The sequence below is a fragment of the Gopherus evgoodei genome, chromosome 21, assembly GCF_007399415.2.
Source record: "Gopherus evgoodei ecotype Sinaloan lineage chromosome 21, rGopEvg1_v1.p, whole genome shotgun sequence".
NCBI classification, from domain to species: Eukaryota; Metazoa; Chordata; order Testudines; family Testudinidae; genus Gopherus; species Gopherus evgoodei.
This window is the reverse complement of record NC_044342.1, coordinates 7,003,787-7,075,875: the sequence shown is the minus strand read 5'-3', so window position 1 is coordinate 7,075,875 and position 72,089 is coordinate 7,003,787. Positions and strand designations below refer to the sequence as shown.

At 44.9% G+C, this 72,089-nt stretch overlaps 2 protein-coding genes and 4 pseudogenes across 2 annotated transcripts; 4 read left to right on the top strand and 2 right to left on the bottom strand.

The window, feature by feature from the left end:
• The first annotated feature begins 10,312 nt into the window (after positions 1-10,312).
• On the top strand, positions 10,313-12,494 carry LOC115637844 (olfactory receptor 14A16-like). The gene is made up of 2 exons (XM_030539454.1): positions 10,313-10,807; positions 12,051-12,494. The coding sequence occupies exons 1-2, from the start codon at positions 10,313-10,315 to the stop codon at positions 12,492-12,494; spliced, it is 939 nt and encodes a 312-aa protein (XP_030395314.1).
• A 17,999-nt stretch (positions 12,495-30,493) lies between these two features.
• Positions 30,494-31,214, top strand: LOC115637843 (annotated as a pseudogene).
• A 7,135-nt stretch (positions 31,215-38,349) lies between these two features.
• LOC115637842 (olfactory receptor 14A16-like) lies at positions 38,350-39,195 on the top strand. Its single transcript, XM_030539453.1, has one exon. The coding sequence runs from the start codon at positions 38,350-38,352 to the stop codon at positions 39,193-39,195; it is 846 nt and encodes a 281-aa protein (XP_030395313.1).
• A 6,946-nt stretch (positions 39,196-46,141) lies between these two features.
• LOC115637840 lies at positions 46,142-47,053 on the top strand (annotated as a pseudogene).
• Positions 47,054-56,490: 9,437 nt separating this feature from the next.
• On the bottom strand, positions 56,491-57,101 carry LOC115637839 (annotated as a pseudogene).
• Positions 57,102-65,558: 8,457 nt separating this feature from the next.
• Positions 65,559-66,508, bottom strand: LOC115637838 (annotated as a pseudogene).
• Between the last annotated feature and the right edge of the window lie 5,581 nt (positions 66,509-72,089).

The following is a 72,089-nucleotide window of genomic DNA, read 5'->3' as shown; positions in this document are numbered from 1 at the left end:
ATAGTGGCACTAAGATATTTTCTGTCTTATTTTCTGTCTTCTATCCCTTTCCTAATGGTTCCTAAAATTCTCTTTGGATTTTTTGCCTGCTCCTGCACATTGAGATGTTTTCAGAGAACTATTCGCAATGACTCCAAGCTCTCTTTCTTGAGTGGTGACACCTAATTTAAACCCCATCATTTTGTATGTATATTTGAGTTTATGTTCAATGTGCATTACTTTGCATTTATTAACATTTAATTTTATTTGCCATTTTGTTGCCCATTCACTCAGTTTTGTGAGATCCCTTCATAAATTTTCACAATCTGCTTTGAGCTTAACTATCTTGAGTAATTTTGTATCATCTTCAAATTTTGCCATCTCATTGTTTATCCAGTTTTTCCAGATCACTTATGAGTAAGTTCAACAGCACTAGTCTCAATACAGATTGCTGGGAGACACCACTATTTACCTCTTTCCATTCTTAGAACTGACCATTTATTCCTACCCTTTGTTTTCTGTCTTTTAATCAATTACTGATTCATGAAAGGGTTTTCTCTCTTATGCTATGACTGCTTATTTTGAATAGGAGCCTTGGATGAAGGATATTGCCAAAGGTTTTCTGAAAGGCCAGGTACACTGGATAACCATTGTTCATATGTTTGTTGACCCCACCCCTCAAAGAATTCTAGCAGAGGAAAGAGTAGAAACCAGATCAACAGAATGGGCCAAATTTATCCCAGGAAGAAATCCAAATATTTCCAATGAGAGGCATTAGGAAAGGGAGCAAGGGGGTTTGTGGCAGAATCTGGAACTATACCATGTACTCTTGCACCACGATGTGAACTATGACTAGGATTTTCAGAACAACTTAAGGAAATTAGGTGCTCAATTCTCATTGACTACCCAATGTTATGTACCTAACTCCATTAGATCTCTTTGAATAGACCATTCTTGATACACAAATATTACTATCATGTGCCCTGTTGCTCCTTCCATCACCCACATCAGCCGCATCATTCAGTATGGGACTAAAGTCTTACGTTTTGCATTCGGAATGTAAAGAAACTCAGATAGCAGCTGTACAATATTTTCCTAGTCACTTGAAATGTGCTCAGACACCAACATCGTAGTGCAAGCCCAAATCTGTAAACCTGGACTCTGAGATCCAGGTTTTTCTTTGCCTTGAAGACATACTCTCTGTCTGTCTAACCACTGTATTCTTTTTGCATTTGACTACATCTACATGGAATGCAAGGCCAGTGTATATGATCGTACTTCTCCACTTACACAAAAGTTACAATAAAATGACCCCTCACAAATAACTTACCCCAGTGATTATTTCATGACTGAGTTTATCCGAGAGTCTCTGGGCAGAAACTCATCTGCGTTAAGCATGGATGTCAATGGAACGACTCTGCATAGGTCAAGTTGAGCTGGAAGTCAAACACTTACAAACCTTCCACTCTTCTTCTCCAGGGTACCGTTAGCCATATTTGGATCTTTGTGTGTATTAACCATTTGCCAAACCTGGATTCCTTCAAAGGGTGAGGTTAAATCCCAGAAACAAAAATTTTGACCTCATTTTCCCAAATCAGCTTGTCTACAGGACACATATCAAAACCGTGCTCTTCCAGAAAGCCTTTCCATCCTAGGAAAAATATCATGGTATTGATGTATGTCTTTAGGTACAAAATAATAAAAGGATGTGTATTCATGGGTCCAGGCACCCTTATTACCTCTCAATAACAGAATAAAATCCTAGATGCATTAACATGATAATCTCAACATTAGTTCAGAGCCTTGGATACCCACAGAAACTCTTCTGCCCCCTTGTGTCATTGTGGCCAACAAATCTTCTCCCTCAGAAAACCCCATTAAAGAGATGACATATGGGTAGACCAAGAAAGAACAAAACATTGACTACTGCATGTAACTAATCATTCCTATTCCCCAAGTATATCTACCCCAGAAAACTAAACGTCTGGAACAATGAGACAAATCAATCAATCCATTGCTAAAACCAAACACAATTAGATGAACTAAACTATAAAATGCCCAAAATCTCTGTCTCCAAACAAAGCTTTTTAACTCCAAAAAGGAAAGGAACCAGATAGCCCATAAAGTCCACTAGGGACTTCCTCATGCTATTGATTTTGTGTGGAAAGTTCTCAGGTAGAGTGACGATGGGTGGCAGTATAAAACTCTAGAAAAACACACATATAGATTTTGATTTTATTTACACTTGTGGAATCCTAAATATAAAAACATAAGAGCAGCCATACTAGGTCAGACCAAAGATCCATCTAGCCCAGTTTCCTGTCTACTCTGATAAGAGGCTGGTTCCTTGATCTTTTTCACTCTGGCTGAAACTGAAAAAAAACTAAACAAAGAAAACTTCTTTCCTTCGTTTTGAAACATCTTGTTCCTCCATGGTTGCTCTGGTCAGGTGTCAGCTAGGCTAGGTGAACCTCTTAATCCTTTACTGGTAAAAGAGGCATTAGCTCTTAACTATCTCTTTATGACAGCGGCCATACTGGGTCAGACCAAATCAGGTCCATCTAGCCCAATATCCTGTCTTCCAACAGTGACCAATGCCACATGCCCCAGAGGGAATGAACAGAAAAGGTAATCATCAAGTGATCCAACCCCTGTTGCTCATTCCCAGCTTCTGGCAAACAGAGGCTAGGGACAGTAACCCTGCCCATCCTAGCTAATAGCTGTTGAAGGACCTATCCTCCAGGAATTTATCTAGTTCTTTTTTGAACCCTGTTATGGTCTTGGTCTTCACAACATCCTCTGGCAAAGAGTTCCACGGGTTGACAGTGCCTTGCGTAAAGTGTGTTGTCTTTAGGACATGTGTCAAAACCTTGTTCTTTCAGAAAGCCTTTCCAGCCTAAAGAAACTGTCTGACTTCAGTGGTGTTAGTCTGATTTTTTGTTTGTTCATTTTGCTGGTATTTTTTTACCACTGTAAAAGCAGCATTTTGCATAAACAGGTTAGGCATCATGTTCTCATGGACACAACATTTTCACCCATTGATTAGATTAATTAGGAAACACAGAATTAAACCATGGTCATGAGAGACAGATGGACATTTTATTTTTGATGAATAACCTCCCCTCAGTCAGTTTCTTCATGGAGCTTTGATCTCATTGTTCCTTATCCTGTAGATGATCGGGTTCATCATGGGAGGCACCACAGCATAGAGAACACCCACCACAAGATCCAGACCTGACCGAGACCTGGAGGTGGGTTTCAGGTAGGCAAAGGTCCCAGTGCAAAGTAACAAGGAGACCACAATGAGGTGAGGAAAGCATGTGGAGAAGACTTTATGCCGGCCCTGCTCAGAAGGGATTCTCAGCACTGCGGTGAAGATCTGAACTTAAGACACTACTATTAAAATAAAAAGGCTTAAAACTAAGAATGCATTAAAGGCAATAACCCCAACTTCACTGAGATACATAGATAGATGTACATAGATAGATAGATTTTAATGGATCTGGGTGAAATATTTGTTGCTTTATTTTCAGAACAGAATTTGCCTGTTTCCCACAGGAATGTAGGAATCACCAGAGTCTAATACCCAGGGTCTCACTGGGCCCAGGACCAAATGCTGCACCACCCAGAACAGCTGGAGTCGGTGCTGGGGAGCTGCTCTAAGCGCAGCCAGTGCAGGATCATTTGCCTGGGTCTACAGAGAGCCTGAGACAATGGATCTGACAGAGTGGAACTGCTCCAGGCTTTTCCATGAGTGTTCACCTCCCAGCTCCACTGCTCTTGAGAAACCCACCAAACCCACCCTCAGCATGGGGCTCTGTGTGCAGGAGACGGGGAAGAGCACAACTGTCTCCACCCCCTCACACAAGCAGATACTATCTGGTGGGCAAGTGAGGACTAGGGGGATCACTGCTGTCACTCCATGGGGCCAGAGTCAAAGGGGCAAAGCCCCATGCATGGCCCCTGAGTGTTTGAACCCAGCCCTGAGAGATGGCAGAGATTTATGGGACTAAATGTGCCTCTTTCTCCAGGCTCCAGGGAATAGCCCTGCTCAAAGCAGTGACTCCTGCTGGGATCAACCCCAACTGCTGTAGAGGGAGAGGCAGGGAGCACCCCGTCTCTCATGGACAATTCTGCACCGACCTTCATGTCAGGGAGTTTCCCAGTGATCTAGAGGCTGGGTGGAGAACTTCACCAGGCACGTTTATTTCATTCTCTTATCTACCATAACCATGGAGGCTCTCATAATCCATGCCAATGTCTCACCTGCTGAGATCTTTGTCTCAACGATACCTTGTGGCAGTGAGTTCTCCAGTTCAACTGTGTGTTCAGCTGTGCTGGTCAGAGGCCACCTTGGACACTGTTCAGAACAGGGGGAATGGCTAGGCAAAGGAAGGAGGAGAGTGAGAGAGGACGGAAGTGATGACCAGGGCTTGCTAATGAGCAGAAGCAGGGGAAATAGTCTTTTGCTCAGAGATGGGGGTAGGAGGAAGGAAGCAGGAGTGGGTGGACTGTTCCATGGGCCTGGGACCAGGTCAAAGGAGTGGGGCTGAGAGAGAAAGGAACTAGTAGTCAAAGGGGTTAAGCAGGGATCTCCGAGGAAGCTGAGTCAGGAACTCTGGGTGGAGGAATTGGCTCAATGATCCTCTCTTCCAAGTAAAACCCAACAGTGATGTCATGGACAATGTCCACTTTCCTGATTGAAAGATTTTTTCAGTAATGTTTTGATTTCTGACATTTCAAAACATCGGTACTTTTGGCATTTTTTACCTAACGTAAGTCTACATTGAAATAAGAAAGAAGGCCCATGTAAGGCACTTTAGCACATAACTGGCAGTACAAAAAATAAAGTTGAAATAATAATTCAAAATGGAAACCACTGTTTAAAATGTTCCCAATGTAAAATAAAAACATTTAATTGAAAATGACATTTTCCCACAAAAAAAATAAAATAAAATTGATGTCAGTGAAACTGTTTGTTTTGTTGAGAATATTTTTTTGGTCCAAGATTTCTGACCACTTCAGCCATCTAACAGCTAAAGGTTCTGACTGGAACCTGTTCATCATTTGCTTACAGTCAATTAGACGTACTTCAGTGCATTGTTGGGTCAGGCTATAGTGATTAGCATCTTGAGGAACTGAACATGTTAGAAACCCTCAGGGTTAGATTCACAAGAGACCTGAGGTGCCAGCTGCCACTTTAGGCACTGGGGCTGGACTCACAAAGAAACATAACCTTGCAATGCTGAGTGGTCCCCACAGCTAAGTGTTAGGTACCTAGAAAATCATTGGGGTTCAAAAAGCGTGCACCTAGTGCTCAATGAATAGGGGATGATGGCACCTCAGAATGGGATACATAAACACCAATGCACTTGGCAGCTCCTCGGTTAAGGTGCCAATGGGAGATGCAGTGTGCTAAGTCCTGCCCCTCTCTCAGAGGTAGGCACCTAAGCGCAGGCTGCAGGGACGCGTGTCCCGCTGCTGGGGATTCCCAGCTCTGACCCCTCTCTTGGAGTTAGGGGCTTAGGCCATGTTAGGGGCGAAGCAGGAACTCCCTCACAACCATTAGCTCCCTCGCAACCAATGGGGCATCATTTGGGGAGTGGAGACCCTAGATGCACATCCCCACTTCTGTCTCCCACATCCCAGGTGAATGCGTGACCATGTGGCTAAGAGCTACAAGGAAAGTACTCCTGCTCCATCATTCTGTGTGACATGCCTATGGGGTCCCACTCTGGTAGGCAAACTCTGGGCAGACTTACTGCATTGGCCATGCAGCCGAGTTAGGGGATGAACGTCTGTTGTTCCCTGGCTCATGGATTGCTCTGGGGCTTAGGTATCTCTCCCCTCTACCCCCCATCTTCCTGCATTGACTCCCAAAAAGGGATCACAGTTGGGAATCCCATACAGAGGGAGGCACCTCCCTGCAGCTCAGACTTAGGTGCCAAATTCCTTAAGGGAGGCAGGGCTTTCTGCATGTCTCTCTTCCTGGCATCTCCCCCTGCCTAGCTTGGATGAGAAGCCGCCTTTGCAATGACTACATCCCTCTGTGAATCTGTCCCTTGCAGCCTGCTCAGGCTGGCTGGGTCACCCAGCGTGTCAGGGACACTCCCCTTTGCAATCAAGAACCTCCCCACTCCCCACTGCATAATGTTATCACTCCCAGAATGTGACTGGACAATAATAGGTGACTGGGCTGGATTAGAACCAGTGCTTGGAGGCTTTCCATTGGCCATGATGCCTGTCACTCTCAGTGACCTCGGAGAAGGTGGATGGAAAGAGGAGGTGAAGGCAGCACAGACAAGATGGGGAAATGGGAAGCTGGATGCTCCTTTCCCACGGGGGGATAGACAAGCCAAGGGTTCCCCCCTCCCCAAGGCACTCAGCAGTCAGGCTGCCCCAGTGGATCTTGCCTTCAGAATCAGGGGTACAGGGATCCCATGTCAGGCCTGCCCCTTCTCCCAGGAGCCAGTGGCCAACTCCCTCATGTGGGTGCCAGTGACCAGCACTCCCCATGATCCCCCCCTTGCCTCAAGGGACTTGTAATGAGGGCTCTGCAAATCTCCCTGAAATTAACGTGGAAATGTTGGTCAGTTGGAGTCTGACTGTGATCTTGTTCACACTGGGCTTACCCTCTTTGATACCTGCCAACTCCAGCAGAGATACTAATGGTCTACACCAGGGGTTCTCAGCCTTTCTCTTTTGATGTCCCGCCCCAACAGGCTATAAAAACTCTACGGCCCACTTGTGCCACAACAACTGTTTTTCCACATATAAAAGCCAGGGCTGGTGTTAGAGGGTAGCAAAGATGGCAACTGACCAGGGCCCTACGCCACAGGGGGCACCACAAAGCTAAGTTGCTCAGGCTTCGGCTTCAGTCCTGGGTGGTGGGATTCAGGGCCCCGGGCTGCACTCCAGTGCAGCAGGGCTTTGGCTTTCTGTCCTAGGCCTTAGTGAGTCTAGCTCTGACCATGCTTGGCAGACCCCCTGAAACCTGCCTGCAGCCCCCTAGAGAGCCCAAACCCTAGTTGAGAACCACTGCTGTAGATGAGGGGTTCTCAAACTTTTTCTTTCTGAGCACCACCCCCCAAACATGTTATAAAAATTCCACAGCCCACCTGTGCCACAACAACTGGTTTTTCTGCTTATAGAAGCCAGGACTGGCATTAGAGGGCCACAAGCAGGGCAATTGTCTGGGTCCCCATGCCACAGGGAGCACCACAAAGTTAAGTTGTTCAAGGCTTTGGCTTCAGCCTCTAGTGGTGGGGCTCAAGGCCCCAGGCTTCAGCCCCATACAGCAGGGCTTCAGTTTTCTGCCCTGGGCCCCAGTGAGTCTAACACTGGCCCTGCTTGGTGGACCCCCTGAAACCTGTTTGAGGCCCCCCAAGAGGCCCCAGGCCCCTGGTTGAGAACCACTGGTCTACAGCACTGAGGGATCAGTCTTAGGCACATTCATTGATGCTTCCCTGAAGCTCATTCACCTAATCCTCCTGGGCATGAATGACTTTGACTTTAATGGAGTTTCTCCTTATTTACACCATACTGGGTGAGATCAAAATCAAACTGACTCACTCCCGCTTTCCAATGTGTCACATATAGCATCCTGCTCAACACATCTTGGGCTTTATTGTTTATTGCCTGGCATGTTGGGCAATTGCTTATATTTGTGCAAAATTAAATGCAAAGTGGGTGTCAGATGCTACCTTTCTAGTGCAGCAGAGTTTCACACTCACTTGGCACAGATGTAAATGGCTCGGAATGAATTGAGCCATTCATAGGAAGTCAAATATCAGTGTTAGTCTGGATCTGTAAAAAGCAACCGAGAGTCCTGTGGCACCTTTAAGACTAACAGATGTATTGGAACATAAGCTTTCATGGGCGCCTGATGAAGTGGGCATTCACCCACGAAAGCTTATGCTCCAATACATCTGTCAGTCTTAAAGGTGCCACAGGACTCTCGGTTGCTTATTCATAGGAAGGACATTCACATTGTGATCTCTCTCTATAATTTTGTGTAGAGGACAGGAATTATTGTCTTTACACTCTCTCTCTCCCCCATGCAACCTCCAAGGAAAATCCAGACATTCCACCCTCTTAGGCTGAGTGTTAACAACAAAGAAAAGAACTGAACACAAATATTCTCTCCAGATAAAATTATGAGATGCTTCATGGGACCTACATCCCAACGGACTGTAATGAAGCATTAATATAGGACCTTGCATAGGAGCAAAGACAATTTATCACTCTTCTCACCTCTGCATCACTCATTGACATGACTCCTTTGTCAGAAGCAAATGAAGGTGCATGTGCATCTATTCAGGGACTTCACATTTTTTACCTACTTTATAATAATTCATGGGTTGCAAAGCAGAACAGACAACCCGGGATTTTCGCATCAACAGCAAGTTATTTAATTTTCCTGGTATGGTTTCATATTCATTAGGGGCGCTGAGGGATTTTCAAAGAGATATTGGAGCCCAACTGTCATTGAATATTAACATGGATTGAAGTGGTTCTTGTTGATATTCCTGGATTCAGGGTTACTTAATTAAAGTGATAATTAATCGCAGAGATCTGGGAGGTCTGATAGATAGATAGATAGATAGATAGATAGATAGATAGATGTGTTGTTTAGAGAGAGAAAAACTGAATAAAATATAGTTTAAAAATGCCATCATTACAACGAATTATATTTGCTAAGATATTTTTCTTCATGTACCAGATTCCAGTGTTTTCTTATTCATGTGAACAGCTCATTGTGACCTGGCTTTTGCCTCAGCACTTTGCTTCAGTAATCAGTAGAACTTGTAAATATAATGGAAACTTGGGCTGATGCTGAAGTTTTCAAAAGTAGAAGGGAGATACGGAGTCCATTCATCCCAGGGATTATTGGCAAATTTTGACTTTTTAATACAAAAAAACCCAACAACTTCAAAATGTTTTGTTCAAAAAAATCAGTTGGTCAATAAATCGCTCCCCTCCCACACTGGAAAGCAGTCACATGGCACAATAAATATATAATAAATAAACAAATAAAATAAAATATTTATTCAAAAATCCAGTTTTCCATCATAACAAATGTTGTGGAGGGAAATTTTTGACCTTCCCTACCAATCTTCCTGAAGTGAAGCTGGATTTTCAGAAGATCTCAGCTCCCATTATAGGTGCCTAAGTGAAGTGACAGATCTTTTCAAAGAGCAGAGCAGCCAGAACCTCCTCCTGAGAATGGTAAATTCCTTTGACGATCTGGTTTCATTTTTGTGAGGTTAAAAAGTAGTTGTCAGGTGCTGATCTTTTTCGAAAATCAGACCGAGAGTATTTTTTGTGATCCGGTAGCTCAGCAGTTAGAAAACTAAGCTTCTAAACCTGAGCTGAGAGCTTGAATTTCAGTTGACCATCATCAGTTATTCTTCTTTTGAGATCTCCCAGAAATGTACAAGAATTACACTTGATCAGAAATTCTGTCAATTTTCTTCTTTTAGCAGAAAATTTTCTATCTAGCAAAAGTTTTTGTGGAAACTGTTATCTGTCCCCCAAAATTTTCAGTTTTTGCAAGGGAAAATAGAACAACTTCAGCCAAGAACAGAAAATATTTGAATCGGAGGGAAGGGTGTCAGAAAAAGCATTTCACTTACAAAAATCAAAATGTTTGGGACTTTATTGGATGAAATGTCACAAGTTTCCACTGAAAATTAAAAAAAAAAGAAAAGAACAGAAAAGTACGTTTTTGCCATTAATTTTTTTTCATGGCAGTAAGAGGAAACACCTTCTGACCAGGTCTAGGAAGAACCTGTATAGAACCTAAGTTATAATAAAAGGTGGCAGAACACATATTAATATGGTTGGACAATGCTGTTGTGTCCTCCTTACCCAGAGAAAGAGTAACGACTGGCCAGGGTGGTGTATTGACAGGACAAGCTATCATTCTAAGTTTGTGAGGGGTTTCCTGCTACTAATAGCAGACTAGGGAAATCTGTAAGGAAGTGTGTAGCTTCGGCATTCAGTTTACATAGAGCCAGACTAGGGTAAAATAGGGTGAGTTGTGTTTCTCTCCTTAGGAAGCAGCCTGCTTTCTCTCTCTCTTGTTTTAGGTTCTTCTGTGTTATTCTCAGAAATGAATGTAGTGTTATATTGCTGCCTTCCAGCAAGAGTATTTAATGTTTTTTATTTAACTTCCTTATGCATAACAGACAGCAGTGTCACAACCTTCCTCTACATACAAAGTGTTGTAGGATTTATGAATTGGGAAAAGATGTTTGTTTTAGCTCTCTTCATTCTAACTGCATTTTTCTGATGTCTCTTCCTTGTCTTTCTCATTCTTGCCAGATAGGATATGACCAACCAAACCTTTGTGACTGAATTCCGCCTCCTGGGATTTTCAGACATCACTGAGCTGCAGATCTTGCACTTTCTTGTGTTCCTGTTTGCTTACATGGCCGCCTTCATGGGGAATTTCCTCATCATTGTCCTTGTGACCTTCAACCAACACCTCCACAGCCCCATGTACTTCTTCCTCAAGAACATGTCATTCTTAGACCTCTGCTACATCTCTGCCACAGTCCTCAAATCCATGGTGAATGCCATCATGCACTGCCACTCCATTTCTTTCCACAGCTGCTTCCTGCAGTTTTTCTTCATCATGTTTGGGACAGCAGATTTGGCCTTGCTGACAGTCATGGCATATGACTGCTACCTGGCCATCTGCAGCCCCCTGAGATACAGGACAGTCATGAACACCAGAGCATGTGTCCAGATGGCTGCAAGGTCCTGGCTTAGTGGAGCACTGTATTCAGTGTTGCACGTGGGTAACTCATTCAGTTTACCTTTCTGTGGGCCCAGGGCTGGCTTTAGGCCGATTCGCCCGATTCCTGGGAATCGGGCCCCGCGCCTAAGAGGGCCCTGGGCTTTAGGAGCCTTTTAAATTTTTTTACTTACTCTGGCTGTAGTCTGCTCCGGGGTCTTCCATGGCCCCGCTTCCCTGACCAAAGCACCAGGGGAGCGTGGCTGCCCCACAGCCCCACTCTCTCAGCTGGAGCTCCAGCCAGAGCGCGACAAGCCCCATGCCCCTGGCTGGAGCTCCGGGACCTTTAAATAGCTCCCAGAGCCCTGGGGTAGCAGGGGGCTCTGCAGGCTATTTAAAGGGCCAGGGCTCCAGCTGCCTCTACCACCCCGGTCCTTTAAATTGCCTCCGGAGCCCCGTCAGCCCCATGCATTCCCCAGGGCTCCCACAGCTATTTAAAAGGTCCGGGGCAGGGTAGAAGCAGGGGAGCCCCGGGCCCTTTAAATAGCCCCCAGAGCCCTGGGATAGTGGGGGGCTTGGGGGCTTTTTAAAGGGCTGGGGCTCCAGCTGCCTCTGCTGCACCCCCTGCCCTGCCCGCACCAGCCCCACTCACCGCTGCCTGCAGCCAGTTCTGTACCCCCTGCCCACAGCCAGCCCCTACCAAACCCCCTGCCCTGTCTCCAGCCAACCCCTGCCACACACCCCTGCCTGCACCAGCCCTGCACTGCCCACCCTGCCCTGTCTCCAGCCAACCCCTGTTGCACCCCCCTGCCTGAAGCCAGCCAGTCCCATACTCCTGTCTCCAGCCCTGCCAACCCCTGCTGCACCCCCTTGTGGCCCTGCCTGAAGCCAGCCTGCCCCACACTCCCCTATCTCCTGCCAGCCCCGCACCCCTTGCCCTGCCTGCAGCCAGACCCTACCTCCAGTCAGCCCCTGTTCTGCCTCGAACCAGCCCCATGTCCACTGCTGCCCTGCAGTTCCCAGGCCAGTAACCTGCACACCTGCTTCAATGAAGGGGGTAGGAAGCAGCAGGGACCCACACATGTGCACACCCCCAGGGAGTGGCGGGGACCCACACATGTGAAACAGCAGCCATTAATAACCAATCAACAGCGCATATGATGCAATGTACATAATATACAATTTTATTATTTATATAGTTATGGAAAGTAAATAATACATGGAAGAAATGGAAGGCTTTTTTTTACACTTTTTTCTTTTTAAGTCATCCCTGCCAGGGCCCTGCCGAAAGTGTTCGAATTGGGCCCCGCACTTCCTAAAGCCGGCCCTGTGTGGGCCCAACTTTGTCCACCAGTTCTTCTGCGACCTTCCACCCCTCCTGCAGCTCTCTTGCTCTGACACGCAGCCCAACAAGGTCCACAACATTGTCTTAGCCCTCTGCTATGGCTTTATCTGCTTCACCTTAATCTTTGTGTCCTACATTCACATTTTCAATAGCGTTGTGAGAATCCCCTCTGCAGAGGGCAGGAATAAAGCCTTTTCCACATGTCTGCCCCACCTGATTGTAGTCTCCTTGTTCATCAGCATTGGATTCTTCATGTATATGAAGCAAAACTCTAGGGCCCCGTCCACTCAAGACATGGTGGTGCCTGCGCTCTGTGCTATTGTACCACCGATACTTAACCATATTATCTACAGCCTCAGGAATAAGGAGATAAAAGCAGCGCTGAGAAAAGTGAAAAGGCAAGGGTGGAATATGGCCACATATTTCTGATGATCTGCTAAAAAAAATTCAGAAAAGCATAACAGAAGGTACCCAGATCCTATAGCAATGGAAGAAAAAATAAATAGCTGAGGTTGGGTTTATTAGATAGATAGATAGATAGATAGATAGATAGATAGATAGATAGATAGATAGATTGATTCAAGGTATATCAAAGTTTATATTTCTCTCCATATGTCAGCAAATATATATTTCTTCTATTTTATCTTACTCCTAGTGATGCTCAGAAAGAGTCCTGGAAATATTTTTTCTTATGTAAAATTTAGACATTTCTTAGAGAATCTCAAAACCAGTGTGTGACCTTCAGTAAGTCATTTGAATCTCCCTGTGCCCCAGTTCCCCTTATGTAACATGCAGGTGATTGGGACCAATGGTCAAAATTTCAGGAGAAAAAAAAATGATAGAAGGGAAAAGGAGGGGATAATGGAAATGAGGTATTTTGTCTTGATCTGTAGGCAGCCAACTCCCTGGCTCCCCAGGCGGTTGCCTTCAAGATCGATCTGATTTCCCTGGTGTGCATCCTGGCTCCCAGAAGCCTTCTCCACCTATGTCTCATATATAAGGCTATGTTTTAGTCATGGGTATTTTTAGTAAAAGTGATGGACAGGTCATGGGCAGTAAACAAAAATTCATGGTCCTTGACCTGTCATGACTTTTAGACTCATAGACTCATAGGTCAGAAGGGACCAATATGATCATCTAGTCTAACCTCCTGCACAAGGCAGGCCACAGAACCCTACCCATCCACTTTTATAACAACCCCTAACCCAGGACTGAGTTGTTGAAATCGTCAAAATTAGTCTGAAGACCTCAAGCTGCAGAGAATCCACCAGCAAGCGACCCATGCCCCACGCTGCAGGGGAAGGCGAAAAACCTCCAGGGCCCTGCCAATCTGCCCTGGAGGAAAATTCCTTCCCGACCACAAATATGGCAATCAGCTAAACCCTGAGCATGTGGGCAAGACTCACCAGCCCGCACCCAAGAAGGAATTCTCTGCAGTAACTCAGTTCCCATCCCATCCAACATCTCCCTGCAGACCATTGAGCAGACCTATCTGGTGATAATCCAAGATCAATTGCCCAAATTAACTATCCTATCATAACATCCCCTCCATATACTTATCAAGATTAGTCTTAAAGCCAGAAAAGTCTTTTGCCCCCACTACTTCCCTCGGAAGGCTGTTCCAGAACTGCACTCCCCTAATGGTTAGAAACCTTCATCTAATTTCAAGTCTAAACTTCCTTATATCCAGTTTGTACCCATTTGTCCTCGTGCCTACATTAGTACTAAACTTAAATAATTCCTCTCCCTCCCTAACGTTAACCCCCCTGATATATTTATATAGAGCAACCATATCCCCCCGCAGCCTTCTTTTGGCCAGGCTAAACAAGCCAAGCTCTTTGAGTCTCCTTTCATAAGGCAGGTTTTCCATTCCTCGGATCATCCTAGTAGCCCGTCTCTGGACCTTTTCCAGTTTGAATTCATTTTACTATATATCCCTGACTAAAACTTGCAGGCGGCTGCACGGGTGCACTGTGGGTGCTGGGGGAGGGCAGTCAAGGTGCTGAGAGGCAGGTGGGCAGCAGCACGCAGGCCGTGTTGCCACTGGTGCTAGGGGGGTTGGCGGGGCTCCCTACCTGGCTCCATGCCTCTCCCCCCTCCCGGCAGCAGTAGATTTTGGGTATGGGAGAGGGCAAGGGGTTGGGGCATGGGACGGGGTGAGGCAGGTTCTGGGCGGTGCTTGCCTGGGGAGCTCCCTCACTCAGCTGCTAGACAGAGATGTGGCAGCACTCATTGGCCACGCAGGCCAATCCCAGTTGTGGGCCTAACTGCAGGGAAGTGGATAAAACTTCATAAACAGTTATTATAACCTATAGCAGCAAATGTTGATGGGAAAAGGTACTAAAAGACAGAGAGACTGGACTAGTCTGAAGAAAAAGGCCGCCTGATATAATCAAGGACTGTGTTAAGATTGCATGCCTAGTACACAGGGTAAGTGTGGGACTGGAAATCAATTGGTGTGTCGGAAATTAGTTATAAATGATGGACACAATAATTAGGGGATCTCTTTATCTCTTTATATCTTCTGGTCCTTAAAAAGAGACTTCAGAGGGAAAATTGAGGAATGGGGACACAGATATGGAATCTGGCTGACTGAAAGACAAGGAAAGGGGAAGGAGTGAGCTTCACAGTCTTGGCTGCCACCTCCACTGTCTGCTGGGATCCCAGTGTCCGCCGTGACACTATTGGGCCTTTGTCATCCTAATCGTGAGAGATGTTCTCATCAGACCAGGCTAGAGAGAGGGATTCAGATGATATCGCCCATTCAACTGACTCCAGCTCAAGCTCAGCCACTACCCGAGATGGGAGACTTTGCCGTTCCCCCCCACTCATATGCCCTTTTCCTTCCCCACCTTTTTCCTTTTCTTTTTTCTCCCTCTCCTTTTTCCTTCTGTCTATTAAAAGTCTGGCTTAGCTGGCCAAGATGGCATCTTCTGCCACATTTCTGTAAGCCTTTGGCCAAAGAGGCAGCTAAAAGCAATGTCCAAAACAGCCTAAGAACATAAGAACGGCCATACTAGGTCAGACCACAAGTCCATCTAGCTCAGTATCCTGTCTTCTGACACTGGCTAATGCCAGGTGCTTCAGAGGGAATGAACAGAACAGGTAATCACAAGAGATCCGCCCCCTTCTGCCCATTCCCAGCCTCTGGAAAACATCCTGGCTAATAGCCATTGAGGGACCTATCCTCTATGAACTTATCTGGTTCTTTTCTGAACCCTGATATAGTCACGTTACACAGACCAGAGCCCTGCAACCCCATGGCCCCACTCTCCCGTCGGAGCCTCGCAACCCCGCGGCACCGTTACCCCAGCCAGAGCACCTCAACCCCACAGCCCTTCTCTCCCGGCCAGAGCCCTGCAACCCTGCTACCCTGGACAGAGGCTCTCAATCCTGCTGCCCCACTCTCCCGGCCGGAGCCCGGAGGCCCTGATACTCCGGTTAGAGCCCCCCAGTAACCGGATCCCCACTCTCCACGCCAGAACCCCACAACCCAGCGGTCCCACTATCCTGGTGGCAGTGCATCAGGTCCCGCAGCCCCGCTACACCGACAAGAGCCCTGCAACCCTGCGACCCCGCTCTCCCGGCTGGAGGCAACCCTGCAGCCCCGCTCTCGCTACCGAAGTCTGGCAACCCCGTGGTCCCGCTACCCTGGCCGGAGCCCCGCAACCAAGCTTTCCCAGTGGAGCCTCACAACTCCGCATCCCTACTCCTTCGGCTGGAGACCCGCAATCCCACTGTCCCATTATCCCAGCTGGAGCCCAGAGGCCCCACTACCTCAGCTAGAGCCCCACAACACTGGAGACCCGCTCTCCCAGCCAGAGTCCCGCAACCCCACAGCCCCACTCTCCCGCCCGGAGATCCACAATGCCACGGCCCCGCTCCTCCGGCCAGAGCCCCTCAACCCCGCATCCCCGCTCCATCGGCCAGAGCCCCGCAAACCCACGGCCCCACTACCCGGCCAGAGCCAGGAGGCCCCGCTACCCAGGCTAGAACCCCGCAACCCCATAGCCCTGCTTTCCTGGCCAGAGCAATGCAACCTCGTAGTCCCGCTCTCCAGGCCGGAGCCCTGCAACCCCATGGTTCTAATCCCCCAGCCAGACCACTGCAACCCCACAGTCCCGCTACCTCGGTGGCAGCGCGGCAGGTCCCACTGCTCCACTACACCGACCCGAGCCCTGCAAACCCACGGGCCTGGTCACCCAGCCGGAGCTCAGAGGCCTTGCTATCCCGGCTAGAGCCCCGCTGCTCCAGCCAGAGTCCCTCAAACCCGCCGGCCTGCACCTTCAGCCGGAGCTCAGCAACCCTGCTGTCCCGCTCTTCCAGCCGGAGCCTGGAGGTCCCGCTACCCAGGCTAGTGTTCCTCAACCCTGTAGACCCGCTCTCCTGGCCAGAGCCCCGCAACCCCGGAGCCCTCCTACCCCGGCCAGAGCCCCTCACACCTGCAGCCCCGCTCTCCCAGCTGGAACTCTGCAACAAGGTAGCCCCGGTCTCCCGGCCAGAGCCCTGCAACCCCGCGGCCCCGCTACCTCTTCCCAGCACCGCAAATCCCGCAGTCCCGCTACCCCATCTGGAGCACCGCAACCCCGCTGCCCCGCTTTCCCGGCTGGAGCCCAGAGGCCCCGCAACCCCGTAGCCCAGCTCTCCCGGCCAGAGTTTCCCAACCAATCACGGCCTACTACCCCGCCCGAGGGCGGAAACTCCCACGGTCCAGCTACCATGGCCGAGCACCGCAACCCCGCAGCCTCGCTACCCCAGCCAGAGCCCCTCAACCCCGCATACCCGCTCCTTCGGCTGGAGCCCAGCAACCCCGCGGTTCCGCTCTACCGGCCGGAGCCTGAAGGCCCCGCTACCCTGGCAAGAGCCCCCACATACCTGCTCCTTCGGCTGGAGCCCAGCAACCCCGCGATTCCGCTCTACTGGCCGGAGCCTGAAGGCCCCACTACCTTGTCTAGAGCCCCGCAACCCGCAACCCGTAGCCCCACAACCCCGCAATCCGGAGAGTACATGCCCCATGAATCGGGCCCTGCACTGGCTAAAGCCAGCCCTGGAGCTGGGAATAGGTTTAAGTCTCTGATCCCGTTTAGGGCTTCTCTGTAGGAACAATTTGTTCACAGCCAGCTGGTGAAGGAAATGACTCTGCTCCAACCCGCTGCAGACTAACTGTCCCTACGCACCCTGCTGACATGCAGTAACAGTTGATTACAGCACTTTGATCTAATGCTCTTTGAAACAGAACAAGATCAGCAGGGTCACATGGACAGTTAGCCCACTGGCTAGTGCAGTGTCGATTCACATCCCAGCTTGCCGCAAATTAAATGTTCATGTACACAAGCCCATAGTCCTTTACATCCCAGCCAAGCCTGCCCAAGGAGGGGAGCAGAGAGCGCTCATCTATAGAGTGGATCCCTGGCTGCTAGGAAATGCAGAGAGACCCAGCAACTCAGGAAATCCAACAAATAGACATGGAAATGGCCGCTGGATAATACAGCGATTGATTAACAGATAATGACCCATGATTCCTCAGTTCTGGAGCATCAAAGCCATCACAAGTTGGGAAAAAATCCACAAAAACTGTCACAGTAAGTTTGCTTTTTCAGTTACATATGATACAGTTTTAACATGTAGAACAAATTTTAGAATATATATATATAACAAGAGAGGCTTCTTAAGACTTTTGCTATCAATCCTCTAAAACATACTGAACATGAGAGATTTTTTTTAAGCAGACAAACAATTGATTTTTCAAGAAGCCCCCAAAATCCCTAAATTGTGGGGTTTTGGCAACCAAGAACCAAACCTATTCAGCCACAAATGGCTGAAAACTGAACATTTTCAACAATCACTCCCCCCACTCCCAAAAGGAGTTTTATTTTTTCTGCATATCTAGAAAAAACAGAAATCCTATTTTTGCTTTACATATCTAGATCCATAGATATGCAAAAATAGGATATATATGCAAAAATAGATGTAGATGTAATTGTATATACATACACACAGAGTGGGAAGCTGAGACTTATTTGGAAAAATTGTTGGCTTGAAAACCCGATTTTGCTTTCAAATGAATTTAAAGAGAAAATTTCTGGCCACCTCACCCCATATTGGAAACATAGCATTAAGTTCGGTTGTGGAACACTAATATTGTCCACTGATGCCATAATTTCAAAACCATTCATTTTATTGCAGCCATTTTCATTTTGATTTCACAGAGAAGCTGCAGAATGGCAAAGCTGAGTAGCAGCAAAGTTAAAAGCCCAGAGAATATGTTCTATACACGCTTTTACAATCAAGGTCAAAGTTGAACCAGGCAGCCAAAGTTTGACCCTGCCTGGGAACATACAAGGGGTAGTGGGTCTAGAAACCAGATCTCGTGGTGTAGCTTCATAGCCAGTGTGCAGCACTGCCACCAGTGGAGTACAAAATACTGTAAGTGAGTGCAGAGAACATACACATGATAAGACAGAGACTATCCCCCACAGAGTTCCCAGTCCTAGTGGACCAGGCAGAAAAAGGGAGGGGGGGGCAACAGAGTCACAGGGAGGGGAAGTGACTGGCCCAAGCTCACACAGCAGGTCAGCTCCTTCCCTGGTGTCTACTCCTTGCTGTATTCACAGAAGGCCTCAACGTTTCCAGGCAAAACAAGCTGAACTCTTTTAGCCACCTCTTGTAAAACAGGCTCCCCATTGCTGCAATAGGACAACTGTCATTCCTAGGACTCATTAATTCGGGATGTAATTTTATTCCATTTTTATGCTGCATTGCATTGAGCCCCATCTTGGAACAGATCCTCAGATGGCGGGAATGGACAACGCTCCATTGACTGTAAGAGAACTAGGGCAATTAACACTCGTGATAATGCATCTGACAAGTGATCTGATTGTCAGAGGTCAGGAACACTCTAATCCTAACCCTTGTCCTTCCCTTCACAGAGGCAGCACACAATGAACTGTGAAGGAAAATGTCCAACCATTTATATAATTGTATATACATACAAATTGTATATACATACAAATGTCCAACCATGTATATAATTTATATAATTGTATATACATACAAATGTCCAACCGTGTATATAATTGTATATACATACAAGTTATATATACATACAAATGTCCAACCATGTATATAATTGTATATACATACACACAGAGGGTGTAGCTGAGACCACCGTGACCAAGTTCCGTCTCCTGGGACTCTCTGAAACAAATATCAATAAATATAAAACCTCAAATTCTCCTTTCCTAGGCAGAGCTTTTTTGCCCCAAAAGGAGACGAACCAAAGGTTCCATGAAGTCCATTAGAGACCTTACTATAGCTATTGATTTTGTGTGCAAGGTGCTTAGGTAGCATGATGATGGGTGGCACTATAAAGCCCTAAAATAGATAGATAGATAGATAGATAGATAGATGCCAATTTTTCTCTTCATGATTCTCTCTGTCTATTTGGTCAGATCATGCAGTTTCAACAGAGGTGAAGCTGTTTATGGGAATGTGTCAATTTCCTCAAAGCATTCAATGGAAACCAGGTGTAGGAGAAGGAGAAAGCCCTTACACCAGGCTCCATGTTTCAGGCTAAAGCCTAAATAAAAGTCATACCCTGCTGATGTAAAGCCAAGCTAGCAAGAGTCAGACTCTGAGCAAAAATCAGGCCTTGTTACAAAGCAGAGGTCTGCTTGCAGAGTCACTGTCTGGTACATGAACTTGGCAAGAGTAGGACTAGTGCTGCAAAAACAGAAACACTCCAAAGAAGTGCTTTGCACAGTAAACGCACCCCAGAAGGAAGGTATCAATACACCCCAATACCAGGCATGGTATAAACACACTCCCTGAAGGTGATACAGGGCCACACCAACACCTCCTAAGGATAAGGTCACGATGACAGGATGATGGATAGAGATGTTTTGATCGAACCAACAGGTACAAGGTAAAGGGTGGTAACTAAATATGTCAGAAGGGCTATATGTAGCTTGTTTGTATCAATGTATAGAAGACGGGTTACAGAGGTGGTGTCTTTGTCTGGCTGAGGGGGGAGAAGGCGGCCCATTGTAATGGGCATACATGTCTTAGTATCCCTGTACAATCTATGGGATGCTATTATTGTTCTTCATTGACAATAAACCTGGCCAAGTGCCTTGGCCTCTGAACTGAGTCTGTGGTCTTATAGGGCAGTTCGATCAGAGCCTGCCATACTGACTACTTGCCCAGAGCTAATGCAGCATGCAGAAAGAAGGAAACACCCCAATGGCCCCCTCCCTCAGGGAGTCCCCTGGGAAGGTAGATCAGCACTGTTTATTGCTAACACTGTTGCAAGCATCGCAAAGCATTTTGGGGAGGGACAAAGATGTGTGAGTGAAGAGTGGAAGTTTCCTTTGCAGAGTCCGAGAGGCTGAGGGGGAGAGAAAGAAGAAGAGCAGAAAATGGGTTAACTCGACACTGCGGCTAGCAAGCTCAGTCTGAATATAAGAAGCTGACTCCATCCTAAGGCCAGTTTCTACCTGCCAAGACAGAAAGGGGAAATCCAACCCCCACCCCCACCCCCTGGACTAGCCGTGGGAAGGAGAGTTGTTGAAAGAAATGCAGGGGCCTGGGAAAGGAACGCGATGGCAAAGGCCAACCAGGAACAAACAGAACTGTCTCATGGACCTGAAGCTGATGTATTTTGGGGAAAGCGGAGGAAGCTGTGGAAGGCTGGCTTGAACTGGTACACAGAGCATGGAGAACAAAGGTTCCTGAAGGAAACACACCCCAAAAGAACCCAGGACTTAAAAACCCTCCTGAGAGCTGAAGCAAATCAGAGAACACAGCAGATTCTTGGATGACCTGGGCCCAGGACAGCACTTCCATCCACCTTTTCCCCCCTTCTTCTGCTCTTCTTCTTACATTACACCCGGGCTTGGCCAGCTTTGGGTTGGGCATATGTGAATATGAAAGTGGGCTAGGACTTGGGGCATTAATGTTTTCTGCCTTCCTCTGAGTGATGTGGAAGCATTTCCAGCTCTCTCCACTTTTATTTTATTATTTTGTCAATAAAGCTTTAAAAATTTAGACACTTGGTGTGTGCTTTGTCAACTCCTCCCCAAAAGATCCTGTAGCCCCAGCCTGAACAACTGTGGGCCCCGGGCAGATTAGTAATGAAAATCTGTCACAAGAACACAGACATAGCCAACAACTGACAACACCAGACAGGAAGTCAGACTATCTGGCTGGCCAGTGCGTCTCCCCCTGGGGTCCTGTCACTCCAGCTGCCAGCCAACCTGCTCCACAACTGCCTGGCTGCTAGGCTCACAAATCCTCAGCAGTCCACCTCACAGGGCACTTGGTAGGTGGGGCTTGCAGATAGCTGCCTCCCCAGGCTAAAGGGGAGAACGTGTGACTGCCCCATGCGTCTCCCCAGCCCCATGACCCCTCCTGCCCCCTGCACCCAGCCTGTGGCCACAGCTCTCTCCCCATCCCATTTTAATTGTGGGAAGATGAGGGAGGGAAGGCTTCTGCCTATGAGAGCCTGGTTGGGACACTCGCTTTCACATACACACATACACACTCACCTCACCAGGGAGAGCAGCGAAATGTTCCGGAGGGAGGCACAGGGAGAGAAGGACAGAGCCCCTCTCCTTCCCTGCCCCTGGCAGGCCAATCTCGGGTGGCACTTAACCCTCACATGCATCTGATGAAGTGGGTATTCACTCATGAAAGCTCATGCTCCAAAATGTCTGTTAGTCTATAAGGTGCCACAGGACCCTTTGCTGCTTTTACAGATCTAGACTAACACGGCTACCCCTCTGATACTTAACCCTCATACCTCCCTTACACATTGCCTCTGGCAGGATGGAATTTCTGGAGAAAGAGCCAACAGAGCCAACAGCCCAAGTGTTCATGGCTTGGGGTGCTTTGAATTAGGGAAAACAGGGACTCTCACAGAACCCCCAACTGTTGGCTACAGAGTCACTATCTTTGTCCCAATGAGGAGTTAATTATTTAGACAAAGTTGAATGGTTCCAACAAGAAAAACTGGGGGAAAAGTCCAAGACATTTTCCATCCTGATGTTTAGGACACTTGTCTGAAAGGAGGGAGAGCCAGGTTCAAGCCCTTGCTTCTGACATCTAGAGAAAGATCCCTCCTGGGGAGGCTAGAGGCATGTTTCTGGTGAGTGAGGGAAGACTTCACAGCTGCTTCCAGGGCTTCTGTATGTTCTATTGAAAAAATTAAGACTTTAGATCCTTGGGCTAATCATCTGGCCATATAGGCTTAGGATGAGCAATGAAAAATAAAATACCAAGGGGCTTCTAGAAATCTTTCTGAATGAAGACTGGGATATTTGAAAGGATCTCCAGGATCTAGGTGGGTCATACGCATTTTTCAGTCAATGGGCACCTGATTCTTTTAAGCCACTCTGAGAACCCCTGGCACAGATCACAGCCTGGAGTAAGAATTCACTGTATTGTTCCAGACTCTGCAGAACCCACATCCCTTTATTCCCACTCTAATTGCACAAGATGCTGCAGGTCCCTCCACTGGGCCAACCCCGTTCCTGGTGACTTTCCATGAAAATGAATGGATATGAACCTAGGATAACTTTGGCCCATCCTGATAAGATGTTTTTCAGTAATTCCCCTGCTAATTCCCAATGGGGATAATCGCAGCTCTACACTTCTCATGGGGATTTCCTAGGAGATTCTCCTCTCAGTCTGATTGCTTTGGTTGCTATAAGTACCTGAATCCTATGGCTGATATGTCCCTTGAACACCATTCAGAAGCTTAATGCTGTGTCAAGGCCTGAGACTAGATTGTGCCACAATAAGGAATCATTAGAAAGCAGGACAATCCCTGGCCTTAGCCCCCACTGGACCTGTGAAAGGATATGATGTCTCAGTTCATATCCCATTTCCATGTGACTGTTACTGACATCTCAGAGCAGGAAGGGACAGGCTGGCTTGGGAGATAAGAGATGAAGCAGTTGCTTTCATTTCTAGACCAACTGTCCCAACCGAACCCCACTGAGCAGTGGTCAGATCCACAAAAGGATTTAGATACCTCTGTCAAAAATTTACATCCTCAAAACCTCTGCTCAGCTGCTGACTAACCCTGTAAGTGCCTATGTTTTTCTAGCTATAGACAATTACAGTCTCATGCTGCATGGATTTGCAGATGGTGACATAGTGGCCATATAAACCCAAGGTTTGTTTTATTAGGTTCTTTTTGCAAATCACAGGCTTAATATTTCTGAAATTCAGGAGAACCCCAGGCCTTGGAAGTTAACAAGATAGAGATAGAGCCAGGATTGCAAAAGGACTTAGGCACCTAATTGTTCTAATAGGTGCCCAGTGGGATTTACAATTCACTTAAGCAGGCTAGGTGCCTAACTGCTATTGAAAGTGAGCAGGACTTAGCCACCTAGCTCACATAGGAGCTTTGATAAAGCACACTAAGTGCCTGTCTCCATCTTAGGTGCCTAAACGACTTTGTAAACAGAGAAGCTGGGCTGGAATCAGGAAACACTGCAGGAGAACCTAAGACTTGTGCTATGCGGGAGTCAGATTAGAAGATCACGATGGTCCCTTTTTGGCATGGAAATTGATGAATCTGTTAGCATGTAGGCCTGTTAGTCTGAGATAGAATTTTGGGTTTTGTTTTCCTGTTTGACTTTTGATACTTTTATATCCTTACTAATATGTGTGAACAAAGAACAAAGACACTGTGTGTTGCATTTCCCACAACCAGATGGGGCTTACAGTACAATGAGAAAAGATAAGGCATATAGTTAAAGTGATCCTGGGCATGGTGGGAGTGTAATATATGAGCATACTCTGGAAGGCTGCCTGGCTCCTCTCTTAAGCCAAGGTTAAGAAACCAATTAGGAGGGGCAAGGAGGAACGTTGGAGGGAGGCATAAGAAACACTAAAAGCCAAAGAAATGCCTGTTCCTGACCAAAGCACAACCTTACTCCTTACCTCTCCCATGGGATACAAAAGAGGTGGTACTGTAGACCCCATATTCAAGACCCTCCAAAATGAAATATGACCATAAATTGTACGAAGTGGGACTGATGGCATGCACTGCAGGCATATTTGGGCCTGTTAAAAAGGAGGGGACCAGGAACATGGGGACAAAGGCTCTGCGGTTTCAGAGCTATGGACATGCTTGCTTGAAATTGACCCTAATAAACATTGGTCTTCTGCTTGCTATCTGCATGATAAGAACCAGGGGAAGGAGTGAAAGAAAATCCCCCAACAGAATCAATTAATCTTTGCCTCTGAACTTCTGCTTCTGAGCTGTGTAGGGCTCCAGAGAGTGACTCTCACAAGCCCTTCTGAAATAGACACAGAAAAATCCCATATCATAAGTCCTTTAATTCCAGCAAAGCTCAAAGCCAGCTACACACAGCTCGTCTACAGAGAGAAACAACTTTGGCACTAGCTCTGCAAGTTCAGTCTCAGAGTCCGTGTTGGCGCTTTTGGAACTATAGCAGCAGAGCTAAGGTTCCATAAATGTGCCAGAATAACCCTGTAGTGTAGACACAACCAATAGTGAGGGATGGGGGTTAATAGGAAAATCACCTAGCTGAGCAATGGCAGCTAGATTGAAGTATTCTTCCATTGACCTTACTATGTGTACACCTGGCCTTAGCTTGTCATAGCTACATCGCTCAGATCTTTTCACACTCCGACCAGACATAGGTGTATTATAGCTGCCAGTGCATGTCTGGGGCACACACAGAGGGAGGCATATAGTTACCAGGAACTGGGGAAGAACTTCTCCATAGTTCTCTGCAGATGGGCTCTACTTCCTCCTTATTTTTCAGGGCAGTTATACCCTTGTTACCCTCATTGTGTGTCATTCTGGTCCTTATCTATTTTCTCATTTTGGAACACACTTCTTATCTTAGGCTATTTCCAAGGTTCCCTGCTCCATTGGAACTTTCCAACTCTCTCAACATCTGTTGGTGAGTCATTAAGTATGCCCTTCTAAGAGACATGTTGATTCATTTCACATCTTGTAGTTAGAACATTGCTAAGATATCTCTATAAAAGTTCTGAAAATAAGCTAAGGGCTACTGCTTGGAAAAATTCCACTCTCTAAAGTTAGCTTCCTCTTAACTGTAAAGCATCATAGGACTCTTGCAAGCCTTAAAGTCTTTCTTGGCCTATCTTAAGTGTCAACACTCCCTTAAAGTCAATAGAGTGGCATCTATTTCCACCCTCTGGCAATCTGCTTCAAAATATGTTTGATAATATGCAGTATAAATATGGAACAAATTACAACCCCAACCCAACAATCTTAGGAACAATAGTTGTTCTATTGCAACGATAGAGAGCCTATTTTGTGAGAGGACACTAAAAGAGTTAAGTTTGTTTAGCCTAGCAAAACACAGGCTGAGGCAAGATACGGTCGCTCTCCATAAATGCTTCAGAGGGACAAACACCATTGAAGGAGAAGGGCTATTGAAGCTAAATGGCAATGTTGGTAGAAGAACAAATGGGGAGAAACTGTCCGTGGGTAAATTCAGTCTGGAGATGAGAAGAAGATTTGCACACATCAGAGGAGGGAGGGTCGAGAAGAGAAATGGCCCAAACAGCCTACATAGTTTTAAGATGGAGTTTGATAACTGTATTGCCAGGTTTGTATGATAGAGTTGCCAGTGATATCAAGGGATTAGATTTGATGACTCAGGTCATGTCCAGTTGTATGTTCTTATGGTAAACAGCAGGCTCACAACTTGGCCAGGAAATTGAAATTTTAAACCACTGGTACAGCCTGATTCCCTCTTCCCATTGAAACAGGACATGGGCGCGCCCAACATCCGAAGTGGCAGCTTGTCTGTGATGATTCCACCCAATGTCACGTCGTTGGCCTGCTACTCGGCTGTGCACTGATTTATGGCACCTTCCACTGAACTTCGCTATCACTGCAATAATGGGCTGTTACCATCCCTCCGCTACTGCGGTGTTGTATCGTTTCCCTCTGTGCTGAGCGGGTCAGTTGCCCCCAGGAGACTTGGGTTCTATTCTTGGCTCTGCCACTGAGCTGTTGTGTGACCTTGGGCCAGTCACTTTCCCTCTCCATGCCTCTGTTTTCCCTCCCTCCATCCCATTTCTCTGCCTTGTCTAGGAGGGCTGTGAGCACTTTGGGGGATGGGCTGTTTCTGATTATGTATATGCTCCATCTTCAGCACTTGTGCTCAGCTAACAGCAGTGCTCTACACAGGATACAGTGCTAGACTGAAAAGCTCAGTTCTAGTTCTGTTAACCCCTTATTTGTCCTTGGGCAGGATATAGACAGACAGAAATTGTCTGCTTGGTTCAAATCTGTCCCTGACTGTAAAGGTGCCAGCAAGTATAGAACAAATTCTGTGGGCTCTCAGCTTTGGTGCTTTGCAGTTTTGCCATCCTGCAGCTTCCCTGGAAAACTGAAATTAAAATGGATGTAATAGCATGACTGGCCTTGAAATTATATTATTGGACAATATTAGTGATCCCCAGTCTTGTGGAAAGCTAAGCTTCCAATTAGGAGTGATCAGAAAGGTTCTGATTAAGCTGTTTTTAAAAGGAAAATTGGGGTTTTGATTATATTTCCAGGTAAAGTCTCAGCTATCTTTCCCCTCCTCCAGCGTGTGTGCGTGTGTGTGTGTGTGTGGTCAGAAAAATTGAAAACCCATTTTGGGGGACATTATGGCTGAAATTTACATTTTCATATGACCCACATTTGGGATCCTTTAAGCTAGATGTTGCTGAGACATAAGCTAGGAAAAAGGTTTCTAGGTGTTTTTTTTGGGGGCGGTGGTATTTTTGGTTTTGGTTTTTCCTTTTGGGATTTTTTTTGTGCAGAACTAGAGGTCAAATAATTGATGTGATGCAGTTCAAAATGCTCTTGATCTGTTGACTTTTACAAAAGGTAATTCATAGCCTCCATAAAAATCTTTGGGGAGACTAAATTGAGAATGGTATTTTAGAAAATGTCCATTTTTAGTGTGCATGCACCAATGCAGAAAAATGACTAGAAAGTTTCCTTTCCCAGCAGTTTATATTCTTTAAAGCTTGACTCTTGTAGGTGTTCTAAAATATGATTTGCTGTAAAGTTTGGTGAGCCACTGGCAGGCATGGGGTAGCTTTAGTGATCTAAATCTGGGGTCATTTCTCTGCAGGTATCCTGTGTTTCTCCTACCCTTCCCCCCAAAAAAACGTTTCCTTCTGCTGTCTTGCACTGTTAAACTGAGAGGTACTAAGGACTGGATGAATCACAGAACATGCTGAGATGGATACCTGTGAACTTACCCTTCGGTTAACATAACTAAGAGTAAATTAATCACAAGTCCCCACCCATCACAAAAGGAGTTTTGGACTTAGTGGCAGGTAGTTACTAAATTTGTGAAGCCTGGGTGGCAATTTTATTTTAGGAGGAAGGCCATAGAAGAAGAGGGTGCTGGTCTTCAGGGGAAACTGCTGGAGCTTCCGTCTCCACCACTGTCCTATCCACCTCTACACACATAAAGGGCTTTCAAAAAGTCCCCCCAATTCCAAATAAATGAAGCAAACTCTAACAGGTCAGAACCTCAGCTGGTGTAAATATGGAGATATACCTATATCATAGAACTGGAAGGGACTCTGAAAGGCCATCAAGTCCAGCCCCCTGCCTTCACTAGCAGGATCAAGTACTGATTTTGCCCCAGATCCCTAAGTGGTCCCCCTAAGGATTAAATTCACAAGCCTGAGTTCAGCAGGCCAATGCTCAAACCACTGAGCTATCCCTCCCCCAGACCTTGACCAAACCTTGATTGAAACCAAAGGGCCAGGTCATCAGTTGCATAAATAGCCCTAGCTACCCTGAAATCAATGGCACTATATCAATTTACACCAACTCAGGACCTGATCCTAAGTTTTTAGTCTTTGCCTCTGGATACCTCTTAGTAACCAACTTCAAACACCCAGGGCAGCCTGACCTGTGGGTTCTTTTGGTAGCTGCATCCCAAGAGCTGCTGATGCAGTGGAAGAAAAAAAATTCTCTTCTCCCCTGGTGGTAATCATGTGGAGTTAATGAAGGAATAGGTTGTCCAAGGCCAGCTGGGGCTCTGGTGCCACTAGGCTCTTAGCTATTATAGGTCATATGTCTCTGATATATATATGTATTTGATTTGTCAAATACCTTAGCCAAACCTGCCTTGTTTTTAGCCAAGGGTCCTTCTGGAGATGCTGCCATTGTGCATGATCAAGGGCAGGTCATATTCCCACTCTGCGGAGTTAGGTTCGGTTAGGGCAGGTTGTCAGGGTGACTTGTTCAGAGGTCACATCAGAGGTGGGCATACAGCCCTGGAGACCAGTTTCAGCTATTTAGCCCCAGAGCAAGGACATACAGGGATGTAGCCACCTTTGGATGCTGCACAAGCTGGTATCAGCTCTAGAGTTGGGAGGCGCTTTCAGCTCTGATCCCATTTAGACCATCATGTCTCAGCTAAACCTGTGCAAGGAGGGGAGCAGGGAGCGCTCATTTGTGGAGTGGGTCCCTGTCTGCCAGGAACTATAGAAAGGCCCACCAACTCAGGAGAACCAGTGACAGAACATGGAAATTGCTGCTGGATAATGAAGTGATGGCTCCATGAGAGAGATAAGGTGATAGACTGTTGTGCATAGAAATATATAGATACATAGTGGCCAATAGTTTCTAGTACTAGATGATCAAATGAATCGCAATTAAGGAAAAAAATTGTCCAAAGACCAGCACAATAAGTTTTCTATTGCAACTAAATATGTTAGACTATTAATGCACAGGGCAAATTTAAGAACATAAATGTGAACTGCAATTAAAACTCTTTATGATGTTTACTATCAATTCAATCAAACAAATAGAGCCAATCAGATTTATTTATTTTATTAGAAAATTTTGACTTTTAATAGAAATCCATAAAATCCCTAAATGTTGGGGTTTCTGCTGAAAACTGAAAAATTCCAATCAAAATCCTCCACAAATTAAAAAAAAATCTGTTTTTGGATCGATCGATCGATCGATCGATCGATCGATAGATAGATAGATAGATAGATAGATAGATAGATAGATGAGACCTTGCATAAAAATTTCTTTAACTGAAAACCCAAATTTTCTTTAAAAAGAGTTAAAGCAGAACATTATTGACCAGGGTGGGAAGTACTAATATTGTCCAATGATACCATAATTTCAAATACTGTCATTCTGTTACATCCATTTTTATTTCTGTTTCAAAGACATAACTGCAGGATGGCAGAACTAAATAAACAGCAGAGCTGACACCCAGGGAATATGAGCTGTACCTAATAGACATGCTAGAACCTTGAAACTCGGAGTCCGGTTTGAATCAGGTAGTCGTAGCCTGTCTACCTGGACCCTGCCCAAGGACATGGAGGGCACATCTATAGCACAGCTGGGAGCAAGTTTCCCAACACACCTAGGCAGACTTCACCAGCTCTGTGTTAAACATTGAGGGGTAGATGGGGACAGCGCAGGCAGCAGCTCAGTCTCGCCACTTCAGTGGAAACCTGGATGGACTCTGAGGCTTCGTAGTCAGCTGATGCCCATTCTACCTCTGGCATTTAGAATGCTCAGCGAGTCTGTCCTCTTTCACTAGAATGTGGGAACTGGGCTGTCTTGGAGTTCTAGTACTTCAGTTTTGTGCCCAAGTTTTTCCTCTGTTGTTTTACAGATTTGAGGGGCCATATTTGCTCTGTCTGAGGGTTTGGGTTGTAATTTATTCCAGTCTTTAATGCATTTGATCAAGTGACGCCTTGGACCACATCCTCAGATGGTGGAAAGTGATGCAGCCCCATGGCCTGTAAGGGTATTACGCCAGTTGACACTAGTGGGATAACACACCTGGGTTATGGTTTGATTGCATGCAGCAGTTGTAGCTGTGTTAGTCCCAGGTTATTAGAGAGCCAAGGTGGGTGAGGTAGTCTGTGTGGCTCGAAAGTTTGTCTCTCTCACCCACAGAAGTTGGTACAATAACAGATATTACATCACCCTTCTTGTCTCACCAGTGCTCTGATTGTCGGAGGTGAGGAGCACTCACTGCTCCTAGTCAATTGAAGTGACAAGCGCTGTGCACCTTTGGCATTCAGATCATGGGGTATTACTCAGAAGGAAATAAGGGTAATTCCCTCTGTTGCTCTAACTTGACTGTGGTCCTTCTCCTTCTCTCCACAGCCATCACACAATGTGCTGGGGAAGAAAATGTTCAACCAAACCACTGTGACCGAGTTCCTTCTGCTAGCGTTTTCTGATGTTAGGGAGCTGCAAATTTTGCACTTTGTGGTGTTTCTAATGATTTACCTGGCAGGCCTGATGGGGAATCTTCTCACCATCACAGCCATAGCCTTCAACCAACATCTTCACACTCCCTTGTACTTCTTCCTGGTGAATCTGGTCATCCTAGACCTTGGCTCCATCTCTGTCACCCCCCAAACCCATGTCCAATTCCCTCATGAACACCAGGGTGATTTCTTATTCTGGATGTGTCGCCCAAGTCTTTCTGTTCATGTTCCTTGGTTCAGCTAATCTCGGCATCCTGACTGTCATGGCATATGATCGATATGTCGCCATTTGCCAACCACTGCACTATGAGAGAATGATGAACAGGAGAGCTTGTGTCCAAATGGCAGCCAGTGTCTGGATCAGTGGTATTCTTTACTCTGCCCTGCACACTGGGAACACGTTTGTAATATCTTTCTGTGGAGGTAACAGAGTGGATCAGTTCTTCTGTGATATCCCCCAGCTACTCAAGCTTGCCTGCTCTGACTCTGACGTCAATGAAAGTGGTGTTATTGCCTTTAGTGCATGCTTAGTCTTAAGCTGCTTTGTTTTAACAATTGTGTCATATGTTCAGATCTTCAAAACTGTGCTGAGAATTCCCTCTGAGCACGGCTGGCATAAGGCTTTCTCCACCAGTGTCTTTCTCATGTTACAGTGTGTTTTTGTTTATTTTCTCTGGTATCTTTGCCTACCTGAAACCCAACTCCAGCTCAACATCAGGTCTGGATCTCGTGGTGGATGTTTTCTATTCCGTGGTGCCTCCAATGATGAATCTGATCATCTACAGCATAAGGAACAAGGAGATCAAAGCTGCCGTGAGGAAATTGATTGGACAGAGGTTATTCATAATCAATAAAATGTTCATCTTTCTCCTTTGATTTTAATTTCCTTCTGTGCTTCCAGGGGTGCTGGAACAATTTTTATAGTGGGGGTGCTGAGAGCCATTGAACCAAGCTTTCTAAACACTGCATATAATAGAAACTACTTCAAGCCAAGGGGTACTGCAGCACCCCTCACACCCTTAGTTCCAACACCCATGTGTGTTTCTTTACAAATAAATCAGCTGATGACATTTTTGTCTCCATGAGCATATGATTTGCCATCTCTTTATGCACAAAGGGGAATTTGCATGGGGAAAATGAAAACACCACTCAAGTCAGTGGAGCTACCATAAATTTATACCAGTATGAATAATATCAGTATCTATTTGTCTGTCTGTCTGTCTGTTTATCTGTCACAGGATTGAATACTGCCACCCATCATCATGCTATCTGAGCACCTTCTGTATAATACCAGTAGCCATATCAAAGTTCTTAGTGGACTTCATGGAGTCCCTGACTCTTCTTTTTGGGAGTACAAAATTGGATTGCAGTATCAGTGCAATAACTGTTTTTTTTGCTTCTGTTTCTGATTTTTAGTTTATATTTTTTTTACCTAATCAGTAGGTGGGTTTATTTCTTTCATTGTTCCATTGTTTTTAAGGTGGGACTGACTGGGAAGATGGTACGTGTTCATTGAGACAGCATTGTCAATGTTTTGTTACCTATTGGGGGTGGCTCTACTTCACCTCTTTGATGGGGTTTTCTACGCGAGCTGCAAATTTTCTTTCTACAATGATAAAGGTGTGACAAGTGTCTGCATGGTTGAGTTCCTATTGAAATAATTATATGAATAGAGCTGGGTTATTACTGTGTTATTAATGATGTGTTAGGGAACCAAGACCCTTAGGTAGACATCTTTTTATTATTGTAACTTAAATAAATAAATCTATGCTGTGTCATTCGTACTATGGTGGGAAAGGGTTGCTTATTTGTTTGTTTCAGAGGAAGCTGTGAGTATTTCTGTGCATATCCTCCAGGAGGCTCACTACTCCCTGAAATTGTTCTACTCTTTATCTCTGGATCAGAGATCACAGCTAGGGGTCCCTGGCTTGAATGGGAGCTTCAGCTCTCCACTCTGCAGCCTGGAATTCCCAAGAACCCTGGCTCAAGACAGGGCTCTGAGGGCTTCCAGATTCCATGCCATGGAGCTGGGAGCCTGGAATCCCAGTGTCCACAGCTCTGGGCTAACCTTGCCATGCAGATTGTCCTGTGCCAGGAACCCAAAGGCTTCCATATTCACAGGCCAACTGGCTCCTTGGAATCAATGCTGAGAGGGGAAGCCTGGGGAGCCAGGGTTCCCAAGAGACTGGAAGCCCTGGGGTACCCAGTCTGGGACAGTTGCATGGCTGGCCAGACCCTGAGCAGCAGTCCCTAAGCCCATTCCCTAGGCCATTCCTGCAGCCATTGTTCAGACACCACTGCCAATGACTGTTGCCAGAACCATGATCAACAGCTGCTGGATCTGGCCCTGATATCCCAAATTCAGCCCTGAACAAACACAGCTTCTCCAAGATGGAGCAACAGTAGGAGTTGAAAAACTATTTCAGATCCCTGCAATAGGCAGAGAAAGGGCTCTGGGTCCTCAGTGCGGGACACTGTGTCCCCAATCACATGGTCTTTGTCAGCAGAACTCCAGGGGCGCAACACAAGCCATGTTAGGCAGAGCTCTGTGCCCTGAAGGGGGGTTTGCTGAACAATGCCCCCCCACCCCAGGTGGAACAGCCATTTCTAAGAAGCTGCTTCCAAAATGCTTGAGTTTGATTCTCCAACAGGTCACCAGCCCTGGTGGACACTGACCCGAGGAACCTCCAGTGAGATCCTCAGTTTCCTGCCCCAGGTCAGGAGGTGGCAGTGGTGGCTGGTTGTTGTTCAGCTTGAGCCTTAATTTATGGAAGGTTTATCTGGAGCATGGTCCAAGCACAGGACTTAGAACCAGAACAGAGTTGTAATCAGACTCCTCTCTACCCAGGGCTATAGGCTGTTTAGCCCATTCCTGGACATGTGTGGTGCATCTCCTGTTGGCCATCTCTGTGATGTAGCTCCATCACCTACACAGGGACATGGCACACTGAGGACCATCCAACAGCTCCCATTCTGTGGCCACCTCCAGGATTGATGATGAGCCGTAGACATGCCATAGAAGGAGAGGAGAGGGTGGTGGTCTTCAGGAGAAACTATTGGAACTTCAGTCTCCAACCTCGCCCTACTCCCCCCTCCACACACAAAATGGTCTTTCAAAAGACACCCCTAATCCCAACTAAACAAATTAAACTCTGACAGGCCAAATCCTCAGCTGATATAAATTGGCCATAGCACAATTGAAATCAAAGGGCCAGGCCATCATTCGGCATAATTAGCCCTAGCTACTCTGAAATCAGTGGAACTGTATTAATTTATACCAGCTCAGGAAATGATCATTCTTTATTAGAGTTTGTCTCTGGCTACCTCTTAGTGATCAATTTCAAGCAGCCAGGGAAGCCTGGGCTGTGAGTTCCTCTGGTGGCTGCATTCCAAGAGCTGCTGAGCCAATGCAGGGGCAAAAAAACTCTGTTCCCCCAAAAGTAATTATGTGGCATGAATGAAAGAAGAGACTATTCCAGGCCAGCGGAGCTTCTGGTGCTCTAAGCTATTGTAGGTCAACTGTCTGTGCTATAAATATATATTTGATTTGGCAAATATCTTGGGACACTCTTTGGGCCTCAACCTTGCCTTGTTTTTAGCCAAGGGTCCTTCCAGAGATGTTGCCATTGTGTAAGATCAAGGCTGAGTTGTGTTCTCCCTCTGTGGGGTCAGTTAGAGTATATTGTCAGGGTGGTTTGTTCAGAGGTGAGATCATTGCTGGGCTCACAACCCTGGAGACATCATTCGACTATTTAGACCCAGAGCAGAGACTTCCTGGGCTGTAGCCATGTCAAGCTGTACAGCTGGGAGGGACTTTCAGTCCCTGATTCTATTTAATCCTTCATCTCTCAGCCAAGCCTGCCCCAGGAGTGGAGCAGGAAGTGCTCATCTGTGGCATGGATCCCTGTCTACTTGGAACTGCAGGGAGACTCAGTAACCCAGAAAGCCAGGGACAGAATATGAAAATCAGTGCTGGATAATGCAATGATGGGTTTCTAAGAGAGATATATCAACAGTGGTCATTAATTTCTAACACTGCAGGATCAAATGCTTTGCAAGTTGGGAAAATCTATCCAAAAACCAACACAGTAAGTTTGCTATTGTCTTTTTTTCTTCGTTAGAAAATACTGTCTTTTCATAGAAGTAATCCCAAATTTCCAAACTTTGGAATTTCTGCAATAGGAAACCAATCATTCTCTGCTGAAAACTGAAAAATTCCAGCCAAAATCTCACCCCTCAAGAAAAAAATCAGCTTTTGAATAGATAGATAGATAGATAGATAGATAGATAGATAGATAGATAGATAGATAGATAGATAGATAGATAGATAGATAGATAGATAGATGAGACCTTGCATAAAAAATTGTTTAACTGAAAACACAAATTTTCTTTAAAAAGAGTTAAATCAGAATATTATTGACTAGGATGGGAAGTACTAATGTTGTCCAGTGATACCATAATTTTCAAAGATGTCATTCTGTTATATACATTTTTATTTCTTTTTCAAAGACATAACTGCAGGATGACAGAACTGAATAAACAACAGAGCTGTTACCCAGGGAATATGGGCTGTACCTAACAGACATGCTTGAACCTTGAAACTCAGAGTCTGGGTTGAATCAAGCAGTGGCAGGCTGTCTGTCTGGACTTTGCCAAAGGACACTAAGGGCATATCTACACCACAGCTGGGAGCATGCTTCCAAACTCAAGTAGGCAGACTTCACTAGCTCATAGCGGAGCAGATGGGGCCAGCACAGGGAGCGGCTCAGTCTAGTCACCTCAATATGAACCTGCCTTAACAGCATGGGTTCGTAGTTGGATGGAGCCTGATCTGGTGCACAGGCTACCTCTGGCTACATGGGTATGTTTTGTGCAGTAACTTGAGCAGAACTAGCCCATGTCCATCTACTGGAGCTGGGAAGGTGTTCCCCTCTCCTGTGTAGATGGACCAACAGGAGGTCAATGGGACAGGGATCCAAACCTCCTGGTCTATCAACATATCCCATGTGCAACACTGCTGCCAGCTGAGCACAGAGTCTGTAAATGGGTTCACAGTGCAGATACATGATAAAACACATCCCACCCCCACAGAGCTCATAAAAGAGAAGTCAGAGAAAGGGAGGAAGAGGAAACAGAGACATGGGGAGAGGAAGTGACCATCCCAAGATCATACAGCAGGTCACTTGCAGAGACAAGAACAAAAGCCAAGTCTCCTGACTGCCTCTGACCAGCACATACCAGATATAAAGTCGCAGAGGGAAACGACACAACCTAGCAGTAACTGTGCAATGCTACCAGCCCATCTTTACTCTGAGATGGGAGTGCTGCTGGGATTGGTGCCATTAATCAATTTGTAACCAAGTGGCAGGTCATCTATAAACAGAGGTTGGAGAGGAATTGTTACAGACAAGCTAGCACTTAGGATGCTCAGCAAGTGTGTCATATTTCCCTAGAAAGTGGGAATTGGGCTGTCTTGGGGTTCTAGTACTTTAGTTTCATGCCAAAGTTTTTTCTCTGTTGTTTGACAGAGTTGAGGGGCCATATTTGCTCAATCTGTGACTTTTTTTTGCAATTTGTTCCAGTCTTTAATGCATTTGTTCAAGTGACATCTTGGGCCAGATCCTCAGATGGTGCAAACTGATGTAGCCCCATAGATTTTATGGGAGTTATGCTAATTGACACCAGTGTGTTAACACACCTGATTGTATGCAGTACTTGTAGCCATGTTGGTCCCAGAATATTAAATAGACAAGGCTGGTGAGGTAGTATGTGAGGCTCGAAAGTTTGTCTCACCCATGGAAGCTGATACAATAACAGCTATTACCTCACTGACCTTCTCTCTCTAGTGCTATGATCATCAGCAGTGAGATCCTGGGACAGTTACTTGTCCCTGCCTGCAGGTATATGGGATCTTGGGGAGCAATTACCACACAGGTGGGGTGCAAAATAAACTTTATTAAGGAAATGCAAAAACAGGGAAAATTTAATAGTGAGGGGTATGGGGTTTGTTAAGGTAGGCAATTGGGGAGGGAGTTCTTTTAGTATAGTATAGGGGGTTTCAATAGTGGGGTACAATACAGTGGGGTACAATACAGCTGGTAACCAACTAACACTGAAGTATAAATGTAACAGGTAGCTAACAATTTCTAGGTAAAGGGTGTGTCACAGCAGCATATAACCAACTAACAGTTATGGGTAAAATGTGTTAAATAACCAACAACTTTAGGTAAAAATGTGTCACAGTGGTGTAAATATAAATGTGAGGTGTGTGAGAGAGAAAAAGGGTAACCAATGGGGTTTTATGCTAGACTTCAGTAATACAATTGAGGTTTGGCAGCAGTAGGAGCGGGGTGAACACGTGGGGGAAGGGATTAAAAGAGAGAGAGAGAGAAAGGCAGTGGTAGAGGAATGAGGTTAGGGGATGGGGGAAGAGGAGCACGTGGTGGAGCAGAAACCAAAGATAGAGGCGCTACAGAGGGAGATTTAAACTCAGGGAGACACAGAGAGCAGACAGGCTGCAAGTTTAAACAGCAGAGAGACTGCAATGAGTGACTCTGGAGCTCGGGGGGGGGAATTGGGGCAGTGGGAAGACAAATTTAAATAGTAAAAACCTTATCTATCCCCTAACTTAATCAAACTTATATAAAATGACAAGCAGCTACAGAATACAACCAGGCAATGATTTTCTAAACTTATCTTAACCAACAATTAGGCAACACAACAAATATCACAGAAACTTACAAGCTCTACAATCTTAACAAACTATGACTTATTAAAAAAAAACAAGACCTATGGTGCACCTTATGCTATGGGGAGGTTACAGAGGGCAGAGTGGTATGTATCCAGGACCCAGCTCCAAAGGAAGCCAAGGGATGGTAGCTACAGCGGTGGATGCAGCTGAAAGCAGAGAGCCCCAAGGCAAAGCCCACAGGAGCAGAGCTTAGCAGTGGCAAAGAGCCCTGTAGTTTAAGAGAGGTTTTAAGACACAGACCAAGGTTTAGCTTGAGTCTGTGTGCTGGGGAAACAGAGCCGGCAGCTAAAATAATAAAATAAAAGTATAGAAAGCTTTACAGAGGGATTCTTACCAGTCCCCAAGGCAGCAGCAAAGGCAGAAGCAGCAGCAACATCAGAAGAGGCAAGGAGGGTTCGGTACAGTCTCAATAATCAGGAGATCTCTCAGGTAGCAATTCGTTCTTCGTGGGGGGGGGTTCAAAAACGGGGGTACGCTCAAAAATAAAACGAGAGCGGAGAAAGGACCCCCCAGAACCCCTGGCTGATCAGACCAGGCAGCAATGCAGGAACCTTTCTGAGGTGTGTTTCAAAAATGTCTGGTTTTAAAGGCAAACTTGGGCAGTTTCCCACCAGTAATCCTGATAGGCTCCCTCTGTCACAGGGGAGGGGGCACAGGGGAAAAACTGAAGGTAAGCCCAGAGACATGCCTGGACATAGTCCTGTGCAATAGGTGACTCAAGAGCACATGAGACTATGACTCATGCTCAGGATCTTAAAACCACAATAGGCCTTGCAGCTCTGGACATTGCCTACCCTACACCAAGCCCAGGTTCAACGAGGTGATAACAGGACTAACCCTTTGAAAAGGGCAGTGGTCCCACTTAGCACAAGTGGCCATCCCTTTGAGAAGGGCAATGGCTCTTGTTAAACAACTTAAGGGGCCCTCCCTTTGAGAAGGGCAGTGGCCCTGGTAAACAACTTAACAGCCAGGGAAGGGCGGCCACAGGAGAACAGAAAACAAAATGGAGTCTGGGGAAACAAAATGGAATAGGGGAATAGCTGTAACGGACATTACTAAGAAGGGAATCAAGGCCATTCTCTCTGACAATCGAATCCTGAGTGTGGACCTTCTTCTTCCCTCCACAGCCATCACACAACTTGCTGAGGAATGTCCAACCGAACCACCATGACCGAGTTCTTTCTCCTGGGATTCTCTGACATTCGGGAGCTGCAGATTTTGCACTTTGTGGTGTTTCTAATGATTTATCTGGCAGGCCTGATGGGGAATCTTCTTATCATCACAGCCATAGCCCTCAACCACTATCTTCACACTCCCTTGTACTTCTTCCTGGTGAATCTGGCCATCCTAGACCTTGGCTCCATCTCTGTCACCATCCCCAAATCCATGGTTAATTCCCTTATGAACATCAAGGTGATTTCTTATTCTGGATGTGTTGCCCAAATCTTTCTCTTCATGTTCCTTGGTTCAGCTGATCTCGGCATCCTGACTGCCATGGCATATGATCGATATGTCGCCATCTGCCAACCACTGCTCTACGAGAGAGTGATGAACAGGAGAGCTTGTGTCCAAATGGCAGCCAGTGTCTGGATCAGTGGTATTCTTTACTCTGCCCTGCACACTGGAAACACATTTGCATTATCCTTATGTGGAGGAAATGTGGTGGATCAGTTTTTCTGCGCCATTCCCCAGCTACTCAAGCTTGCCTGCTCTGACTCAGACCTCAGTGAAACTGAGGTTATTGTCTTTAGTGCATGCTTAGCTTTAAGCTGTTTTGTTTTAATAATTGTGTCATATGTTCAGATCTTCAGATCAGTGCTAAGAATCCCCACTGAGCAGGGCCGGCAAAAAGCCTTCTCCACCTGCCTGCCTCACATCACTGTTGTCTCTTTGTATGTTTCCACTGGCATCATTGCCTACCTGAAACCCCACTCCAGGCCCATATCACATCTGAATCTCGTGGTGGATGTTTCCTATTCCATGGTACCTCCAGTGCTGAATCCAATCATCTACAGCATGAGAAACAAGGAGATCAAAGTTGCCCTGAGGAAACTGATTGGATGGAGGTCATTTAAAACAAATAAAAAGTCCATCTTTCTGTTTTGATTTTAACTTCCTTCTGTGTTTCCTTATAAATATAATCAAATGATGATATAATTGACTCCGTGAGATCATGGTTTGTCATCTCTTTGTGCGAAAAGGGGAATTTGGAGTGGCAAAAATGAAAACACGACTCAAGTCAATGGATTTAATGTAAATGCATACCAATGTAAATAATATCATCTATCTATCTGTTTGCCTGTGTATCTATCTATCACAGTACTGTGTACTGCCACCCATCACCATGCTATGTTAGCACCTTCTTCATAAAATCATTAGCCATATCAAAGTCCTTAGTGGACCTCAGGGAGTGTCTGGCTTTTCTTTTTTGGAGTAAAAATTGGATTGCAGTATCAGTTCAATACCTGTTTGTTTTTTGTCTTTATCTCTATTTTTTTAGTTTTTGGTGGGTTGATTTCTTTCTTTGTTCAAAGTATTTTTAAGGTGGGAATGACTACACAGATGGTAAGTGTTCACTTAGACAACATTGTTGATGTTCTGTTACCTATCAGGAGTGCCCAAATGTCATCTGTTTGATGGGGTTTTCTGAGCGAGCTGAAAGTTTTCTTTCCACAATGATAAAGATGTGTACAAGAAGTGTCTGCATGATTGAGTTTCTGCTGAAATAATTATATGAATAGGGCTGGGATGTCATCTTACTTTTAATGATGTGTTAGAGAACCAAGAACCTTAGGTAAACATCTTTTCATTATTGTAACCCTAAATAAATCAATGCTGTGTCATTTGTGCCATGGTGGAAAAAGGTTGTTTGTTTGTTTAAGAGGAAACCGTGGAATATTTCTTAAAGACAATCAGACATGATAATGAGGCCAATTTTGATCCTTTTTAAATCGCTGGGATTTAGCCACTCACTTCAAATGGATCAGGATTTGGCCAAAGGCCAATACACACAATGATCCAAGAATGGGTAATGGTGGCCGAGAGAATGTGAGTGCAACAGAGATGCATGGATGAATTCCCCATCTCAGATTGCAGAGGAGAATCTGTGTTAGTCTGTATCATCAAAACCGATGAGGAGTTCTTGTGGCACCTTAGAGACAAACATATTTATTTGGGCATTAGCTTTCGTGGGCTAAAACACACTTCATCAGATGCATGGAATGAAAAATACAGTAGGCAGGTATAAATATACAGCCTACTGTATTTTTCACTCCATGCATCTGATGAGGTGGGTTATAGCCCACAAAAGCTAATATCCAAATAAATGTGTTAGTCTCAAACATGCCACAAGGACTCCTTTGTGTTTTCCACATGTCAGCTAATCCTTTGCTAATGCAGAGTAGCTCCATCAACATTGGTGGTTTGATACTGGCTCAAAGACACAAGGCTAAATTCAATAGTGACATAAACACTGGTGTATGCAGTCTTGTTGCAGCCATGTTGGTCACCAAATATTTGAGAGACACAGTGGGTGAGGTTAATATTTGACCAAGTTCTGCAGGGGAGAGAGACAAGCTCTAAAAAGTATACAGAGCTCTTCTTCAGGTCTGGAGATGAGCTCTGCATAAGGGCCATCTTCTCTCTCTAATAAATACTGGTATGAGTAATTTGTCTGGTGTCATATGCACTGATCTGGCATTTCATGCATCATCCATTGTAAAACTAGTCACATTAAAGCTAAGAAAGGATCTCACAAAGCCAGCCTATTAATTGTATTAGAATACCATCTCTCTGCATGGATATATACAATTCATATATGAGGGACAAAAGCATAGTATGTGATTCAAGAGATAGATCGATAGATCAATAGATAACACCAATTATTGTGACTCATTTCCTCTTCGTGTCTGTCTATAAATATTCAATATTAAACATTATTTACCAAAAGCCTTTATGCCCCTTCTGGGCTCCTAACTCCCTCTGATGGATTCTGTTCCTGCTCTGCAGTGCAGGTCACTCAAGCCAGGCCTCCCCACTGGCTGCTCTGGTGAGTTTCTTCAAAAGTTCTCTCTGGCCCTGGGTCTCCTCTCTGCACCCCCTGCAGGAGGCTCCCTACTCCCTGACTTTCTTCTACTCCTTATGCCTGGAACAGATATCACAGCTCAGAGTCCCTGGCTAGAATGGGAACTCGACTCTCAGCTCTTCATCCTGGAAGCCCCAAGAACCCTGGCTCAAGACATTTCCAGAAGTTGCGATTGTTAGAAACATGAAAGTGCAGCATCTCTCCTCTCCTCTCCTCTCCTCTCTTCATTTAGACACAAGGAGAACCATAATCTGCTGAGACAACTGAGCAAACCAATGCTGGTTCATTGACAGTGGAATGCCTTCTGAACCCACAGCACAAGTCTGTGAAACTTCAGGATGTGGCCTATGGCCTACTCATTCTCCAAATCTTTCCTTGAAGCCATGAACACAGGACATGATGCACCTGGGAAAAATTATATGGAGGGAGAATATTATGGTTGGTGAATGAGGCATGTTTTCATTATCATTGAAAAGGGAAGAAGGCTAGTGTCGATTGGGGGAATTGTGTAGATTGTAAATGGTGAGGGGGAAGATAGGTGGAGAAGGGAATGTCTGTGATTTTTGGAAGGTGGAGAAGTGTAGGGGTAGTGAAGGGCAGAGAAAACTGTGGCTGGTTGAAGAAGAAGAATGTGCTACCTCATTGGTGGAGAAAAATTTGCCATTTGCTTAATGGGGGAAAATTACAGTTAGTTAATGGGAAAATTGTTTGCTGACGGAAGGAGAATGTTATGCTGGACAAATTGCTTAGTCTTTGGTGGACCAAGTCAATGTATTTTCATGTGTTCTTATCATACTGGGCACAGACTAACAGTTTGGGCTCTCTTATCAGTCAAGATAGATAAGAAATGCAAATATTGTGGTGACTTGATCCTATGGCTCACACCACAAGGCTATATCTATGTAAGAGATTATCCAGTTGGATGGAACCCATTCCTGGAGCCATTGCTCAGACTGCACTGCCACTGACTGCTGCCAGAATGCTTAGTAAGGGCTGAAGGACCTGACCCTGGCATCCCAAATTCAGTCCCCAAAAAGCTTCAATGTAGAGCAACAGCAGGGGCTGAAAAATGCTTCCAGATCCCTGAAGTCTGCAGAGAAAGCGCTCTGGTTCCTCAGTGCAGGACAGTGTGTCCCAGATCACATGGTCTGTCAGCAGATGGAACAAAAGCCTCGTTAGGCAGAGCTCTGTGCACTGAACATAAGAACATAGGAACGTAAGAATGGCCATATTTTGTCAGACCAAAGGTCCATCTAGTCCAGTGTCCCGTGTTCCAACAGTGGCCAATAACTGGTACCCAAGAGGGAATGAACAGAACAGGTAATCATCAAGTGAGCCATCCCGTTGCCCATTCCCAGCTTCTGGCAAACAGAGGCTAGGCACACTATCCCTGCCCATTCTGGATAACAGCCATTGATGGGCCAATCCTTCTTAAACTTATTTAGCCCTTTTTTGAACCCTGTTATAATCCTGGCCTTCACAACATCCTCTGGCAAGGAGTTCCACAGGTTCACTGTGCATTGTGTGAAAAAATATTTCTTTTTGTTTGTTTTAAATCTGCAGCCTATTAATTTCATTTTGTGACCCCTAGTTCTTGTTTTATGAGAAGGAGTAAATAACACTTCCTTATTTACTTTCCCCACACCAGTCCTTATTTTTTAAACTTCTATCATATTCCCCCGAGTCACTGGAGGGTGATTTGCTGAGCAACCCTCTCCCCCCGTCCTTAGTGGAGAAGCCATTCTGGAGAAGCTGCTTCCCAAATGTTTGAGTTGGATTCTCCAACAGGACACCTTGGAAGACAGGGTGATGAGCCCTAGACAGACCTCAGAGGAGAGGGCTGTGGTATACAGGGGAAACTATTGGAGCCTCAGTCTATGACTATACCCTATCCCCATCCACGTACATAATGGGCTTTCAAGAGATACCCTCAATCCCAAATAAACAAAGTGAACTCTGACAGGCTAGGCCCTCAGTTGGTGTAAATTGGCCATAGCTTGATTGAAATCAAAGGGCCAGGTCATCTGTTGGTGTAAATAGCCCTAGCTACTTTGAAATCAATGAAACTGCATCAATTCTAACCAGCTCAGGACATGACCTTTCATTTTTCATGCTTGTCTCAGGGTACCTCTTAGTGTCCAACTTTGAACACCCTGGGCAATCTGAGTTGTGGGTTCTTCTGGTGGCTGCCTCCCAAGAGCTGCTGATGCAATGCAGGGGAAAAAAATATCTGCTGCCCCAATGGTAATCATGTGGAAATAATGAAGGAACAGATTATTCCAGGCCAGCTAAGCTTCTGGTGCTGCTAGCCTCTTAGCTATTGTATGTCACATGCCTGTGCTATAAATATACATTTCACTTGTCAGATACTTTAGCCAAATCTGCCTTGTTTTTTTAGCCAAGGGTCCTTTCAGGGATGTTGCTGTTGTGTGAGATCCAGGGCAGGTGCTGTTCCCGCTCTGTGGGGTTAAGGTTGGCTTGGACAGGTTGTCCAGGTGGTTTTTTCCTGAGGTCACATCTGAGCTGGGCTCACAACTCTGGAGACTGGATGCAGCTATTTAGCCCCAGAGCAGGGACATACTGAGCTGTGATGGTGTTTGATGCCTGTACAATCCAGGAGCAGTTCTAGATCTTCAGGGGTTTTCAGTCCCTCATCGCACTTAGTCCATCACCTCTTGGTCAAGCCTGCCTGAGGAGGGGAGCAGGGAGCACCCATCTGTGGAGTGGTTCCCTGTCTGCTAGGAACTGCTAAGAGACCAGCGACTCAGGAAATCCATCTTTGGACATGGAAACCGCTGCTGGGTAATGCAGTGATGTTTACATGAGAGAGAGAAGGTGATAGACTGTTTTGCATGGACATGTATAGATAGATAGATAAATAGTGGCCACTTTTTCTACTACTGGAGGATCAAATGCATCCCAAATTGGGAAAAATTATTGAAAGACCAACGCATTAAGTTTGCTATTTCAATTAAATATATTAGAGTATTAATGTACAGGGCAAATTTAAGAACCTAAATCTGACTTCCAATTTTAACTCTTTATGACTTTTACTATCTATTTAATCAAATAAGTAGGGACAGTCAGATTTTTTTTATTTCCTTTTTGTTAGTAAATATTGGCTTTTCATACAAGTCCCTCAAATCCTCAAATTGGATTTGGCAACAGAGAACCAAACATTTTCTGCTGAAAACAGCCGAAAACTGGAAAAGTCTAAGCAACTCCCCCCCCACCCTTCACAAAAGGAAAATAATGGCCTTTGGCTAGATTAGATAGATAGATAGATAGATTTAACTGAAAACCAATTTCTTCTTTTAAAACAGTTTAACAAGTACATTTTTCACCAGCTGTATTTGGAAATTATTTTTCAGGCAGGATAGGAAGCAGTAATATTGTCCAATGATACCATAATTTCAAATACCATCATCCTGTCCTATCCATTTTTATTTCTGTGTCAATGACATAGCAGCAGGATGGCAGAACTTAGTAAACAGCAGAATTGACAGCCCAGGAAATATGGGCTGTACCTAACAGGCATACTAGCACTTTAATAATAATAGGAGATATACCAATCTCCTAGAACTGGAAGAGACCTTGAAAGGTCACTGAGTCCAGCCCCCTTGCCTTTACTAGCAGGACCAATTTTTGCCCCAGATCCCTAAGTGGACCCCTTAAGGATTGAATTCACATCCCTGAGTTTAGCAGGCTAATGCTCAAACGACTGAGCTATCCCTCCCTCACTACTTTGAAACTCAGAGTGGAGATTCAGTCAAGAGGTTGCAGCCTATCTGTCTGGACCCTGCCCAAGGACATTAAGGGCACATCTACACTGCAGCTAGGAATGTGCTTCCCAACTCAGGTAGGCAGATTTCACTAGCTATGCTGTAAAAATAACAGAGTAAATGCCGGCAGCACAGGGAATGGCTTAGTCTAGCCACCTCATAAGAACGGTCATACTGGGTCAGACCAAAGGTCCATTTAGCCCAGTATCCTGTCTTCCAACAGTGGCCAGTGCCAGGTGCCCCAGAGGGAATGAACAGAACAGGTTACTATCAAGTGATCCATGCCCTGTCACCCATTCCCACTTCTGGCAAACAAAGGCTAAGGACATCATCCCTGTCCATCTTGGCTAATAGCCATTGATGGACCTATCCTCCATGAATTTATCTAATTCTTTTTGAACCTCAGTACAAACCCGACTGAACTCCATGGTTACATAGACAGATGGAGCCTGAGCAGCTGACTAGGTTACCTCAGGGCTACATGGGTAAGTTTTCTACAGTAACTTCAGCAGAGCTACCCCATGTCTGTTTACTGGAGCTGGGAAGATGCTCCCCGCTGCAGCATTGACAGACCCCAGGAGGTCAATGGGACAGGAATCCAGACCTCCTGGTCTACCACCACATCCTGTGTGCAACACTGCTGCCAGCTGAGCACGAAGGCTGTAAATGAGTGCACTGAGCATGCATATGAGAAGACACAACCCATCTTCCACAGAGTTCATAAAAGACCAGGCAGACAAAGGGAAGGAGGGAGGGAGGGAGGAAGGGGAAACAGAGGCTCGGGGAGGAGAAGTGACCAGCCCAAGATCACACAGCAAGCCACTGGCAGAGATAAGAACACAACCTCCCTAGGCAATTTATTCCAGTATTGGTTGCTTATTAGAGAGCCAAGGTGGGTGAGGTAGTCTGTGTGGTTTGAAGGTTTGTCTCTCTCATAAAGAGAAGTTGGTCCAATAACTGATGTTGCTTCACTTAACTTGTCTCTCTAGCCATCTCATTGTCAGAGGTGAGGAGCACTCATTGCTCCTAGTCAATGGAAGGATGGGAGGAGTGCTGTGCACATTTCACAGTAGATGATGAGGTATTATTCAGAAGGCAATAATGGTAATTCCCTCTGACTCTCTTATCCTGACCATGGCCCTTCTCCTTCCCTCCACAGCTATCAGACAACGTATTGAGGAAGAAAATGTTCAGCCGAACTACTGTGACAGAGTTCCTTCTCCTGGGATTCTCTGACATTTGGAAGCTGCAGAATTTGCACTTTGTGGTGTTTCTAATGATTTATCTGTCACGCCTGATGGGGAATCTTCTCATCATGACAGCCATAGCCCTCAACTGCCATCTTCACACGTCCATGTACTTCTTCCTGGTCAATCTGTCCATCCTTGACCTTGGATTCATCTCCATCACCATCTCCAAATCCATGGCCAATTCCCTCATGAACACCAGGGTGATTGCTTATTCTGGATGTGTCACTCAAGTCATTCTCTTCATGTTCCTTGGTTCAGCTGATCTCGGCATCCTGACTGCCATGGCGTACGACTGATATGTCGCCATCTGTCAACCACTGCACTATGAGAGAGTGATGAACAGGAGAGCTTGTGTCCAAATGGCAGCCAGTGTCTGGATCAGTGGTATTCTTTACTCTGCCCTGCACACTGGAAACACATTTGCATTATCCTTATGTGGAGGAAACAGGGTGGATCAGTTCTTCTGCGACATACCCCAGCTACTCAAGCTTGCTTGCTCTGACTCAGACCTCAGTGAAACTGGGGTTATTGTCTTTAGTGCATGCTTAGCTTTAAGCTGTTTTGTTTTAATAATTGTGTCATATGTTCAGATCTTCAGATCAGTGCTAAGAATCCCCACTGAGCAGGGCCAGCAAAAAGTCTTCTCCACCTGCTTGCCTCACATCCTTGTCTGTTAGTATGTTTCCACTGGCATCATTGCCTATCTGAAACCCAACTCCAGGTCCACATCACATCTGGATCTCATGGTGGGTGTTTTCTATTCCATGGTACCTCCAGTGCTGAATCCAATCATCTACAGCATGAGGAACAAGGAGATCAAAGTTGCCCTGAGGAAATTGATTGGATAGAGGTGATTCATAATAAATAAAATGCCAATTTTTCCCTTTTGTTCTTTAAGTTCCTTCTCTGTTTCCTTAGAAATAAACTGTTAAAATAAATAAATACATGTCATCTACTGAGGGTGTCCATTTTTCATCTCTTTGATGAGGTTTTGTGAACAAGCTGAACATTTTCTTTCCACAGTGATAAAGGGGTGCAGATGAGATATCTGCATGGTTGATGTCCTGCTGAAATAATTTTACAAATACATATGGGATATTAACATCACTGGTTTAATACTGATCAGGCTCTGGCCCAAAGACACTAGGCTAAGTTCAGTAGTGACATAAACATTGGTTTAAGTCAGGGGTCGGCAACCTTTCAGAAGTGGTGTGCCAAGTCTTCATTTATTCACTCTAATTTAAGATTTCGCATGCCAGTAATACATTTTAATGTTTTTTAGGTCTCTCTCTACAAGTCTATATATAATATAACAAACTAGTGTTGTATTGTAAAATAAACAAGGTTTTCAAAATGTTTAAGAAGCTTCATTTAAAATTAAATTAAAATGTTGATCTTAAGCCATCGGCCCACTCAGCCTACTGCTGGTCTGGGGTTCTGTTCACGTAGGCCGGCAGTGGGCTGAGTGGGGCCTGCGGCTGGGATTCCAGCTGGGAAGGGTCTGGCAGCCAGAACCCCGGACCGGCAGTGGGCTGTGCGGGGCCAGCAGCAGGCACCCCACACTGCCTGTGGGCTGAGTGGCTCAGCCCACAGCCGCTCAGGGGGTCAATCCTCCGGCTCCTGCCAGCCGGGATCCCGGCTGCTGCATCTGCTCAGCCCACTGCCGGTCTGAGGTCCCGGCCCTGCCCACATACAGTGGGTACCTAACTTCTCCCTGGTTCTGGCCCATTCTCTTCCTCTCTCTGCTCTAAGCTGAGGATGGGAGTGCACTGAGCACAGGGCTGGGGGTGAAGGGTCTTGCCAAGAACTAGAACAAAGGAGGGGCTCAGGGTTGGGGCAGGAGGTTTGGATGTGGGGGCACTACCTGGGCAGCTCCCATTTGATGTGAGGGATGCAGGTGGGAACGTGACTCCTGTTTGGTGCTCAGGGTGGGGGTGGGGATGTGTGGGGTGCATGGGATGTTGGGGGGCTGGGGATATGGAGGGTGCAAGAGTCAGGGCAGAGGGCTAGGGGCATGTGAGGGGGTACAGGTGTCAGGATAGGGGGGCTGGGTATGTGTGGGGGCACCAGAGTCAGTGCTGGGGTCATGGGGTGGTGGTGAAGGAATCAACAGAGGGCCAGGTGGTACAGGGGTCAGGGCAAGGGCCTGGGGGGAGCATGGGGGTGCAGGGCTCAGGGCAGAGGACTGGGTGTGGGGGGGGGGTCTGGGCTTAGGGCAGAGGGCTGGATGACTGCCTCCCCCAAACTCCCAACTACTCTTGTCCCCACTACACCTTCCTGGGACCCCACCCCCTATCTAAGCCTCCCTGCCCCTTGTCCCCTGAGTGCCCCCCTAGCCTCTACCTGTCCCCTGACTGCCCCAACTCTAATCCACATCCCCGCTCCAAGACAGACGCCCTGGACTCCCATGCCTATCTAACTGCTCCCTACCCCTGACAGGACCCCCAGAACTCTGGACCCATCAACCCCCCCCCCCGCTCCCTGCCTGCCCCAACCCCTCTCCACACCCTTGCCTCCTGACAGCCCCACTAGAACTCCTGACTCATCCAACTCCCCTAGCTCCTTGTCCCCTGACAAACCCCTCCAGAGACCCCCCCACCCTAATTGCTCCCCCAGGACCCTCCTTGATCCCTGTCCCCTGACTGCCCTGACCTCTATCCACCCCCCAAACAGACCCCGGGACTCCCATGCCCCATCCACACCCCCCCCGCCCCCTGACTGCCCCCTCCAGAGACCCCTGCCCCTAACCACCCTCCCGGGATCTCACCCCCCCATCCAACCCACCCTGCTCCCTGTCCCTTGACTTCCCCCATCCCTTACCCCACCCCGCCCCCCTGCCCCCTTACCATGAGGCTCCCCGCTCATCTGGAGCCCTGCCGCCGCCCCTCGCGCAGCCCAGCCCCGCCTCTCAGAGTGCTGTGCGAGCGGCAGCAGGGCTCTGGATGAGTGGGGAGCGTCTTTACCTCTCCACGGAGCCAAATGCTGCCCCGCGGGAGCGCGCAGCCCCAGCCCCCAGAGCCCTGCACACGCGGTGGCAGGGCTCTGGGGGAAGGCAGAGGAGGGGCCAGCGGCTTGCTGCGCTAGGCCGGCGCTCCGGCCCGGGACCGCAGACCCCGGGGATTGCCGCGTCGGCAGCATTTTTAATACCACGCGGGGGTCCCAGCAGGCAGCCTTATGCAGAGCCGGCTCTAGCCATTTCGCCACCCCAAGCACAGCGGCAAGCCGCGGGGGGCGCTCTGCAGCTCCTCAGAGCCGCGGGACCAGCAGACCCTACTCAGGCACGCCTGCAGGAGGTCCACAGGAGCCATTTGCCGCCCTCCTGGCAACCAGCAGAGCGCCCCCCCGTGGTATGCCGCCCCAAGCACGCACTTGGCGCGCTGGGGCCTGCTGGCCCTGGCTGCTTGCCATTAAAAATTGGCTTGTGTGCCATCTTTGGCACCCGTGCCATAGTTTGCCGACCCATTATTTAAGAAGTGTTGTTGAAGCCATGTTAGTCCCAGGATACACTGCTCTGCAGCCAAAATGCTTCTGAAATAAATGTAGTCCAGCTGTACTAATTCTGGGTCACTGAGAATGAAAATGATGCTTAAAATTATTGATTGGCTCTAGTTTTCAAGATATGCTATTGGGTCAGTATATACGACCCTTGACTTGGGAATGGTGGAGGATAAGTGAGTTATAAAGGGAAGGGATCTCAATTTAAACCAGAAATGACTAAAATACATCTTTGACTGGATCTATGAATAAATCTATGACTGGGTTTGGACAGTACTTGCTTTTGAGGCAAAACAATGAATGATGCAATCTGAAGCTGGTATTGCATCATACATGATATGAATTGCATCATGTTATTCCTAGAAGTCATGGATGATGCAATCATAACGAAGCTTACATCACTCCGCAGAACAAATTGCCCTATATCAGCTCTAGATGTCACTCAGTGTCGTGCTCTCTTCTTTGTCAGTGTTTGATTTTGCAAAGGGACACATTTCTGTTTAGCCAAAGTGAGCAGAGATCCCTTGTACTTGTGTGAAGAGTGCAGATAACTTCTGCTATGTTTGTGGTGAAGTGACTTTTGCATCACAAAAGCGCAATATAACCACTATGGTTAAGAAAGCCTATCACCTTTATTTTGGCTGCAAAATTGGAGATCAGGACAAGAAGTGGGCCCCACACATATGCTGCAACACTTGCACAACTTACTGCAGAGTCAGTTTCATGTCCCTTCACAGGGCCAAGCGCAATCCCAGGTCCTCCTCGTGGAACTCAGTGGATTTGTAGCCAGGATACATTGGGCCCATGCTGTTGAGCTGTTTTCTATTCACTCCTCTGCTAATTACCACTGGGGATAACCACAGCTCGATGGCCCTCATGGGAATTTTCTATGGAGTTCCCCATTCAGTCTGTTTTTTTAATTGCTTTGGTTGCTTTCAACACCTGAATCCCTTGGCTCTTGGTACACCTTTGAACACCATGTATAAGCTTAATGTTGTGGAAGAGACTGGGATAGATTGTGCCCTATGCCCATTTGAAGGGACATGAGGTCTCAGTTCACACCCCATTTCCATGTGAATGCTACAGACATCTCACAGCAGGATTGCCCTGGATGGCTCAGGAGATTAGAGATGAAGCAGCTGTTTTCACCTCTAACTCACCTGTTCAAACCCAACCCCAGTGAGTACTGGCCCAGTGTTCTCCCTCTCTGACATCTGAAGAAAGATTGACTTTGTGTCTCAACTCCTTGGACTCTTAATAACAGCACACCCCAGATAGCTCCTCCATCCAAGCTGCAACCAGCTGGCTCTCATTAGCAGCCTCAGCAGAAACCAAGGACGCACTCCGACCAGAAGAGACCATCTCAAAAGTGGAAGAGAGTAGTTCAGTCTCTCAGTTCCTGACACTTCATGGTTTCTCCATGGACACTGTGATAGCCATAAAATGTGACAATTGTTGCCACTCAAACACTTGGTGGGTTATGTAGGGATGAGTTCAAAGCTGATGCATATGATCCATCATTTTCTTATGATATAGTAATATATAGAGATATATCTATCTCATAAATCTCAGTGGGACCCTGAAAGGTCATTGAGTCCAGGCCCCTGTCTTCACTAGCAGAACCAAGAACTGATTTTGCCCTAGATCCTTAAGTGGCCCCCTCAAGGATTAAGCTCATAAACCTGGTGTCATAAACAGATAGTTAAGGGTTAATAAAACAGAAATGCTTCATGTCGCTTTTGCCTGTAAAGGGTTAAGAAGTTCAGTGAGCCTGGCTGTCACCTGACCAGAGGACCAATCAGGGGACTGGATACTTTCAATTCTTGAGGGAGGGAAGGTTTTGTGTGTGCTATTAGTTTTTGGTTGTTGTTCACTCTGGGGGCTCAGAGGGACCAGACGTGCAACCAGGTTTCTCTCTAATCTCTCTGATACAGTCTCTTATATGTCCAGACTAGTAAGTACTAGGTAGATAAGGTGAGTTAGGCTTATGTTCGTTTTCTTTATTTGCAAATGTGTATTTGGCTGGAAGGAGTTCAAGTTTGTATTTTGCTGAAAGGATTTTAATTTGTACTTGTATACTTAGGCTGGGAGGGTATTCCCAGTGCCTATAGCTGAAAGACCCTGTAACATATTTCATCCTAAATTTACAAAGATAATTTTTACTGTTTTTTCTTTCTTTAATTAAAAGCTTTTCTTGTTTAAGAACCTGATTGTTTTTTTATAGTGGTGAGACCCCAGGGGACTGGGTCTGGATCCACCAGGGAATTGGTGGGGAGAAAGGCGGAAAGGGGGAGAGAAAGGTTAATTTTCTCTCAGTGTTAGGATTACTTTCTCTCTCAGGAAGAGTCTGGGAGGAGGAGAGAGAAGAAGGGGAGAAGGTGAATTTTCCTCTCTGTTTTAAGATTCAAGGAATTTGAATCACAGTGATCTTCCAGGGTAACCAAGGGAGGGGAAGCCATGGGAGAGGCAATGGTGAGAGAAAGGGTTTACTTTCCTTGTGTCAAGATCCAGAGGGACTGGATCTTGGGGGTCCCCAGGCAAGGTTTTGGGGGAACCACAGTGTACCAGGCATTGGAATTCCTGGTTGGTGGCAGTGCTACAAGTACTAAGCTGCTAATTGAGCTTAGAGGAATTTATGCTGGTACCTCATCTTTTGGACGCTAAGGTTCAGAGTGAGGAATTATACCATGACACCTGGGTTTAGCAGGCCAATGCTCAAACCACTGAGCATCCCTCCCCCGAAGCCTTGTCATATGGAGGATTCTTCAATGGCTGTATTTGCTGTCATGTTACTTTTAAAAGAATTTGCAATAATTATTTGGTGACACATTTTCAAATGTTGCTTTTATTATTCTGAAAGAACTCCATATTTAAACACAAAAGCTACATATTTAGACAGGGATTTCAAAGGAATCTAAGGCAATTTAATCACTAGATAAGAATTCATAAGAACTTGATTCAGGCCCAGGCTGTCATAGGTATTTAGGTGCCTAACTCCTATGGGCCTCGGGTCCTTGTTTCTCCATTGACATATTTAGTGACTTTGGGAAATAACCAGTACTTGGTGCTTCACAGGAAGGCCAGAAATCACTTTGCCAGTGGTGGACATGGGATGTAATTTTCTTCTTATGCCCATAGGCAGTTAGGCACCAAATTAAATGGCCAAATTTTCTAAAAATACACACAATACACTGGGTGTTGAATAAAGCTGTTCATGAAATGATTGGTTTATTTGCTTGTTTGTCAAAATTTTTCTTGGGAAATATTTTGAGGTTTCTTCCAAAAAACCTAAGGACAAAATTAATTAATTAACCAAATGTAACCCTTCTACCCCTCTGAGTTGGCAGCAACAAAGGCCAGGTTCAGTATCCAGAGGTTCTGTTTCAATAACGCAATGCAAAACCGGCTGGAGCCCCCACCCAGTGACCTGGAACAATTACATACCACTCTAGGAGGCAATACTTCCCCTCTCTCAAGCACAGAGTCTGGGTGTAGCAAAATGCTTTTAATAAAGGAGGGAAACAATGTGGCATTATGTTGAGGAAACATCACAAACAGGATTCATAACATAAAGCATGAGCAAAAGACCACCAAGTAAGTTTGGCAGTGTCCTTTTCCTTTTAGGGTCTTAAGTTCAATCACCCCAAAGTCCAACAACCCAAAAGTCTCTGTCCCTGGTCAGTGCCGCCCCAGAGTTCAAAAGTTTATCTGCAGAGTTTTACACCCTCAGCCTCGGTGGAAATGGGGGAGGGCACACAGGGTGTTAAGAGGCACCTTATGTGGTCTGAGGCCGACTGCCCCGCCTCTCTGTGGAGTTCTGCTGCAGCTTTCACCAGGACCAGCTCCACTTCACCAGCTATGCCGCTCCTCCAGCCGACCCGTGAGCCACTCCAGCCGTCCCCGCAAACCACTCTGCTCAGCTCTGCTCACTGTTCCATGGGCTGCTCCAACCATGTTACAAACTGCTCCGCTCTGCCAGCCACTTAGTGATAGATCTTCAGGCTCCCCCACTGGTTAACACAGCACTCAGTAAGTTTAGCTCTTTCAGTGATTTCAGCTCTTAGTGATTTCAGCTTGTAGTAGGGGAGCTCCAGTGCTGGTGCACCATTGGCCCAAAGTGAATTCAGCTCAGCAGCCTCTAGATGGACTCCTAATGGAATCAAAATTAGCTCTGCTCTTCAACAGTGGAGACAGGAGGAGGCACAATTGGTGTTCCAGGCCCTCAAAAGGCACACATACCATACCATACCAAACCACTTGCAACTCCTCCCAGCTTGGTATCATCCGCAAACTTTATAAGTGTACTCGCTAGGCAATAATCTAAATCGTTGATGAAGATACTGAAAGAACTGGATCCAGAACTGATCCCTGCAGGACCTCACTCTTTGTGACCTTCCACCATGATCTGCTCAATATTTTTGTCTTGTTAAAATATGAGTAGCTACACAACATAAAGTTACAACATTTCATTGTATAATGTTGCTGGAAATATATTACAATTTGGGGGCGCACCCACATACCAATTTTTGAAAGACAGCAAGACTAGCCAGGATGGTGTGAATGGATCATTACCTGCTTAGACATCCATTTTTTGGCGGGGGAAGATGTGAACAAGAAATTTACATTTCATCACGGGGACCATTGAAGCCTCATGTCCACCATGACTCAGCAAGGATGTTTCTAGTACAAGAATTTGAACTATAAAGAGGGGGAGCAAAACACTTACCCCCACTCCTCCTCCCATCTCTCTGCTCATGACATCAATGAATATCTGAAGGACACAGAAATAAGGGGGAAAAGTTCTGGACTGAAAAGAGACCCAGGCTGTGAAATTTACTGCAGCATATGGTGGGAGAAATGCCTTTGCTTTGAACTCTGCTAGGTCGTTAAGTTAGCCATTAGTTTACATTTTGTCTTTCCCTTCCTTTGTAACCAATTCTGAATTTTATGTTTCATTGCATGTAGCCACTTAAAACCTTTCCTTTCTTACTGTAGTTAATAAACTTATTCTCTGGTTTTATCCAACAGATATGTTTGGGTTAAAGTGTATGGGAAAAACCATTTGGCACAATAAGGGTGATGCCTATAATTTCCCTTTGATGAAATGACGAACTTTAGATGAACTTGCATCATCCAGTAGTGTGTTGGGAAGTATAAGACATCCATTTCTGGGGGAAGGTCTGGGACTGAGAGTCTGGGGGAGTTCTGCTGCATTGTAATTCATGAGTGGTTAGCTAGTAGCACTCAATACTATATACCTGGGTGCAAATGGCATGCTGGAGGCTGTGTATTTACTGACCAGGAGTAGCTGTTTTTACAGTAGAGCAGTGTAAGAGGCACCCCAGCTTGGAAAAAAGAGGAGATACAGGTGTTTAGCAGTCCAGATAGTGCCCTAAGTAATGTCACACTAAGCAAACCCTCCCCATCTCTCCAGGCCTCCCCACCTCCAAACACGCTTGGAACAAAGAAACAAATAAAAGCATCAAAGAACTCCAAAAATATAAATTAAAAAAAAAGAGAAACAAAGAAATAAAAAAATCCACAAAGAACAAAAGTGTTGATACTTTCATCAGAGCTTTTATCCTGTAAAACAAGAAGAGCCCGAGACTCCACTAGCGACTTTGCCATTGCTACTCATTTTATGTGCAAGGTTCTTAAATGGATGTTATATCAATTATATTAGACCAGTAAAAACCAGCAGGATCTAATTAAAGGGGACAAGACAATGATGCCACATTTATTATGATAACAATTTGATTTATGAGTAATAACTAATATCTTAATTCTTATACACACACATTATACCTAATACCTATACACACACACACACACACACACACACACACACACACACACACACACACACACACAAGACATCCATCAGATGTTCTGCAGCTGCTGCATAGTTACCAGTCCTGAAGATAGATTAAGTTCATAGCTTGATTTTGTAGCTTGGGTTCATAGCTTGTGGCGGCTAACTGGCCAGGAAAGCCAGGCACAAGGACAAGCTAGATCTCTGTTGGACAGGCACTGATGTCCTTCCATGTTGGCAGCAGAATGTTATCCAGAGTCTCTCATCTCACCCTTCTTTTTTATAGGCTTTTAGTTTGGATTCAAAGTCTATAGGTCTTGCTGTGTCACGCTGCCTCTGGGTTTGGATTGATCACCCATCAATTGCAGATGTGACTTTCAGCCTTGAACTTGGCTTTGATCTTCCTTCTGTTGTTCTGTTGTCCTTTTCTTTTTAGGGTGAATGCTTCTTACTTTGTTTAGAGCTGTTGTCTAGGTCTTCAGCCATTGGCATTTGAACTTTATCTCATCAGGACAGGCTGGGGCTGGAGGTTGATTCCGTCATCCACACATACCTCATTCACACATCTAAACTAAACTAATAAGATTACAGCAGGGTTTGCAAAAATGAAGGTTGGAGGAAGCTTTTACAAAATGGAGTGAGTGTTTTAAAATGGGGTTTGAATTACAATATGGAACAGAAGTTATAGTGTAGGCAAGTGTAGTGTGGATGGTGAACAGAAGTTACATTAATAAATTAAAAACAATTTCATTTATCAGTTCTACATGGATAGATAGATAGATTCTGGATCTCATTTACATTGGTTTAAACCTGAGGTCAGTCTTATTTTTCTTGAGTTATGTTTGTCTGGTTTATTACATGTTCAAATACCCAATTCTGCACCAATTCTGCATAAAGATGTTGCATGGTATATTCACATAGAGGTGATAACGTCATCAGCTGATTATATTTATAAGGAAAGTCAGAATGAAATTGCTATCAATGGAGAAATATGGACATATTATTCTTGCTGAATAACCCCCAACCTATTGGTTTACTCAATGAACCTTTCACTTCCCTGTTTCCCACGCTGTAGATGATCGGATTCATCATTGGTGGCACCACAGAATAGAGAACACCCACCGTGAGATCCAGACCTAACCCTGAGCTGGAGGTCGGTTTCAGGTACGCAATAGTCCCAGTAAAAATAAACAAGGAGACCACAGTAAGTTGAGGAAGGCAAGTGGAGAAGGCTTTATGCCGGCCCTGCTCAGAGGGGATTCTTAGCACTGTTTGAAGATCTGAATATATGACACAATTGTGAAAACAAAGCAGCTTAAAGCTAAGCATGCACTGAAGACAATAGCCCCAGTTTCACTGTGGTCTGAATCAGAGCAGGTGAGCTTGAGAAGCTGGGGGATTTCACAGAAAAACTGATCCACAACATTCTCTCCACATAAAGATATCACAAATGTGCTCCCAGTGTGCAGGGCAGAGTAAAGAATACCACTGATCCAGGCACTGGCTGCCATTAGGACACAAGCTCTCCTGTTCATCACTCTCTCATAGTGAAGTGGTTGGCAGATGGCGATGTGTCGGTCATACGCCATGACAGTCAATAATGCATAATCCGCCGAAATAAAGACGATAAGCAGAAAGAATTGTGTGACGCATCCGGAATAAGAAATGTACCTGGTGTTCATGAGAGAACTGGTCATAGATTTGGGGATGGTGACAGAGATGGAGCTGAGGTCTAGGATGGACAGGTACACCAGGAAGAAGTACATGAGGGTGTGAAGATGATGGTCAAGTGCTATGGTTGTGATGATGAGAAGATTCCCCACCAGGACCACAAGGTAAATCACCAGGAACACCACAAAGTGTAAAATCTGCAGCTCCCGAACATCAGAGACTCCCAGGAGAAGGAACTCAGTCACAGTGGTTTGATTGGATATTCTCTTCATCAGTACATTGTGTGATGCCTGGGGAGGGAATGAGAAAGGTTATGGTCAGGATTGGAATGACAGAGAGAATGGCCCTGATTCCCCTTCCCCTAATATCTCATTGTATGAATGTCAAAGTTGCCCAGCACTCATCACTTACAATGACTTGGTGATGTTAGTGCTCCTCACCTCTAACAGTCACTCAATCATGTTATCACAGTTGTGTAAATTGGATCAGCTCCTTTAAAGTTAACAGAGCTTCATCACTTTATCCCATCTGAGGAATAGGCCCATGGTGTGGACTGATAAATGCAGTATGATGGATGGAACAAAGTACATCCAAAATCCAATTCCGGTCAGGTTGGATCCCCTATTGCTACAAATAGAAGGCTCATCACTTGAGCATTATTTAAAATAGTACAACTCCAATACCACCTGATTGCCACTTTCCCTGGAAATATGACAAGAACTCACCCAGCATTCTGTGGGTGTAGACCTTCCATATTGATTTTATCCCAAAACCACACAGCTGTCTGCTACGTGGGTACACACTGATTTATGGCACCCAGTCCCAGCTGCACCCGCACTCCATATTGCAAACAAGGAATACAGACCGTACTTATAGGACGGGGGGCACTATCCTGAGAAGCAGTGACTGAAAACAATTTGGGGGTCATGATGGATAATCAGCTAGACATGAAATCTCAGTGTGACCAATAGCTAGTGAGATCTAGGGTGCATAAACGGGAATCTTGAATATGAGTAGAGAGGTTATTTTACCTCTGTATTTGGGACTAGTGTGACCACTGCTGAAATATGGTGTCCAGTTCTGGCGCTCAAAATTCAAGAAAGATGTTGATAAATTGGAGACGGTTCAGAGAAAAGCCACAAGAAAGAATAAATGATTAGAAAACATGATTTGTAGGGAAATCCTCAAAGAGCTCAGTCTATTTAGCCTAAGAAAGGGAAGATTAAGGGGTGACTTGAGGGCAGTCTATAACTACTTAGAGGGGGAACAAATATTTAATATGAGCTCTTCAATCTAGCAGAGAAATGTCTAATATGATCCAATAACTGTATTTGAAGCTAGACAAATTCAGATTGGAAATAAAACATATTTTTTTAACAGTGAGAGTGATTAACCGTTGGAACAATTTACAGGGATTGTGGTGAATTCTTCATCACTGGCACTTTTCAAACCAAGATTGGGTCTTTTTCCAGCAGATCTGCTCTAGGAATTATTTTGGGGAAGTTTGTTGGCCTCCAATAAACAGGAAGACAGACTAGATGATCACACTAATCCCTTCTGGCCATGGACTCTGTGAATCTCTGAATATCTATGTAATGATGGACTAGTAGCATTGCTCAGTTACTTGTACATTGTGTTGTTTCCTGCTGTGACTTTAGATTTGTGCTATGTGATTCAGTGGCAGTCAGAGGACACCTTTTTTTTCTTGGCTGTGGCACTGACCTGCTGTGTGATACAGTACCAGTCACTTCCCTTTTCTGTGCTTCAGTTTACCCTCCCTTTCTCTGCCTTCTCTACTTGACTGTAAACTCTTAGGGGGATGGGCTGTGTGTTAGCACATGTATGGTCAGTGCACCCATTTACAGCACCTGTGCTCAGCGTTGTACGCTGGACACATTGCTGAACTGGGAGGTTGGTGTTCTGGTTCTATTGACTCCCTCTGTGGCCATGAGTTCTGTCCAGGTAGACGGGCTTTGGCTGTTTGGTACAACTCTAACCATATTTAAAGAGGCTAGTGTGTATGACACATATTCGGTGACCTGTCAGCTATTTCGGTTACTACGCTGTACTTTCCTTTGAAAGAGAAATGAAGAGAGATCATAGAGTCATAGGGTTGGAAGGGACCTCAGAAGGTCATCTAGTCCAATCCCCTGCTCAAAGCAGGATCAATCCCCAGACAGATTTTTACCTCAGTTCCCTAAATGGCCCCCTCAAGTATTGAGCTCACAACCCTGGGTTTAGCAGGCCAAAGCTCAAACCACTGAGTTATCCCTCCCCACCACTGCCAGAGAATGAATGGGGCTTTTAATTATATATTATTAAACAACATTAACTTTTCTTTCCCTTGTTTAAAGTTTAAGGTTTCTTATAAATGTTCATATCTTAATGGAAAATATGGGATTTTATCAAAACAATATTTTCCTTTAAGAATGCATTAGCCTTCCTAGCAAATTTATGACGTTTTGTTGGAAAACTGAAATCTCAGAAAACAGCCTTGCTAGGTTTTCTTCCTGAAATTTTCACTTTTAAGATGAAAGTTTTCAGATGCCAAACACTGAAGGAAAATGAGTTTTGGTTTGTTGATGAAAAATTTTAATTATTTTTAAGGAGAATTTTTTATTTTATTCTTTTAATTAATTATTTTCTCCCCAGCCTCAGATGAGTAAATTGGTAGGAAAATATAAATCACAGCTGAGTGTAATTCTCATTACTGTTCTTAAACTACCCCTGGATGTTAACCTTCAGACAACTTAAATTGAATGAGAAAACTTACTGTGGATTTGAGGATATTTTCCTAATATGTGATGGATTCAGTCCAACGCCAGGATTCAGTAGTCATTATCTATCTGTCTGTCTGACTATATAGTAATAACTACAAGCAAAGGCACAACTTTCTAAGAGTCCTTTCATCCCTCACTCTAAGACTGTATTTGATTCCAATCCGTTGCTCTCAGCAGTTGAGCTGTGCACAGCGGATTTTGACCCTCACTGGCTTTCAAGGACCTATGCTGAGGGAAAGTGATTTATCCATGTGTATTTTACTCCCTGGAGCCCTGCACACCTCAGCAGTAGAGACCCACAGGGAAAAGTTCACAGATTCATAGATTTGAAATCAAAAAAGTGATGTTATGATCCTGTAGTCAACCTCATGTCTAGCACAGAAGACAGAAGAACGGCCATTCTGGTTGAGGCCAATGGTAAATCTAGACCAGTACCTTGTCTTCCAAGAGTGGCCAATGCCAGATGCTTCAGAGGGAATGAACAGAACAGAGGAACAATTGAGTGATCCTTCCCCCATCATCCACTCCCTGCTTCTGGCAAACAGAAGTATACTGATACCTAGAACATAGGGTTGCATCCCAGACTGTCTTGCCTAATAGCCATTGATTGGCCTATCTTCCATGAATTAATCTAATTCTCTTATGAATCCCATTGTAGTTTTGGCCTTCACAACATTCCCTGGCAATGAGTTCCACAGTTTGACTCTGTGTTGTTTGAAGAAGTACCTGCTGCCTATTAATTTCATTGGGTGACCAAAGTTATGTTATGTGACAAGTAAATAATATTTCTTTATTCATTTCTCCACACCTTTCATGATTTTACAGACCTCTATTACATCCCCTCTTAATCAACTCTTTTCCAAACTGAGAAGTCTCAGTCTTACTAACGTATCATCGTACGGAAGCCATTTCATTTCCCTAATCATTTTTGTTGCCCTTCTCTGTACCTTTTCCAATTCTAAGATATCTTTTTTGAGATGGGGTGACCTCTGCACCCAGTATTCAAGATGTTGAGTATACAATAGATTTATATAGAGGCAATATGATATTTTCTGTCTTATTATCTATTACTTTCTTAATGACTCCCAACATTCCATTAGCTTTTTTGACTGCAGCTGCACATTGAGAAGATGTTTTCAGAGAACTATTCACAATGACTTTAAGATCTTTCTTGAGTGGCAACAGCTATTTTTAGATCCCATCATTTTATATGTACAGTTGGGGTTATGTTTACAAATGTGCACTACTTTAAATATATCAATATTGAATTTCATCTGCCATTGTGTTGCCCAGTCACCCAGTTTTGTGGGATCCCTTTGTCACTCATCATAGTCTGCTTTGGATTTAACTATCTTGAGTAGTTCTGTATCATCTGCAAATTTTCCCACCTCACAATTAACCCTCCACCTTCTTTTTGAGAGAATAGGTAAGCCACAGTTCACTTCCTCAATGTTAACAGACTTGGGCTGCAGCTTCATAAGACTATTCCATTGTCAATGAGCCACCACTGCTTTGCTCAGGGTGCCTCAGAAGATTCCAGTTGTCCAGGTGTCTAAATTAAGATATCAGAGGAAAGACACTGTAACTTCTTATTTTCTGGTGAAGCTTCACTTCTTGAGATGTTACTGTTAAGTGGCCAAGAGGTTGCTCTGAGTGGTGATGAATGAATGTTAGTAATTACTTAGCAATAGAGCATAGCATTGGGCCAAACAAAACTTGTAAGATGAACTGGCCAAACTGTGGGATTTCTGGTTTGTGGGAATGTTGCAAACTCTAAAAAGAATTTGTTTCAGAAATACCGACTGTGACAGATTGTACTCTTATTTTCACATTTTTTACAAATGTAAATTTTCTACAAAGTATGCCTCATGAGGTATCATTTGAAAACTCATAACCTGCTGAGCATGATTGTACTACTAAAATATGTATGGTAACATTATATGTAAAATTATAAGATTCTACTGTATTACATGTTCCAAGTTTAGAAAAACAGTTTCAGATCAGTTCCCCAGAAACAAAGGGCTAACCAACAGCTCAGTCATGTGTCACAAAATCCAGTTGGCTCTCACCTAGGTAAGCAGCCAGAAAGATGGGTATAAGTGAGAAATTTACATATTGGCAATGGAAAAAGCTGGTGTCCTGTGTAAACAGACTGGTTGTTGCCTGAACCCCAGCTGGAGATAAACCTCAAACTGGAGGGAATAGTATAAGCATAGAAAACAAACAATACAGATCCCCTCTCTGTCCTTCTTTCTCTGAGCTCATGGCATCAAAAACACCTAAAAAAACACTGAACAGGGGGAGGAGTCCTGGCTCAGAGACTTCCAGCCAGTAAAAGGCTGAAAAGAGCATGTGTTGAGAAAAAAACCTTTGTTTTGAATGTATTAACCTTGCCAAATTAGATATTCATTTGCATTTTATCTTTTATTTCCTTTGTATTCAAATCTGACTTTTTTGCCTCTTTACTTGTAATCACTTAAAATCCATCTTTATGTAATTAATAAAATTGTTTAATTGTTTTATCTAAACCCATGTGTTTGGAATGAAGTGTTTGGTAACCTCCAACTGAGATAACATGGCTCATGTTTATCATTTTCCATTGATGAAATAATAGACTTTTTATGGACCTGCATAGTTCTTGTGAGTTCCGGGCAGTACAAGACACACATCTCTAGGAACAAGTCTGGGACTGGGAGTTTTCTGGCATCATCCTGTAAGGTAATTCATGAGTGACTCATCACAGCATTTATATAATTAAGATATTGCATGTTAGAGGCTTTGTGTGAACTGGCCAGCAGTGGTTGTTCTCATACCAACAGTGGTTGTTTGCCCCCACCCTGAGGCCCCGTTGCCTGCCACTTGCACCCCTTTACTCTCTTCCTCAATGCCCCCCCGCCTGTTCTCACCTCTTCATCCCCTCCCTCTCAAGAGCCCCCCACCTGCTACTTGTGCCTCTTCAACCTTTCCAAGCCCCTCACCCTGCTGCTCGCATCTCTTCACCCTCTCCATTGTGACCTATGCCTGCTGTTCATGCTTCTTCATCCCAGGTGGCCAGTGGGGAGAAGGCTCTCAGGGGCAAGATGCAGAGCAGGCGAGGGAAAAGGAGCAGTGTGGGTGGGCCATGGTGGAAAAGAACAAGCAGGAGCAGGGTCCAGGGGCAGAGCTCAGGCAGGGCTATGGCCCAGATGCTCTTTTGGCAGCAGCACTCCAAATGCAGCAGGTCAACGCACCTTCAAAGAGAGGTGCACAGCATCCTGTTTGGAGAGGCTTAGCCTGCCCTGGCCTTTTATACCCACCACCTATGTGAAGGTGCTCCTCTGCATTAGCATGGGTCTAATTGAGACGGTAATCTGATCCTTACATAGAATCATAGAAATTTAGAACTGGAAGGGACCTCAATATATTGTCTAGCCAAGACCTCTGCACCAAGGGATGGCTACGTATTATTTAGACAATCCCTGACAGGTCTTCATCTAACCTGTTCTTAAAAAGTGACCAGTATTGAAGTAGTTTTTCTCAGGGTACTTGGGTGGCCTGTTCTATGCTGCAATCTACTTCTCTGCTGGAGTGTCCATGTTTGGTGAAGCTGGCACTAAGTGTGTTAAGGTGTGTATCCTAGACTTTCTCCTAGGAGAAAATTCTGTGGCAGCTGAGTACCTGGCTGTAGACAACAGACTTCTTGTTGTGCTGGAGTGCTTAGTAGATCTATGAAGTTAAATCTGTAGAGTTCTCTGTAGGATCCCATTGCTGATGGTGGTTTCCAGGAAGTTGATGCTGGTATGGGAATATTCTAGAGAATGGTTGCTGAAGTTGTGGTGGAAATCTATGAAGAAGTTTATATTGTCTGTCCAGGGGATGAAAATACCATCAATGAATCTCAGGAATATTGTTGGTTTCGGCATGAAATATTTGCAGAAAATCTTTGGTGAATAATGATGAATAATAAATGGTTTGAAGGAAATAATCATCTGGACTTTTACAGTCAATAACAGAAAAAGAAGCACAATAATTTGCAAGGGTTATCTATCTATCTATCTATCTATCTATCTATCTATCTATCTATCTATCTATCTATCTATCTATCTATCTATCTAATCATATGATGATTCCCTGAATGGATATGTAAAAAAGTATGCACAACCATGGTAATCAAAGTAATTAAATTAATAAACAATAATAATTAATAACAAATAATTAATAATAGCCAAATTCTGTCATCCAGGGCACATTTAGTAACCTTTGGATAGTTATATGGATGAAAGACTATTGGCCAAATCTGGATCCTTTTGAAATTAAAAGTGAAATCCCACTTCGTCATAGTTACAGGGCTAGCTGCACCTCTGACCCCTTCTCTGCTTTCTTTGAGTGTACCTGACCCTCTCTTAGGGGGAACTATGTTATTCACCAACTCTTAAATTGGACCCTGGGGTATAGCATCTTGTGCACCAACTATGATTTCCCAGCAGGGTCAATTGAATTCAGTACCTGCTGTTATTCCCCCTGGAGCTGTGACCAGTACTAATTTGAGTGACCAGAAAACATTTCTCTAAACAAAGTATAATAATTTATTTATCACAGCAGGAACAAAGCATAACATAAGAAAAAATACTACATAGCAACTCCTCCCTTGACACAACAAAAACTGAAATTGGATCCATGTTTGTCCTCATTATACAGAGTCAGGTAGGCCTGCCTTTAGGAATGTCACCATTCCTCAGCGGGTCACAGCTAACAAAGTCAAATTCAGGACAAATTGCTGAAACATAGGCCAGATTCCTACAAACTGGTGGCTATTCTATCATTAGATTATACCAAGCGAGTAACAAAAGTGAACCTCTGTCTCACCACATTGGTTAACAAGAAGCCAAAAATGCAGTCTTCTTAGTCATCCCAGCCCATGGCTCACTACCCAGACACTGGAGTATAGGATGGATGAATACTGAAAACCAATGTCATCAGATATAGGGTCCTTCCAGTCTCAAGGGATCAGCCACTTAGCCAGGTCAATATATAACTAAGTTCTTAGCCAATAATCACACTGATACCAATCCTTTAGTAACTAAAAATGTAAATGTTTATTAATAAAAGATGAAAAAGGGAATTATTAATGGTTAATAGATCATGTACATTCAACTGGTCTTTCAGCATTCAGAGATCAGGATCATAGCAGTGATTAAATAAATTATTAGCTTGCAAATGTCTCTCTGGAATCATCCAAACATATTAGGGGGTCATCAGTTCTTGTTCCAAGCTTGCTTGGTAAAAATCCAGTCCATAGAAATGAAGCAGAAAATGAAGACAAAATGAAGATGGCTTAGGGATCCTTTATATCCTCTGTCATGCAGAAGAAATTTTACTATCTCAAAGAAAATTCACAGCCTCTGTTTGTAGAAAGCGATTGTTTCAAGATGGAGTCCAGGGTCACATGAGCATATCACATGTCCTTACATGCTTTGAGGACTCACAGGTGCATCCATTGCACATATTCTTGCTGAGGTGTCCACAGGAAGGCTTACTGGGGGGAATGAGTTTCTTCTATAATCCATTGTGAGAGCTAAGTGTCCTCGATGAGCCACCAACAGAATAATATCACAGTCAAGGGAGAACTATGGACTTTATATTCATGGTGAATAATCTCCCTGCTATTAGTCTCCTCAGGGCAGCTTGGATCTCCTTGTTCCTCATGCTGTAGATGATCGGATTCATCATTGGAGGCACCATGGAGTAGAGAACAGCCACCATGAGATCTCGGCCTGTTGTTGAGCTGTAGGTGGGCTTCAGGTAGGCAACAGTAAGAGTCCAAAGGAGCAAGGAAACCACGAAGAGGTGAGGGAGGCAGGTGGAGAAGGCTTTATGCCGGCCCTGCTCAGAGGGGATTCTCAGCACCGTGGTGAAGATCTGAACATACGACACAATTATAAAAACAAAACAGCTTAAAGATAAACAAGCACTAAAGACCCAGATTCTCTGAGATATGTCTCAGAGCAAGTGAGCTTGAGTAGCTGGGGGATTTCACAGAAGAACTGATCCACCACGTTCCCTTCACAGAAGGTTAATGTAAATGTGGTCCCAGTGTGTAGTGCAGAGTTGAGAATACTACTGAGCCATGCACTGGCTGCCATTCGGACACAAGCTCTTCTGTTCATTATAGTCTCATAATGAAGAGGTTGGCAGATGGCGACATATCTATCGTATGCCATGACAGTGAGGAAGCTGAGCTCAGCTACAGCAAACAAGGGAAAGAGAAAGATTTGGGTGAGGCACCCAGAATAAGAAATTGACCTGGAGTTGGTTAGTGAATTGACCATGGATTTAGGAATGGGGACAGAGATGTAGCAGAGGTCTATGAAGGATAAGTTGAGGAGGAAGAAGTATATGGGGCTGTGAAGATGATGGTCAAGGGCTACAACTGTGATGATGAGAATATTCCCCATCAGGGTTGCCAGATAAAGAACTAGAAACACCACAAAGTGTAACAGCTGCAGCTCCCGAACACCAGAGAATCCCAAGAGAAGAAACTCAGTCACTGAAGTTTGGTTGCTCATTTTCCTTCTCAGTACACTGTGTCCTGCCTGTAGAGGGAAGGGCAAGGACAATGGTCAGAATTAGAGTAACAGATAGAATGACTCTGATTCTCCTCTTAATAGTATCTCAAGAATATCAAAGGAGCACAGCACTCTTCACTTCCATTGACTAGAAGTCATGAGGGCTCCTCACCTCCGACAATTGGAGCACTTCTCCGGTGTGTGATCACACTAGTGTAAGGTGACCAGGCAACAAATGTGAAAAATTGGGATGAGGTGGGGGATACTAGGAGCCTATATAAGAAAAAGACCCCAAACTCAGGACATCTGGTCACCCTACACTGATGTAAATTTGATTAGCTCCCTTAAAGTCAATGGGACTGTGTCTGTTTACACCATGAGAGGTGTGCACGAATCACAGCTACTATTTCCTTCTGATTTACCAACGTGGCTCTGAGAGCACAACTTATCTCTTACATCCCCCAAGATCTGCCTAGGACTGATCCCGAGAATGCTTCAGTGAAACTTGAACAGTTTCTACACGTTTTACTGTCTGCTGGCTTAATTCAGTCACTTCCTGCTCCAGCCTCTTTCTTTCTATTTCACTGTTACGCTCTTGCTTTTGCATTGCCATGATCTGAGCCTGGCGGGTGTTTGACTTAGGGTAATTGGTTTTTTTTTTAGTTAGTATCCTTTTTATTTTATTTTTACCCTATTCTTTTCTAGTTCCTTTACTTTTGTTGTTAATTGATTTATATTTTTTATGTATTACTATTGCTACTATCCACTTACAGAGATGCAAGAATGCTCCAGGACTGTTAAAGCTCCAAGGCTTTGACCATGTACCTGTATAGAATTAGTCAAACTGTTTCCCAAAATCATTTCCAGATGTTCCCTTTCCTTCTAACATAATTCCTCAACTAGGCCGCCAGCCTGGTACCTTAAGTCCCAGTAATAAAATATCTTCATAAATTGACTCCCAGACCACAATATGGGGAAATTTCAAGCTGCTACCCTAGCCCGCATGTTCCTCTCTTGCACAGCATAGGTAACCATTGTACCTCTCCACCACTCCTGGCGACTGTCTCACCAAATCTGTTCCCCATGGTTTTCAGAACCGAAAGCTGTAGTCACTTAACTGTTTTTTTTTAGGTGGTTTCAGGAATAAATTAATGGAGGGCGGGGCACAGCTCATAATGAATAATTGTCATAAGCAGAAGTGTTTTTACCTAAAAGTACTTTTCTATTACATGATAAGCACACACATACTCTGTTGCAGTAGGTTTAGAGCATTTTTAAACTTTTATATTTACTTCAAGTTAAGCAATGATTTTGTGGGATCAGCAGCCAGACTTCCAGGAAGATGGAGAACACCTTCTCTCTAGCTGCTGAAAAACTTAATTGTTAGATCCTTCCCACCCCCTCCCTGCCCCAGAAAGCTTCCTTGCATTGCTCCAAAGCACACTTTTTAACTCAACTTTTTTTTTAAACAAAGCACCAAACTTATAATAGCATCTAGCAATGTTCCTAGCCACAGCCAATAACCATTCATTACTTTTATTAGTAAAGCATTTTTAATTATAACAATAAAACTGACAAATCAAAAGCCCCTACAAGCAAAGTTATCCAAACATTCCTTCTATTTTTATAAAACCTAACTCCCCTACCCCAACCTCCCATTTTAACAGCAAAAAAGCGAACATACAACTAGTTAGCCTTGTCTGTAAGGGCCTAAAATTATTCTAGCTATATAATATGTACATTTTCACTAGCAATAACTAAACATACAAAGTAATGAACTACGGTACTGTCAAATCCTGGGGTAACAACTTGATAAAATTCAGTATGAAAGATGTAGTAAAGTACAAGCCATGATAAACTGTCCTAGCCGAGAAGGTCCTTCTACTGCAACAAACAGCAGGCTTCAAAGTTGGGCATGAAACTAAAATGCCAACATTGCCTGATTCCCACTTTCCAGGGAAATACAACCATGAATCCACCCATTGTCCTAAATGGCAGCTCAACTGTGATGATTCCTCCTCAATCTCTTTATAAAAATGGCCTGCTTCCTGATTACAAAATGATTTATGGCATCAAATCCCAGCTGTGCTTCCATCTCTGTGCAATGAGACACTTGCTGTCTGCTGTGTTGTATTTTTCACCTGCTTCTTTATGTCTGTGCTGTGCAGGTCAGTGGCTGTCAGCAGGCCTGGGTTCCACCACAGACCTTCTGTGTGACCTTAGGCCAGTCACTTACCCTCCCTGTGCCTTTGTTTCCCCTCCCTCCCTTTCTCTGCTGTGTCTACCAGGGCTGTGACTCACTCAGCATATGTTCTTTGCACCTATTGACAGCATTGTTGTTTAACTGGCAGCAATGTGGGATGCTGTTCAAGCAGGAAGACTGGGATCTAGTCTCATTGAACTCCCTTATGTTCTTAGGCAGGGTCATAATAGATGGGCTTTGGCTTCAACTCTCTGTGCATCGATTTGTATATAATGGAAATATACCTAGCTCCTAGAACTGGAAGGGACCCTGAAGGATCATCAAGTCCAGCCCCAGGCCTTCACTAGCAGGACCAAGTACTGATTTTGGCACATGTTCCTAAGTGGCCCCCTCAAGGGCTGAACTCTCAACTCTGGGTTTAGCAGGCTAATGCACAGATCCCTCCTCCCCTATGTGCTAGTAAGCTTAAAACATTCTGGGAGTTACCAGCTTTATTGCTTACTCAATATTATCATGCTACAACTATCCCTTTGAAACAGAAATAAACATGGTTGCAGTAGAGTCACGGAGTTCAAAATTGTGGCATTATTGGACAATATTATTGTGCTCCATGATAGTTTCCAGCTAGAGGTGCTCAGATATTTTCTGCTTGAATTATTTCAAAGGCAAATTGGGTTTTGGTATATTATTTTCTTTGAAAAACTGAAAACATTTGTATTGTTATTTCAGCTGAAAACATTCCGTTTTCAGCATTTTTAGCTGAAATTGTTCAGTTCTCACATGCTAGAAACAATCTCGCATGCCAGAAATTTTCACAATTTCAATGAAAAGTCATTTTTTTCTGCTGAAAAGAAAATAAGCCTTGACTGGCCCTAGATGTTTCACTGAATTGATTATAAAAGTCTTAAAGAGTTCCAAATGTATTTCATGTTTATATTATTCAATTTACTGTTACATTAATACCCGGACATATTTAATTGAAGTATCAGACTTACTGGGGCAGTCTTTGCAGAAATTTCCCCATGCATTTGGTACTCCACAGTCAGGATTCTTTGGTCCTTAGTGCTCTCTCTCTCCCAGGCCCTCATCACTGTATTATCCAGCAGCTGTTTCCATGTTCCCTTGCTAGATTTCCTGCGTTGCTGGGTGTCTCGGCAGTTCCAAGCAGACAGGGATCCACTCCACAGATGGACTGTCCCTGCTTCACTCCCACGGCAGGCTTGGCTGAGAGGAGATGAACTAAATAGGGTCATGGACTAGAAGCCCCTCCCAGTTCTAGAGTTGATCCTGTGCAGATTTCAGACATTGGCACAGACAAGGGTATCCCTGCTCTGGAGCTAAATAGCTGAGTCTGGTCTCCAGGGCTGTGAGCCCAGCTCTGATCTCACCAGAGGAATCCAAAGCTCAGGGTGCCGGGGCTGTTTGAAGAGGCACCCAGATTTAAACAGTGAAAACTAAGGGCCAGGTACTGAGCTAGTATAAATTGATTTCAGAATAGCTAGGGCTCTTTTTGCCAACTGGGGTTCTGGCTCTTTGATTTTAATGGAGCTCTGGCCAATTTTCGCCAGCTGAGAAACTGGCCCATTACACATTTTAAATCCATGTTCTTTGTGTGTGAATTGAAACCAAAGATGAGAGAGAAGTTCCAAACCTGTCTGCATGTTTTTAGTTCTTAATTAAGAGAGTGGAAATTTTAATGGTTAAGGAGTAATTCTTTCCCTCTACAGACTGAAGTCTGGAGTTCAGTGTTGCTACATTTCTTTCTTTCTTTCTGTCTTTCTTTCTTTTGTCCCAATGGAAGTTGAAAATCCAAAGTTCTGTTCCTAGTTGGAATGACTCTCTCTGTAATCATTATAAGTTCCACTCTTGTAATGAATCCCACGGGACAAAGAGCTAAGAAAGTGCTGACTGGTTAGGAACTTTTGTCTCCTCTTCCATTTCAATTCACAGGCAAAGAAAGTGGATTTGAAATTATGTAAGAGACCAGATGCCCAGCTGATGTAAATCTGCCAGAGAACCACTGAAATCAATAGGCTGTATTCCCAATGGCTATACATCAGCCATTTGTCATTGAAGTATGGGTCAGATCCCCAACTGGCGTAAATCAGACATAGTGCCACTGAAATCAAAAGGCCAGATACTTAGTGAGCAAAAATATCCCTACCTGCTCTGAAGTCAACAGAACTGTGTCACTTTACACCAGCTCATGATCTGGCCCTTAGTTTTTAGTGTTAGCCCCCGGGTACATCCTAATGACCAACTTTGAACACCGATGGCAGCCTCAGTTGTTGGCTCCTCTGGTGGATGCATCGCAAGACCTTTGCGCCTCCCCCCCCAAAAAAAATCTTTGCACCCCCTAGAAGTAGTTACATGGGGTTAATGAAAGAACAGGCTCTTCCAGGTCAACTGAGGTTCTGGTGCCACTGGGCTCTGAGCTATTGTCGGTCACATGTCTGTGCTAGAAATACTTAGGGACACCCTGTAAATTCCTAGGGACACCCTTTGAGCTGCAGCCCTGGCTTGTGTATGTCTTTGCAGGGATGCTGCCATCGTGTGAGATCCAGGGCAGGCCGTGTTCCCCCTCTTTGGGGATAGGGTTAACTAGGACAGGTTGTCAGAGTGATGTACTCCAGAGGTGAGATCAGAGCTGGCCTTACAGCCCCGGAGAGCAGATTCAGCTATGCACATGTAGAAAATGATGGGATTGAGTCCATTCTCCTAAAATTAAATGTTTATCTTTCTCCTTTGAATCTGTGTTTCTTTATAAATATGATCAACTGATGTTATTATTCGCTCCATGAGAATATAGCACACAATCTGCTTATGAACACTGGGGTATTTACTGGCAAATATCTAGACAAACATCACTTCAGTCAATGTAGTTAACAGAGGCTTACATTAATGTAAAAAGTTAAATCTCTCTCTCTCTCTTTCATAATTCATAATCAAACTGAAACCTGTCTGCCACAGTGAGAGTATGTGAATGATCATATTTATATTCCTAATCAATCATACACTGTACTTTTATTTACTATATGCATACTGTACGCAGCCATGCACAAAGATAGCACTCCAGTAATTATTATTACTATCAGTGTCAGCAGCTGGTAAATTCAGAAATCCTGGACTAGGCAGAGCTCCTCACTGCCAACAATCAAAGCGCTGGTCATGTGCATTATCACACTAGTGCAAATTGGACTGGCTGTTACAGGTCAATGGGACTGCTTCACTTTATGCCATCAGAGGATCTGGCCAAGCTGTCACTTGCTTGTCACAACTGTCTCTCTTGCTGCAAGCAACAGGCTCACAACTTGGGCATGAAACTAAAGAACTCAAATGCCAGCACAGACTGATTCTCATTTGCCAGGGAAATGGCCC

Excerpts from the sequence above, each read along its gene's own strand:
- LOC115637844 (XM_030539454.1), top strand. The coding sequence starts at position 10,313 with ATGACCAACCAAACCTTTGTGACTGAATTCCGCCTCCTGGGATTTTCA. Across the intron at positions 10,808-12,050 it reads ACTCATTCAGTTTACCTTTC|TGTGGGCCCAACTTTGTCCA; the intron begins TGTGGGCCCAGG and ends AAGCCGGCCCTG.
- LOC115637842 (XM_030539453.1), top strand. The coding sequence starts at position 38,350 with ATGGGGAATCTTCTTATCATCACAGCCATAGCCCTCAACCACTATCTT.